Here is a 62,190-nt window from a genome sequence, read left to right as displayed (position 1 = left end):
CTCCCCTTACAATAGAAGTACATCAAACGAATTGATTAAATCTGTAACCAAAATAGTAAAAAGCATTTATGATACAATATACTTATTAAATACTATGGGGAAGGAGTACTGCATTTTGTTTTGGATATGTCTATAAGTTAGGGAGTCTTTACAGGTGATGTAGTTCAAGCTACTCACTTTAATATATCAGCCATGGTGCAGATAAACCTATATAGAATGCTTCTACACAATTTGATAAAAGAAACTAAATACTGGGTTAGCTATTGTTGCCTTGATTTTAAACTTAAATGTACCTAAAGCCCAAGATATGAGTGTGTAATTTACTTGGCCGAGTTAGATACATGAAGTACTTGTCAGATTGTTGGAAAGATTCCATAACGAGTCTACTTCCACAGGCGGCCTATTTTTTCTGTTGAATAAACACTGGATTAACTATTGAGTTATGTAGTCTTTTCAGGTGATGTAATTTTTTCTAGTTAGCTGAATGATACATCTCCAACGTATCATTAATTTTTTTATTGTTCCATGCAATTATATTATCTATCTTGGATGTTTTATATGCATTTATATGCTATTTTATATGATTTCTGGGACTAACCTATTAACCTAGAGCCCAGTGTCAGTTTCTATTTTTTCCCTTGTTTTTGAGTTTCCAGAAAAAGAATACCAAACGGAGTCCAATTGACCTAAAAATTTACGGAGCTTATTTTTGGACCAGAAGATGCCCACGGAGCATCAGAGATGGACTAGAAGAGTCCCGAGGCCACCACGAGGGTGGAGGGCATGCCCTACCCCCCTGGGGGCGCCCCCTACCTTGTGGCTGCCTCGGGGACCCCCTGACTTGTTCCCGACACCAACACCTCTTATATATCCCCAAACTTCCAAAACAGAATGAAGATTGGGAGTTCCGCCGCTGCAAACCTCCAAAGCCACCAAAAACCAATCGGGACACTGTTCCGGCACCCTGCCGGAGGGGGTATCCACCACCAGTGGCCATCTTCATCATCCCGGTGCTCTCCGTGACGAGGAGGGAGTAGTTCACCCTTGGGGCTGAGGGTATGTACCAGTAGCTATGTGTTTGATCTCTCTCGCTCTCTCGTGTTCTTGATGTGGCACGATCTTGATGTATCGCGGGCTTTGCTATTATAGTTGGATCTTATGATGTTTCTCCCCCTCTACCTTCTTGTAATGGATTCAATTTTCCCTTTGAAGTTATCTTATCAGATTGAGTCTTTAAGGATTTGAGAACACTTGATGTATGTCTTGCGTGGGATACCCTTGGTGACAATGGGGTATTCTACTGATTCACTTGATGTATGTTTTGGTGATCAACTTGCGGGTTCCGTGACCTTGGGAATCTATGCATAGGGGTTGGCACACGTTTTTGTCTTGACTCTCTGGTAGAAACTTTGGGGCACTCTATGGAGTTCTTTGTGTTGGTTTGAATGGATAAATCTGAGATTGTGTGATGCATATCGTATAATCAAACTCACGGATACTTGAGGTGACATTGGAGTATCTAGGTGACATTAGGTCTTTCGTTGATGTGTGTCTTAAGGTGTTATTTTATTACGAAGTCTAGGATTGTTTGTGACACTTATAGGAATATCCCAATGGATTGACCGGAAAGAATAACTTTGAGGTGGTTTCATACCCTACAATAATCTCTTTGTTTGTTCTCCACTATTAGTGACTTTGGAGTGACTCTTTGTTGCATGTTGAGGGATTGTTATATGATCTAATTATGTTATCATTGTTGAGAGAACTTGCACTAGTGAAAGTACAAACCCTAGGCCTTGTTTCCTAGCATTGCAATACCGTTTTCGCTCACTTTTGTTACTTGCCACCTTGCTGTTTTTATAATTTCAGATTACAAAAACCTGTATCTACTATCCATATTACACTTGTATCACCATCTCTTCGCTGAACTAGTGCACCTATACAATTTACCATTGTATTGGGTGTGTTGAGGACACAAGAGACTCTTTGTTATTTGGTTGCAGGGTTGTTTGAGAGAGTCCATCTTCATCCTATGCCTCCCATGGATTGATAAACCTTGGGTCATCCACTTGAGGGAAATTTGCTACTGTCCTACAAACCTCTGCACTTGGAGTCCCAACAACATCTACAGGAAGAAGGTTGCGTAGTAGACATCAAGCTCTTTTCTGGCGCAGTTGCCGGGGAGGCTAGTGCTTGAAGGTATATCTTTAGATCTTGCAATCGAATCTTTTAGTTTCTTGTTTTATCACTAGTTTAGTTTATAAAATAAAGCTATAAAAAATGGAATTGAGGTTACCTCATATGCTTCATCTTTTTAATGTCTTCTGTGAAAATAAGGATTCCGATAATTGTGCCAAAGTGTTAGAAGAAGAATGCAATAAATTGTTTGGCATAAAATCCTTGTATGATGAGCATGATTGCAATGTTGTTAGTATGGATTCCTTAAATATCCATGATGCTAATGATATACAAAGCCACAAGCTTGGGGATGCTATGTTTGATGAATATGATATTTTTAGTCCCCCAAGTTTTGATGAGAATATTTATTATGATGAAAGTGTGCCTCCTATTTATGATGATTATATTGAAGAAAGTTGGTTTGGAAGAGTGTAAACTTTAGGAAGTAATGATCCCAATATTTTGGAGGGTGTTGAATCTTATTGTGATAATTATAAAAGTAGATTTGGAGAGGTCACGACTTTATTTAGTGAGGAATCCACTTTTTGGGAAGAGGTTCCTATTGATTATGAGAACAAAGTTCCTATCTATGATGATTATTGTGATGACATGTATTCTATAAAAAATAATGATACTGATGAAACTTGTCATCTTTATTTTAATTTTCATTTGGATTATGCCTCACATGATAGTTATTTTGTTGAGCTTGCTCCCACTACTAGTCATGAGAAGAAATTTGCTTATGTGGAGAGTAATACAATTTCTATGATTGTGCATCATCAAAATAATGCTTTATGTGATGGTTATATTGTTGTTCATGATGCTACTGAAAATTATTATGAGGGAGGAATATATTCTTGTAGGAATTGCAATAATATCAAGTTTCCTCTATATGTGTTGAAAATCGTGAAGTTATGCTTGTTTTTCTTTCCTATGCTAGTTGATTCTTGTTCTCATAAATTGTTTTATCACAAAATCTCTATGCATAGGAAGGGGGTTTAGACTTAAATGTGCTATCATATGCTTCATGTTGCTCTCTTTATGTTTCAATTCTTATCTTTTATACGAGCATCATTGAAATCATCATGCCTAGCTAGAAAGGCATTAAAGAAAAGCGCTTGTCGGGAGATAACCCAATATTTAAGCCTACTTTTTTTGTGTCCACATGATTATGCTATTGTAGTAATCATGTTTTATAGCTTTTGTTTCAATAAAGTGCCAAGTAAATCCTTTGGGATAGTGTGGATGATAGTTGACTTGATTCTGTGCAAAAACAAAAACTTTTGCTCTCAGTCCAGGAGTTTTGAAAATTCACTGGAATATGCTTTTGATATGATTTTTTACACAAGATTGCTATACAAATTGTTGACGTTTTCCTATGTTTTCAGAATTTTTGGAGTTACAGAAGTATTGAAAGTTTCTAGATTACTACAGACTATTCTGTTTTTGACAGATTCTGTTTTCTATGTGTTGTTTACTTATTTTGATGAATCTATGAGTAGTATTGGAGGGTATGTGATGCGTCTCCAACGTATCTATAATTTATGGGGTATTCATGCCATGTTTACAATAATTTATATGGTTTTGGTATGATTTGCATGGAACTAACCCGGACTGACGATGTTTTCAATAGAACTACCGTGGTGTTATTTTTTGTGCAGAAATGAAAGTTCTCCAAACACCGCGAAACTTTTTGTGGAATTTTTATGGACCAGAAGAGAATCAATGGGCCAGAGCAGTACCTGGGGCATATGCCCCAAGGGGGCACAACCCACCAGGGCGTGCCTGGGCCCCCAGGCGCGCCCTGGTGGGTTGTGCCCACCTCGGTGGCCTCCCGTATGCCTTCTTCGCCCTATAAATTCCCAAATATTCCGAAAACCCTCGGGGAGACCCTAGTAGGAAGTTCCACCACCGCAAGCATCTATAGCCACCGAAAACCAATCGGGACCCTGTTCCGGCACCTTGCCGGAGGGGGAGATCATCACCGGTGGCCATCTTCATCATCCCGGCGGTCACCAAGATGAGGAGGGAGTAGTCCACCATCAGGGCTGAGGGTTTGTACCAGTAGCTATGTGTTTAATATCTCTCTCACGCGATCTTGAGATGTCACGATCGATACGTATCATGGGCTTTATTAACATAGATGGATCATATGATGTTTCTCCCCTCTCTACACTTGTTGTGATGAATTGAGTCTTTACCCATTGAAGTTTTGTCTTGTCGGATTGAATGTTTAGATCTGAGAACACATGATATATGTCTTGCATATGAATACCCGTGGTGACAATGGGGTATTATTTTGATTCACTTGATATATGTTATGGCACTCAACTTGCGGATTCCCAGGTGACTTTGGGGTAATCTCTGCATAGGGGTTAATGCACGTTTTTATTATCTTTTCGCCGATAGAAACTTTGGCGTCTCTTTGTAGTTCTTTGTGTGGATTGAGTATTATGAATCTGAAATTGTTTGACACATATCATATAATTAACTCATGGGTACTCGCGGTGACATTGGGGTATCTAGGTGACATTAGAGTTGGTTGATATGTATCATATGGTGTTATTTTATTACAAACTCTTGATTAGATCGATCATAAAGAATAGCTTGCTGCTATTTTAGTACGAACTCTAGGATAGATTGATTAGAAATAATAGCCTTGAGTTGGTTTCGTACCCTACAAACAATTTCTATCTTTTGTTCTCCGCTAATAGGAACTCGTTAGTGATTCTTTATTGCACTTTGAGGGATAATCATATGATCCAACTATGTTAGGATTTTTGAGAGATTGCACTAGTGAAAGTATGCACCCTAGGCCTCATTTTCAAGCATTGCAATACTGTTTGTGCTCCGTTTTACTATCTACTACCTTGCTGTTTTTTATTGTTCGCACTACAAAAACTCATATCTACTATCTATACTACACTTTTATCACCATCTCTTCACCGAACTAGTGCACCTATACAATTTGCCATTGTATTGGGTGTGTTGGGGACACAAGAGATTTCTTGTATTTGATTGCAGGGTTTCTTGAGAGAAACTATCTTCATCCTACGCCTCCCACGGATTGATAAACCTTAGGTCATCCACTTGAGGGAAAATTGCTACTGTCCTACAAAACTCTGTGCTTGGAGGCCCAACACGTGTCTACAAGAATAAAGTTGCGTAGGAGACATCAAGCTCTTTTCTGGCGCCGTTGCCGGGGAGGTGAGTGCTTGAAGGTATATGTTTAGATCTTGCAATTGAATCTTTTAGTTTCTTGTTTTATCACTAGTTTGGTTCATAAAAGAAAACTACAAAAAAATGGAATTGAGGTTGCATCATATTATTCATCTTTATAATGTCTTCCCTGAAAATGATGGAAAGGAAAATTGTGCTCAATTGATAGAAGAAGAATTCTATAAAATATTTGACAAAGCATCTTTGAATGATGAGCATGATTGCAATGTTGCTAGTATAAATTCTTTGAATATCCATGATTCTAGTGATATGCAAAGCCATAAGCTTGGGGATGCTATGTTTGATGAAGATGATATTTTTATTCCCCCAAGTTTTGATGTGCAAATTTGTTATAATGGTAGCATGCCTCCTATTTATGATGATTACAATGATAAATGTGGGTTTGGAAGAGTGTCAACTCTAGGTAATGATCCCACAATATTGATGGAAGTGGATTTGGAGAGGTCGTGACTTTATTTAGTGATGAATCCACTATTTTGGAAGAGGTTTCAATTGACTATGAGAACAAAGTTGCTATCTATGATGATTATGGTGATGACATGTATGCTACAAATAATACTGTTAACCGTGAAACTTGTCATCATAATTTTAATTCTAATTATGATTATGCCAATCAAGTATCACATGATAGTTATTTTGTTGAGTTTTCTCCTACTATTATGAATGATAATAAATTTGCTTATCTAGGGAGTAACACAATTTCTATGCTTGTGGATCATGAAAAGAATGCTTTATGTGAAAGTTATATTGTTGAACTCATTCATGATGACACTGAAAATTATTATGAGGGAGGAACATATGCTTGTAGGAATTGCAATAATATCAAGTTTCCTCTCTATGTGTTGAAAGTTTTGAAGTATTGCTTGTTTTGCCTTCCTATACTAGATGATTCTTGTTCCCATAAATTTTTTGCTGCCAAAATCCCTATGCATAGGAAGTGGGTTAGACTTAAATGTGCTTTCCATGTGATTCATGATGCTCTTGCTATGTTTCAGTTCTTATCTTTTATGTGAGCATCATTGAAATCGTCATGCCTAGGTAAAAGACATTAAAGAAAAAGTGCTTGTTGGGAGACAACCCAACACTTTTACCTACTGTTTTTGTGTGTTCACATGATTATGCTACTGTAGTAATCATGTTTTATTGCTTTTTTCAATAAAGTGCCAAGTAAAGCCTTTGGGATAGTGTGGATGATAGTTGACTTGAATCTGTGCAAAAATAGAAACTTTTGCGCTCAGTCCAGGAATTTTGAAAATTCACTGGAACGTGCTTTTGATATGAAATTTTTACAGGTAGATATACAAATTCTCTATGTTTTCCTAAATTTTCAGAATTTTTGGAGTAGCAGAAGTATGGTTGGAGTACAGATTACTACAGACTGTTCTGTTTTTGACAAATTCTGTTTTCAATGCATAGTTTGCTTGTTTCCTAGTTTCTATGGTTATATTGATCAATATAAATTGTGGAAATGATATGCTACAGTATGCATTGTGTGGAAACAATTATGAGTCTTGTCTTTGACAGTACCAAAGTGAAATGGTTTGCTCTTTATCATACTAACCTATCTCACGAAGTTCCGTTAAGTTTTGTGTGATTGAAGTTTTCAAGTTTTGGGTGAGATGTCGATATGAGGAGAATAAGGAGTGACAAGACCCCAAGCTTGGGGATTCCCAAGGCACCCCAGGGTAATATTCAAGGAAGATCCAAGCAACTAAGCTTGGGGATGCCCCGGAAGGCATCCCCTCTTTCATCTTCAACATTATGGTAACCTCACTTGAAGCTATATTTTCATTCGTCACATGATATGAGTTTTACTTGGAGCGTCATTTTATTTTGCTAGGATTTGCTTGTTGTTATTTAAAATAATGTTTTGCATCTTTTACTTCAATAAAAATGTCAAGGATAGCCTCTACCATGCTCATTTTGCAAGTATATGAGTTGTTGTTTCAAAACAGAAAGTTTATCGTTGTTGCAAAAATTCCCGAGAAAAGTCAGAATGTGATAAAGTGTTGAAACTTTTTTAAAAATAAGCTCTGATAAATTTTCTACAGTGTGGTAAAGTTTCATAATTTTTGGAGTTAGGGAAGTATGATGAATCTTGCATTCTTTACAGACTGTACTGTTTTGGCAGATTGCTGTTATGGGTGCATTGTTTGCAGATGTTTGCTTGTTTAATGATTCTATTTGAGGATAGGAGTATTAAATATGTAGAAGAATTTAGTATGCAATGTCAAATAATATTTTTAGTGATTTGCTATAGTAGAGAATTATAAGGTTTTTGCATTGGTTTATACTAACTTATCTCATGAGTTCTTGTTGAGTTTTGTGTGGATGAAGTTTTTAAGATTTAGGGAAACCGGGATATAAAAGGAATTAAGAAGACACAAAAGCTCAAGCTTGGGGATTCCCAAGGCATCCCAAGATAATATTTTAAGAAATCTCAAGCATCTAAGCTTGGGGATGCCACGTAGGCATCCCACCTTTCTTCTTCAACAATTATCGGTTAGTATCGGTTGAGACTAAGTTTTTGCTTCTTGACATGATGTGTGCTATTCTTGGAATGTCATTTTGTAGAAGGAAGAGAACTTTCACATGCAAATACACTATCCTGGAAATCTTTTGTGATTGTGAGCCTCCATCAAAATATTATATGCCAAAATTGTTGACGTTGGACAAGGAAGACAACGTAATGATTTATGTTTGTTCATATTCACATAGAAGTTATATTGTCATAGATCCTTCAACATCGGGTGCTTTCCCCCCATCTTTGCTAGCCAAAATTTCCGCACCTAGAGATACTACTTGTGGATCCAAAAAACCCTTAAACCCAAATCTTATTTTCAAGAGTCCAGCATACCTACCTAAGGATTGAGTAACACCCTTCAAGTAAGTTTTCATCGGTACAATAAGGCAATAAAAGTGCTTCTAAAAGTGTTAGATCATTTAGTGTAAGAGAAAATTGAGCGTTGTACGAACTTGTGATGGCAAAGAATAAAAGCGACACACTGCATAATAAAGGTTGCTATCATAAGGGGCAATATAACATGACATTATTTTGCACTAAGGGGTTGATCATACAAAAAAATAAGCGCATGGCAAGCTCTGCTTCCCTCCGTGAAGGGCCTATCTTTTACTTTTCAGTATTTACTTTTATGCAAAGAGTCAATGTTTTTCTCTCTATTCCTTTTTATTTTTCCCTTCTGGCAAGCATCATGTGGCGAGGAAAGATCTAGGTCCAGTTGAATATGGGTAGCATGAGTTATTATTGTTGACATCACCCCTTAGGTGAATACGTTGGGAGGCGAAAAGATAAGCCCCTATCTTTCTATGTGTCCGGTTGAAACATTTTGCTCATGTGTATGCAGTGAATGTTAGCAATCATAGAAGGCTATATGATGGTTGAGTATGTGGAGCTCTTACTTAGACTCTGTTGAATAAGTTGAATTGCAATTGCTTGGTGACTGAGAACTTAGGTTGTTGAGTTTCAAGAGAATTCATCGTTTGAACCTTAACATGTGAATTTGTTGCTACTTTAACATGAGGAGTTTTATAAGAAAGAATTGTTGTTATGATGCTAAAAAAAGTGATTGAAATTGTCATTGATCAAATGTGTGCACTTTGCTAGCATTCACACTTCATAAATTGTTTCTTTTATCATTTACCTACTCGAGGACAAGTAGGAATTAAGCTTGGGAATGCTGATGCGTCTCCAATGTACCTATAATTTATGAAGTATTCATGCCATGTTTATAATAATTTTATATGGTTTTGGTATGATTTGCATGGAACTAACCGGGACTGACGCTATTTTCAGCAGAACTACCGTGGTGTTGTTTTTTGTGCAGAAATGAAAGTTCTCCAAACACCGCGAAACTTTTTGTGGATTTTTTATGAACCAGAAGAGAACCAATGGGCCAGAGCAGCACCTGGGGGGTGTCCCGAGGGGGGCACAACCCACCAGGGCGCCCCTGGGCCCCCAGGCTCGCCCCGGTGGGTTGTGCCCACCTCAGTGGCCTCCTGTACCCCTTCTTCGCCCTATAAATTCTCAAATATTCCGGAAACCCTTGGGGAGACCCTAGATCAGAAGTTCCGTCGCCGCAAGACTCTATAGCCACCAAAAACCAATCGGGACCCTGTTCCGGCACCCTGCCGGAGGGGAAGATCATCACCGGTGGCCATCTTCATCATCCCGGCGGCCACCATGATGAGGAGGGAGTAGTCCACCCTCGGGGCTGAGGGTTTGTACCAGTAGGTATGTGATTAATCTTTCTCTCTCGCACGATCTTAAGATGTCACGATCTTGATGTATCATGGGCTTTGTTAACATAGATGGATCATATGATGTTTCTCCCCTCTCTACACTTGTTGTGATGAATTGAGTGTTTACCCTTTGAAGCTTTGTCTTGTCAGATTGAATGTTCAGATCCGAGAACACATGATATATGTCTTGCATATGAATACCCGTGGTGACAATGCGGTATTATTTTGATTCACTTGATATATATTATGGCACTCAACTTGTGGATTCCCGAGGTGACTTTGGAGTAATCTATGCATAGGGGTTGATGCATGTTTTTATTATCTTTTCTCCGATAGAAACTTTGGGGTCTCCTTGTAGTTTTTTGTGTGGATTGAGTATTATGAATCTGAAATTGTTTGATACATATCGTATAATTAACTCATGGGTACTCGCGGTGACATTGGGGTATCTAGGTGACATTAGAGTTGGTTGATATGTATCATATGGTGTTATTTTAGTACAAACTCTTGATTAGATCGATCGGAAAGAATAGCTTTCTGTTATTTTAGTACGAACTCTAGGATAGATTGATCAGAAAGAATAGCTTTGAGGTGGTTTTGTACCCTACAAACAATTTCTATCTTCTGTTCTCCGCTAATAGGATCTCGGGAGTGATTCCTTATTGCACTTTGAGGGATAATCATATGATCCAACTATGTTAGCATTGTTGAGAGATTGCACTAGTGAAAGTATGCACCCTAGGCCTCATTTTCAAGCATTGCAATACCATTTGTGCTCCATTTTACTATTTACTACCTTGCTGTTTTTTATTGTTTGCACTACAAAAACTCATATCTACTATCCATACTACATTTTTATCACCATCTCTTCGCCAAACTAGTGCACCTATACAATTTGCCATTGTATAGGGTGTGTTGGGGACACAAGATATTTCTTGTATTTGATTGCATGGTTGCTTGAGAGAGACTATCTTCATCCTACGCCTCCCACGGATTGATAAACCTTAGGTCATCCACTTGAGGGAAAATTGCTACTGTCCTACAAAACTCTGCGCTTGGAGGCCCAACACGTGTCTACAAGAATAAAGTTGCGTAGTAGACATCGGTATGAACCATGGAAAAGTGGGAATATAGTAGATATAACACCAATATGAATTTAAAATGAGTTCACAATAGTACCTAAGTGGTGATTTTATTTTCTTATACTGAAGTAGCTTATGTGTTTCTGCTGAGTGTTTTGTTGTGACGTTTTCAAGTTTTGGGTAAAGATTCGATGGACTATGGAATAAGGAGTGGCAAGAGCCTAAGCTTGGGGATGACCAAGGCACCCAAGGTAATATTCAAGTACAACCAAGAGCCTAAGCTTGGGGATGCCCCGGATGGCATCCCCTCTTTCGTCTTCGTTCATCGGTAACTTTACTTGGAGCTATAGTTTTATTCACCATATGATATGTGGTTTGCTTGGAGCGTCATTTTATTTTACTTTGCTTTGCTTGCTGTTTGAATAATACCCCAAGATCTGAAACTTTTAAATGTTAGAGAGTCTTCACATAGTAACATAATTATTCGACTACTCATTGACCTTCACTTATATCTTTTGGAGTAGTTTGTCACTTGCTCTAGTGCTTCACTTATATCTTTTTAGAGTATGACGGTGGTTTTATTTTGAAGAAATAGATGAACTCTCATGATTCACTTATATTATTTTGAGAGTCTTTAGAATAGCATGGTAATTTTCTTTGGTTATAAATTTAGTCCTAATATGATAGGCATCCAAGAGGGATATAATAAAAACTTTCATATAAAGTGCATTGAATACTATGAGAACTTTGATTCCTTATGATTGTTTTGAGATATGAAAATGATGATATTAGAGTCATGCTAGTGGAGTACTTGTGAATTTGAGAAATACTTGTGTTTAGGTTTGTGATTCCCGTAGCATGCACATATGGTGAACCGTTGTGTAACAAATTTGGAGCATGAAGTACTTCTTTGATTGTCATCCTTTGTGTGGAGGTAGGGATCATGCGATGGTTAACTCCTACCAACCCTTCCCCTAGGAGCATGCGCGTAGTGCTTGGTTTTGATGACTAATAGATTTTTGCAACAAGTATGTGAGTTCTTTATGACTAATGTTGAGTCCATGGATTAACTGCACTCTCACCCTTCCACCATTGCTAGTCTCTCTTGTACCGCGCAACTTTCGCCGGTACCGTACACCCACCATATACCTTCCTCAAAACAACCACCATACCTACCTATTATGGCATTTCCATAGCCATTCTGAGATATATTGCCATGCAACTTTCCACTGTTCTGTTTGTTATGACACGTATCATCATTGTCATATTGCTTTGCATGATCATGTAGTTGACATCGTATTTGTGGCAAGGCCACCTTTCATAATTCTTTCATACATGTCACTCTTGATTCATTGCACACCCCGGTACACCGCCAGAGGCATTCACATAGAGTCATATTTTGTTCCAAGCATTGAGTTGTAATTTTTTGAGTTGTAAGTAAATAGAAGTGTGATGATCATCATTATTAGAGCATTGTCCCATGTGAGAAAATAAAAAAAGAAAAGAAAAAGAGAGGCCAAAGAAGCCCACATAAAAAAATGAGAGAAAAAGAGAGAAGGGGCAATGTTACTATCCTTTTTCCACACTTGTGCTTAAAAGTAGCACCATGATCTTCATGATAGAGAGTCTCTTATTTTGTCAGTTTCATATACTAGTGGGAATTTTTCATTATAGAACTTGGCTTGTATATTCCAACGATGGGCTTCCTCAAATGCCCTAGGTCTTCATGATCAAGCAAGTTGGATGCACACCCACTTAGTTTCTTTTTTAGCTTTCATACACTTATAGCTCTAGTGCATCCGTTGTATGGCAATCCCTACTCACTCACATTAATATCTATTGATGGGCATCTCCATAGCCCGTTGATACGCCTAGTTGATGTGAGACTATCTCCCTCTTTTTATCTTATCCACGACCACCATTCTATTCCACCTATAGTTCTATGTCCATGGATCACGCTCATGTATTGTGTGAAAGTTGAAAAAGTTTGAGAATACTAAAGTATGAAACAATTGCTTTGCTGAAACAGGGGTTGTGCATGATTTGAATATTTTGTGTGACGAAGATGGAGCATAGCGAGACTATATGATTTTGTAGGGATAAGCTTTCTTTGGCCATGTTATTTTGAGAAGACATGATTGTTTTATTAGTATGCTTGAAGTATTATTGTTTTTATGTCAATATTAAACTTTTGATTTGAATCTTATGGATCAGAATATTCTTGCCACAATAGGGAGGATTACATTGATAAATATGTTAGGTAGCATTCCACATCAAAAATTCTATTTTATCATTTACCTACTCGAGGACGAGTAGGAATTAAGCTTGGGGATGCTTGATACATCTTCAACGTATCTATAATTTTTGATTATTCCATGCTATTATATTATCTATCTTGGATGTTTTATATGCATTTATATGTTATTTTATATGATTTTCGGGACTGAACTATTAATTAACCTAGAGCCCAGTGCCAGTTTCTGTTTTTCCTTGTTTTTGAGTTTTGCAGAAAAAGAATACCAAACGGAGTCCAATTGACCTGAAAATTTACAGAGCTTATTTTGGACCAGAAGAAGCCCACGGATCATCGGAGATGGACTAGAAGAGTCCCGAGGCCGCCACGAGGGTGGAGGGCGTGCCCTACCCCCCTGGGGCGCCCCCTACCTCGTGGCTGCCTCGGGGACCCCTGACTTGTTCCCGACGCCAACACCTCTTATATATCCCCAAACTTCCAGAACAGAATGCAAATCGAGAGTTCCGCCGCCGCAAACCTCCATAGCCACCAAAAACCAATCAGGACCCTGTTCCGGCACCGTGCCGGAGGGGGGATCCATCACCAGTGGCCATCTTCATCATCCCGACGCTCTCCATGACAAGGAGGGAGTAGTTCACCCTCGAGGCTGAGGGTATGTACCAGTAGCTATGTGTTTGATCTCTCTCTCTCTCTCTCTCTCTCTCTCTCTCTCTCTCTCTCGTGTTCTGGATGTGGCACGATCTTGATGTATCACGAGCTTTGCTATTATAGTTGGATCTTATGATGTTTCTCCCCCACCACCTTCTTGTAATGGATTGAGTTTTCCCTTTGAAGTTATATTATCGGATTGAGTCTTTAAGGATGTGAGAACACTTGATGTATGTCTTGCATGGGATACACGTGGTGACAATGGGGTATTCTATTGATTCACTTGATGTATGTTTTGGTGATCAACTTGTGGGTTCCGTGACCTTGGGAATCTATGCATAGGGGTTGGCACACGTTTTCGTCTTGACTCTCTGGTAGAAACTTTGGGGCACTCTATGGAGTTCTTTGTGTTGGTTTGAATAGATGAATATGAGATTGTGTGCTGCATATCATATAATCAAACCCGCGGATACTTGAAGTGACATTGGAGTATCTAGGTGTCATTAGGGTTTTCGTTGATGTGTGTCTTAAGGTGTTATTTTACTACGAACTCTTGGGCTGTTTGTGACACTTATAGGAATATCCCAATGGATTGATCGCAAAGAATAACTTTGAGGTGGTTTCGTACCCTACAATAATCTCTTCGTTTGTTCTCTGCTATTAGTGACTTTGGAGTGACTCTTTGTTCCATGTTGACGGATTGTTATATGATCTAATTATGTTATAATTGTTGAGAGAACTTGCACTAGTGAAAGTATGAACCCTAGGCCTTGTTTCCTAGCATTGCAATACCATTTTCACTCACTTTTGTTACTTGCTACCTTGATGTTTTTATAATTTTATATTAGAAAACTTATATCTACCATCCATATTGCACTTGTATCACCATCTCTTCGCTGAACTAGTGCACTTATACAATTTACCATTGTATTGGGTGTGTTGGGGACGCAAGAGACTCTTTGTTATTTGGTTGCAGGGTTGTTTGAGAGAGTTCATCTTCATCCTACGCCTCCCACAGATTGATAAACGCTAGGTCATCCACTTGAGGGAAATTTGCTACTGTCCTACAAACCTTTGCACTCTTAGAGGCCCAATAACGTCTACAAGAAGAAGGTTGCATAGTAGACATCACTGAACAAAAATGTCTAGTATAGATAATATATAGAGGAAAATAATGTTGATAAAGTATACTTTCATGACAAACTTTATGGTGTAATTTCCTTCATATTATATGAGTCTCCTTATCTAACATATGCAATGCAAAAGATTGTACATTATCATGTATGTTTTGCTACATCATGAACTTGCTGGACGTATTTAGATAAATTAGCAGTCCACTTTACTGGATCAAGTTTCCTAAACACTTCATTGTGTGCCAAAGATTTAATGAAACATGCCATTGCTACATGAAAAACCACAAACAGAACCTTAGCAAAAAAGAGAGTACTATTCACAAATAGCAATATATTTATTATCCTCTGAACTAAATATACTAAAATAGTCTTGGTACCAAGTTTACATCAATAACCACTTCTCTTTGGAACAAAAAGAGGATGCCAAGCAAGACACTTATATTCCTTTACAATATTGCTACATCAGTGCATGCTAACAGTTGCATGAAAAAGCAATTGGCCTAGCTGGTATATGTATGTTCTGACCAAATATGCTCTTATGCTTAATGCTATTTTCACATACGAACCTATTCTATCAACAGTCCAACCATCCAAGATTGGATCCATATATGCATGTACCTTGCATACCATGAACTTAGTAATAAAGCAAACAGCAGGCACTTGTCGCGATCCAATTGATTTGTTTGCGTGTGTAGTGTTTATGGATGGCCACAAAATCGATCAACAGAGGCTATTGTGTACGTGAGTGTCCAAGTTATTAGAGCCAGCTCTGTGCAAGGATCGAAACTCGAATAGGACATCGAGTACGCCAACAGTACTCCGGAAGTAGAATTCAGCTTGCTTCGTCATCATCATCGCCACCACCCCTTGATCACCACCGTCAACCAAACATGAATATTTGTCATTAAACTGATGAAGACGAACCTAACTTCGGATCAAGGGGCTGGAATTTGGTTAGAGCAAGAACACCACCGTCATCCCACAGGGAAGGGCGTGTGCGCCTCCATCGTGCATCGCCTCCTTGAATCCTGTGTGTTAGAAAACCTAAGCACAACATAACAAACACTAGCTTCAAATTTAAAGGGTTTACAACCTCTTGTAGCAATTAACATAAGGTAGAAACATGAATACAAAATAAGCAGTTACCATCACATACTAGTCTCATAGATAGATATATAGTATAGGGGTACAGGACAGAGGTCTATTGCAAAACACTTCAGTATCTTGGCCATTTAAGCTAAGACATAACCATAGACCGAAATCGCTATTGCTTGATTCTAGAGGCACCAGACACAAGCACTTGTTGATGTCCAGAATACTTATCCCTGAAACAAGATAAAGCATAATGATCAATCAAATAGAAATTGAAGTGCATAACAATGAGTTTATTTCCAGCATTACATATGCCTACCCTTTGTCTATATATACAGGAACCCAGCAACCTCAATTCTCTCAGTAGAAACCAGCAGACAAGGGCATGTCATCAAAGGTCCAAAGGCCCATGTTTCCGACCACGTTCTGGGACATCGCAACTTAGAATTCTGTCAATTGACTCATCTGAACCATCATCCATTAGGAACTACATGTATGGTTCCAAGTTGGCAAGATAAACATTAGCATCACCCATCACAGGAGGTACTGTTGAATTAACGCTGTTGTTCTGGAGAAATGCAAATTCATTGACCTCTGTTGAGGTGGGAATGGATGCAAGCACATATGTTATGTCAGGGGTCTTGATATCATTCTCCCAGCAGAAGTATGAGCAACTAAAGGAGTTGCTCCCCTGGTCATAGGAAAAAATCATGAAAGGGGCCTCAACTGCATTCACTGTACACACAAACGACATGTTCTGAGGCTGCACAAATTGCTGAGTCAAGGTGTAGTCAACAGCAGGGCAGGAATACACATCTGCGTTACCCAAGGTGTTGAGCACCGGCTACTGTTCGGTGTTGAACTCATACACCTTTATAGAGGTAGGCTCAACACAACATTGCTGAGAAGCCATAGGAGCTTCATCTGGGAAATTGATTGCCTTCTTGCCACAAATTCTGCTAGCTTCCACATCATAAGCTCTAGCAGCTTCCTCAGTAGAGTTGTAAGTGCCAAGCCAGAAACGGACACCCTTGCGAGGATCTCTTATTTCAGCAGCCCATTTACCCGAAGGGTGGCCGCAGATGCCCCTGAACTGGTTCTTTCTCTTCCTTTTAGCAGACCCTGAGGCACAGTCGTCATCACCAGCAGCAGTTGCCTTTAATTCATCTGAATGTAGCAGTCAGATAAAGATGAGACAGAAAGATGAGACGGTTGATCTTAAACAAATACGGATGAGACATTCACTACTCCAAATAAAAAGCATCAATTGTTCTTACTCTTCCTTTGAAAAAATTAGTGAGGAATTACTATAAGCATTAATGATGCAAAATAGAGCATAGATTAATTTAACACAAAACTGAAACTAATGCACACATGCCATTGCTATCCGATTTCGACATGACCATGGAATCGAGCGGCCATTTTCCCTTTAACTCGCATGCATGTGTGGCTAGATTCTCATTGTCATGCCGGAATCGTTTGACTCTTGTCATGCATATAGCATGATTCACACAAAATTGTCTGCCATCATTCATGGGAGAAGATTTTCCCCCTCAAAAAATTGCAGAGAACCTAAGTGCAAAGAAAACCCTGGGGCAGGGGAGATAAAATTCTCCAGAACAAGCCACAGCTACAACACCATTTTTTTAGGGGGATACAACACCAAATTTTCATTATAAAAATATGAAGCTTCTCTAATCACTATGGCATCAAAGATCTTTTTCTCCGCATCTCAAGTCACATGACAAAATAAAAGTTCAGACATGAAATCGGGGTAAGTTGCAGCGAGTGATACGTCTCCAACGTATCTATAATTTTTGATTGTTCCATGATATTATATTATCCATCTTGGATGTTTTATATGCATTTGTATGCTATTTTATATGATTTTTGGGCCTAACCTATGAACTTAGAGCCCAGTGCTAGTTTCTGTTTTTTCCTTCTTTTTGAGTTTCGCAGAAAAAGAATACCAAACGGAGTCCAATTGACCTAAAAATTTACGGAGCTTATTTTTGGACCAGAAGAAGCCCATGGAGCATCGAAGATGGACCAGAAGGGTCCCGAGTCACCCACGAGGGTGGAGGGCGCGCCCTACCCCCAGGGCACGCCTGTCAATGTCAAAACCAGCGGATCTCGGGTAGGGGGTCCTGAACTGTGCGTCTAAGGTTGATGGTAAAAGGAGGCGGGGGACACGATGTTTACCCAGATTTGGGCCCTCTCGATGGAGGTAATACCCTACTTCCTTCTTGATTGATCTTGATGAATATGAATATTACAAGAGTTGATCTACCACGAGATCGTAATGGCTAAAACCCTAAGAGTCTAGCCTGTATGATTATGATTGCCTCTACGGACTAAGCCCTTTGGTTTATATAGACACCGGAGGGAACTAGGGTTGTACAAAGTCGCTTACAGAGAAAGGAATTTTCATATCCAGGCGCCAAGCTTGCCTTCCACGCCAAGGAGAGTCCCATCCAGACACGGGAGAGAGTCTCCGGTCTTGTATCTTCATAGCCCAATAGTCCGACCCACGCTACATAGTCCGGCCGACCGAGGACCCCTTAATCCAGGACTCCCTCAGTAGCCCCTGAACCAGGCTTCAATGACGAGGTGTCCGGTGCGCAGATTGCCTTCGGCATTGCAAGGTGGGTTCCTTCTCCGAATACTCCAAAATAGTCTTCGAACACAAGAATTGTTTCCAGCTCTGCAAAACAAATTCCACACACAACCGTAGAGAGTATAATATTTCACGAGTCCAATCCGCTAACAACTTTTTGTAGCGTGACATCACGTCGTTGCCCGGTCATTATTTCAAACAGTTTTTTAGCCTGCCGCTCCATATTTTGAGCTGCGGTTTAATTGGCATGTCTTGTCAAAGCAGAGATCGTGTCCCCTTATTGCGGGATTCTCATCAATACGGGCATGGGTAATCCCACCATATCATCTACATGACCCTTGGGGATAGGTGAGTTTTTAGGGCGAGTGGGGAGGCGCTTGATATTCACTGCCTTTATAAAGAGATAAGGATTCACCCCTTTCACCCACGCCTTCTTTCTCTCTGCCTCCCCCATTCTCGAGCTCCAACGCCCAAGTTCTCATCTTTTCCACCCTAGGAAAGCACTCCAACCATGTCCGGATCCGGAGCGCAGGGCAAGTGGATGGTCTCCTCCGTCAAGGAGAAGGACATTATGAAGCTCCCGGAGGCCAGGTATTTGGCAAAGGAAATCACCCACCGGCTTCTGGCCAAGGGACAAATCGTCCCCACTTCGGAGCCCCATGAGAGGGTAGTGTTCATCCCCCACTTCGTCCGCAGGTTGGGATTTCCTCTCCACCCTTTCGTCCATGGACTCATTTTCTACTACGGGCTAGATTTCCATGATCTAGCCCCAAATTCTTTCCTCAACATCTCGGCATTCATTGTCGTGTGCGAGGCTTTCCTCCGCATCCCAACCCACTTCTGATTGTGGTTAAAGATCTTCAATGTGAAGCCGAAGGTGGTGGGTGGCCAACACGCAGAGTGCGGAGGCGCCATGGTGAGCAAGATGCTCAACGTCACATGGCCAATAGGTACCTTTGTGGAAACCATCAAAGGGTGGCAACAACAGTGGTTCTACATCACAGAGCTGCACGACACCACCTGGGCGGCGGCTCCCGGATTCCGGTCCAGAGCCCCAATGCGGCTCACCTCCTGGCCAGAGAAGGTCCTGGACTAGTCTTCATCAGACGAGCTGACAACGCTTCAGACACGCATCAAGAGCATGATAGACAAGAATATCAAGCTTGTCAATGTGATCCAGGTGATACTTGTTCGCCGGATCCATCCGTGCCAACGCCGGACTTGCCATTTGTGGGAGTACGATCCGGCCAAGCACCAGACCTTGCTGTAGTTCTTCGGCACTACGCACGAAGACATCTGGAAGGTGCTTTTTAAGTCCAATAAGACGTGTCCGGATACAACCGAGGACCATGGGCACGACTTGGTCCATCCCGCTACTCCGGTGAGTTTTCCATGTTTTAAAGGTATACCCTTTACTTGCATACTCGAGGAAGAAGCCTAAGCCTCCTTACTGATTTTCTAAGGGCTGGACAAATAAGGCGGAGCAGATTCACTGTCCGGCTCCGCTGCCCGAAGACCCAACAATTCCACTTCTAACGAAGATGCTGGTTCCGACGCCCTATCAAGCGTCGGAGAAGAAAGCCAAGAAGAAGGCCAAGGGGACTAGAGGTGACCCCCGTCATAAGGGCACTTCGGATGTGACGTCCGGAGACGCCGAGACTCATTCCTCCGCCGCAAAGGACGATGAGGAAGAGGAGGAATAAGAAATCCATTCCCCCCTGAGGGAGGGAGAAAGAAAAGAACGGCTGTCGGTGTCAAAACCGGTGGATCTCGGGTAGGGGGTCCCAAGCAGTGCGTCTTAGGATCAATGGTAACAGGAGGCAAGGGACACAATGTTTACCCAGGTTCGGGCCCTCTTGATGGAGGTAAAAACCCTACGTCCTGCTTGATTAATATTGATGATGTGGGTAGTACAAGAGTAGATCTACCACGAGATCAAGGAGGCTAAACCCTAGAAGCTAGCCTATGGTATGATTGTTGTTGTATATGTCTATCGACTAGCCTGGCCCCGGTTTATATAATGCACCAGAGGCCTAGGATAACAAGAGTCCTAGCCGAATACGCCGGTGGGGGAGGAGTCCTTGTCTTGATCGCCAAGTCTTGTTGATTCTTCCTTGTATGCGGCAGCTGTCCGGACTGGCCCATGAGTATACGGCCATGGGGGTCCTCGGCCCAATCCAACTGATCGGGAGACGACGCGTTGAGTACCCCCTAGTCCAGGACACCGTCAGTAGCCCCCTGAACCGGTCTTCAAGTTAGGGACGCTCCTCGATTCTTCCGAACTGTTCTTCATCTTCGGTTGCCGGTCTTGAAAACTGGTTCAACAAATTCTCATCTTCTATCTTGAGGATCGCCGAAATGCATTCGACGAGTTTACGCGTTGGGTATCCGAGGAGCCCCTTTAAGTTTACGGCCTTTATCAATGCCTTGTTATTTTTATGCCATGCCTCGGGTTTGAAGTTGTTCCCGGGTGGCAACGTCCTCTTGCGTCCGAGCTCCAACGCCGGACTGCATTCGAGGTATCTTTTGCAGCCGAGCACCAATGCCGGACTGCTTCCCAGCTCTAACGCCGGACTATGTATCCGAGCTCCAACGCCGGACTGTATCCGAGCTCCAACGCCGGACTATGTATCCGAGCTCCAACGCCGGACTTTATCCGAGGTGTCATAAATCACCTTGGTTCAAAGAAGTTTGAAGGAGTTTAACCGAGCTTAATGCCGGAAATGCCCTCTAAGGAGCCAGCCACTTGCATCCGAGCTATATGTCGAACTGCTTCCGAGGTGGTTAAGCACCTCGGTCATGGGCTGATTTTTGGTCAATGTTTTTTATTGATGTAATTTATTCTCTGACGAGATATATAGCCAGTAGCCCTCAAGGTATGTATCGGTCTAAAACCCGAGATGCACCTGAAGGATGACATAAGACCGCTGATCCCCGTAGCCGCTGAGACTCAGGTTGATTTGCAAAATCGGTCTGAGGATCAAGTCCTAGCTCGGCAGAATACTTCGGGACACAAAAAGCGGCGTGCTCAGTCCTCGAGACTCAGGTTGGGTGCGGCCGACCAACCTGAGGATCAAAATCTCCTCGGAAACTGTATTGCACTTAAGATTTTCTGCATAGAACAAGCAATGCAGTAGCCCCCGAGACACTGGTCGGGTGGCAACACCAGATCAGGGGATCAATGTGCCCCTTTAATATTTGTAAATAATAAGCCCGAAGCCCAGTAGCCCCCGAGCCTTAATGCGGGCACGGGTGGCCGAATTAAGGATCAATATCCATAGTAAAATCACAAATTATGTGTAATGACTCAATGTATCCAAGTACTTTATGTCATTAATGCTCGGATCCGCATTGTACAAAACTTTGTTGACCGACCATGGGCTTCAACCTCCTCGGCCGGTAGCCGAGGAGTGTTTGTCCTACTTTATAAAGCCTTTATGAGGGCAAAGATTTACGACAAACAAGGCAATCTGGTCATACGGCTTTCTAAACAAAGGTACGCAGAGAGATATGTTATATTGCTGTTTAACAGAAGAAATGTCTTCCAAAGAAAATAGTCCCGCTATCGGTTCCTTTCTTTGGGTTGTCATGCTAAGCATGATCATGAAACCTCAGCTCCAATGTAAGAGCAAAAGATCGAGGATTTAGTTTGGGAGGCCAGTTAATAGCCCCCGGTAGTGTTCGGCGACAGTCGAGGTCAAGCCGGAAACACTTCGGCCAATGTTATGAATGGCCCGTCATTTAATATAGTCATCGGATCGCTGACCAGTTTACACCTATTGTGACAGTCAGTTTTCGGCTTTCTCCACTGAGGTGCTTGACCATGCGAGCTGGAAGCACAATCGCAGTGGTTCTCCCTTTGCACACCTAGCCGAACAAAGCGGAACGTAGGAGGCAAGCGCGGGAGCCGGGCAACCCAACTATTGACCGAAGACACAATTCGAAGCTGATGCATATATAGCAATATCCGAGAATGTTTTTGCCGAATCTCTAAAGGTGTCCGGCGTTGCACTGCGAGACTTGTGCTGAAAACACACAAATAGTTAAAAGTGCCAAAAGCTTGGAAAACCAAAAAACGTCAGTAAAAACATGACGTCCGAACAAGATCAAGTGTTCGGTGCCAATCCGAAAATTGGACTTTAGAAAAAAAGTGCTTCTGCCGTGCTTTAACTTTGCAACGACTAAGAAGAAAAACACTTAGTATGAAACGGCTCAAATAAACATAAGAGCCCCCAAGCGACTTGGGTAAAAGTTGACTATAAAATGTAAGGTGACATGTAGAATGCCTTCTAGCCGGATTGTAGATCGTTTGTCGTAGCGGACCTTTTCGCTTCAACCTCTGGACCCAATAGTCCGGAGTGTGTCCGAATACCCTCGCGGTTATAAAAACCGGGGCATGCGTGGAGACCAGGCGTAGGGGTCATTAGTGCTTTATCAGACAAGTGCCCAACTAGTTATGTTATATTACATGGTTAGTAAGAAACATCTTCCAGGGAGAATAGTTCCGTTAGGGGTTCCTTTCCCTGGGAGGCATGCCCTAAAGTGCATGTCCGGACTGCGAAAAGAGCAGAAAAACATCTGGGGGCAGGTAAATAAATAGGTAAGAAATCATCTTTTAGTTCACCGACCGAGTATTCCCTTAAGAACGCTAGCTTTCGGCTTCACCCAGTCTGAGGTACACATCCGGCTGACCCGGCAGTAACAATCGCAGAGGTGCTCCCTTTACCACCTAGCCGAACAATCGGGAACGTAGGGGTAAGCACAGGAGCCAGGCAACCCAGCTTGGCCAAAACTTAAGTCATATCGATGCATATAATGGTGAATAAAAGGTACATGCGGAAGTGTGACACATGTGTTGGGCATAAAGCCCGTATTAATAAGCTTCTGTTAAAGAAGCCCCCAGGTATAATGAGCGCGGGTAGCGCGTCAAGTGTGTGCGAACAAAGTTTCGACAAGGAAAATTTTTACAAGCAACTTTTTTACAAAAAAGTATAATTCTTGGTCGAACCGAACACAAGTTAGAAATTTAAAACTTTGAGCATGAAGGCAACTTAGCTGGTTAATGTGTTCGGTATTGACGACGCGGTCCGAGCTTGATGCGGGACAAGGTTCCATCCCCCAAGCCGGTCCCGAGGTGGCGGAGCAAGGAGCTCGGCACTCCGAAGTGGTGACATAGCACGGTCAATGCAGGACGGCAGAGTGATGCCGAAGTCCCCGGCATGGGGTAATGAAGTGTTGACGAAGCCCCCGTCCAGCCGAGGTGACGTCAAAGGATATAGTCCGGCTGGATCATTTTCCTGTGCACAAAAAATAGTGCAGACCGGGGATAATAGTAATAATAGGAATTAAAAAAATGTTGCATAATAAATAATTTATGCAAAGTGAGTAGTAAAAGAAATATGGCCTGGCGCCGAAGTCGATGTCGATGCAGGTCGTCGGCGTAATGCAATAAAGGCGTGGCAAAGCCTGGATTCACAGGTCGGTCCGAGTTCCGGATGCGGCGTTCGCCGAACTGTGTACGGAAACTGACCGAACCATCATGCGACCGTCGATAATGCGGCCACCATTTGATAGACCTGTGTACATATGCTGGACTAACCAGAGTAATAATTCCTTGGGAAAAATTTAACCCAAACAAGCAAAAAGAAATACTAGGATTAATAGCACCTGGTTTATTTGTTGTAGCAATCCGAAGGAAGGTGATTCCCAAAATTGGGACTCGATCCGCGCACCCATGCCTGGTCGGCTAGTGACGCCGAAGTGTCCGGAGTAGGTTGATGAAGAGATGGCGAAGCCCCCGGTCCAGCCGAGATGTCGAAGTAGGTCGGCGTGATGGACACCAGCTTGAAGAAGCAATAGTGCGGCCCTGCCGATGCAGGTCGTGACGTGGTCGATGCCGGCTTGATGAAGCGACCGTGCGGCGATGCCGGTATGCCCGCTCCGTGTAATCCGTGGGGCGGCGATGTTGGTGATGATTTATCCTTCGTGATGCCGGACTCTTGTTCGGCTTGCCAAGATGATGATCCGAAGAAGTTGAGCTTGGCTCAACAAAGTGACGACGTGTCTAGCGCAGGTCGGCAGCCGTGGAGCAATATTGCCAGACTGGTTTGACACCAGCATGATGTTGAAGATCATGTTCAAAAGATCTTAAAGTTAGTGGGATGTGTTCGGGAACAAAACACAATACCCCATACAAAACTTCCTTCAAAAAGGATGTCCGAAATCCCGTTTATAAAAAGACGAACTCGGGTCGGATTCGTTTTCGCGCAGAGAATAGATCCAAAAAGTGATGCACTAATCGGAAGTTTCCTGGAGTTTGGACGGTCGGATCAAGCTGAATTTTTGGCAGGTGGTAGATAAGGGAATTCCGCAGCAAATCAATGGTTGGATCCTCCAAAGGACATCTGAGCTAGACACTGGATACCACGCCCTAAACTCGTCCAGATTCTCGTCCAGATTCAACAGGGCTCCGGTATATCGGAGATTGCCAGAGATTCCTCCATCGGAACTCGACGAAATTTTTGCAGGGTTGTTGTAGACTTAATTCCGCATAATTCCACTGAAGTAATCGTTTAGGCGACACTCGAGGAGGCGGTGGCGGCGGATACAAGTTTGTTGTCCAGAAAAACAACACGGTCGCCTGAGGGCAATGTTGACGTTGAGCCCCCGAGCTCCATGGATGACTCCTCCATGATCTTGATAGAGATCGGAGTTGGTGTTGATGAAGGCCTTCATCCGAACATGACGATCGGAGGTAGGGCGCAGTCCTCGGTCAAGCCAAGGTGACCAGTCGAGCTGGTGACGAAGAAGCCAACGTCGCAGTTGACCTACAGTCGAGCCATTGATCCTTTCGCCGATCACACAGCGGAACTCTCAATGAAAGCACCAATGTCGGTGTCGAAACTGGCGGATCTCGGGTAGGGGGTCCCAAGCAGTGCGTCTTAGGATCAATGGTAACAGGAGGCAAGGGACACAATGTTTACCCAGGTTCGGGCCCTCTTGATGGAGGTAAAAACCCTACGTCCTGCTTGATTAATATTGATGATATGGGTAGTACAAGAGTTGATCTACCACGAGATCAGAGAGGCTAAACCCTAGAAGCTAGCCTATGGTATGATTGTTGTTGTATATGTCTATCGACTAGCCTGGCCCCGGTTTATATAATGCACCAGAGGCCTAGGATAACAAGAGTCCTAGCCGAATACGCCGGTGGGGGAGGAGTCCTTGTCTTGATCGCCAAGTCTTGTTGATTCTTCCTTATATGCGGCAGCTGTCCGGATTGGCCCATGAGTATACGGCCATGGGGGTCCTCGGCCCAATCCAACTGATTGGGAGACGACGCGTTGAGTACCCACTAGTCCAGGACACCGTCAACGGCCTCCACGCGTCTGGAGGCCGAAGCGTCCAAGAAGGGGAAGGCTTCCCTCTCGAACAAATCCACAGCGGACACCGATAGCAGCTCGGAATGGTGCCCGAGGGATAAGCCCCTGGCCGCACCGTAAGTACTCGAAGATGCACTCATATGTCCGGCCTTTTTCCTTTATGATTTTAACATGTCAAATCATGTGCTGCAGCCCGGCCTGTTCTATCCTCCAGTGATCCTCATCAACGGGGAATTCGCTAGACCCGAAGGTGATGGACACCGGGTCCCCTCTGATGGCATCTTCTCCCAAGGCCACAGATGACACGGAGTTGTTGTCCCGAAGGACCCTAGGCCAGGGAGAGACTCAGGAGGCCGTCAGGGCGATGCCGGATGGTGAAACCTTAGCCGCCGGACATATGGGGGAGCAAATCCCCATGGAGACTGGTGATGGGGGCCACATTCAGTTCGGCCCCCAGCCGAATACGGTCCCAGAGACCTATGCGGCTCCGGAACCTGGCCAGCAGCCTCCTTCAAAAGGAGGAGGCGCGCAAATTCCGCCGGTGACCTCTGTCCAGCCAGAGGCGCCGGACACTCTAATGGAAGCGCTGCGAAGTGCTTCCATTGTTGAGGAACACCGTACCCTTATGGGTATGGTGGTTGAGAAGATTCAGTCTGCAAAGGGCAGACTGACTGAAGCCTGCACAAGCTTTCTAACAGGCTTTGAGGTAAACAACGCAATTATGTAAAAAGAATGTCACAATATAGACAGTAGCCCATGAGACTCTGTCTGGTGTTCGAAAAGAAAAGCCAAACAGAGGATCAAATAATTTTCGCAGGAGACCAACCTGACATGTCTATATGAATAAGCAGGCGTCGTTGCTAGCTGCGATCTCTCATGCTGCTGAGGTCTCCGGACTGAAGCAGAGTCTGGAGTGGACCGAGGAAGAGCTCGCCGTGTGAAGAAACAGCTGGAAGACAATCAAGGTATGCAATAACCTTGTCTATATTCAGGAAGGATGAATGATTTGTGCTGACTAAAGTGCCATGATATTCATTAGGAGCGGCGACCGAGGTGGAGACCCTCAAGAAGGCGCTAGCCAAGGCCGAGGAGAGAGCGGCCAAGGAAAAAGCCGCCCGTGAAAGCATGAGGCTAGGGTCGTTGAGGTCCATCAGGAGCTCCAGGACACCATGAAGAAATGTGAGTCCTTGGAGCGCTACATTGCGGATCAAGAGATCAAACTTGCCAAGGCTCGCCAAAGTGCACATGATGCCTGGGTTGAAGCCCAGGGCACCCTCCAGGAAGTCCAGGAGGCCAGAAAAATCGCGGAGGGTAAGGCCTTTATTATGCAGAGCAAATATGTGAAGAAAAGGTTCCTCTTACTAACCCGGATTTGGAGTTCTCTAGGGGCGTTTGCGGATCTGCCGCGCAGCATTTCAGACGCTACGGAGTTCTTCCAAGCCAAAGTGGGGAGCTCCACGGAGAAGCTGTTTTGGTCGCAGTATCTTGCGCCAAAACATCTAGTGCCCTTTAGCGCTCAGCTAAAACAGCTGGTCGAACTACATAGGGTGGCCGAACTAGCCATGAAGGATTTAATAATCCGGATGTGGCCTACCGAAGCCATACCCAGCAGCTACTTCGGGCTCGTGAAGCGGCTGGTCAAAGCCTGCCCTCAAGCGGTCGGTCTGCATCAAAGGCGTGCGAATGGCCTTCACCCGAGTCAAGATACAGTGGGCAAAGATGGGCGTCGTGAAGCTTGCGACCGAGGGACCGCCCGCGGGCAAGGAGCACCACACACCTGAACGGTATTTTGAAGATGTCCTGAAGGGATCCTGCATTGTGGAGGGGCAGTGTTCAAAGGATATTATCTTTGAATGAAGTCATTCATATTGTCCCTTCCTGTATTATGGAACAGAACCGTTATGTAATATAATTCTTGTTATTTAAAATTTTACCTCCTGTGCGGCCATTGTGTTAAATCCGAGAGTTGGCCAGTCATCGGCTTCAGCCCCCGCGTAGGAAGTACAGGGGTGTTCGGGATGAATCTAAACACTCTTTACTCCAGAGTTTGGTCCTTAAAGGAGGTGTTTAGCGCAACGAACCAGGCAATCGGACTATGTGGATTTATCACCCTCACTTAGCCATAGGAGTTTGACAATAAAAAGTTAGGCGCTGCCCCTAGTATTCGTAAGTCCGGACTTGGGGTACTATAAACACCTGATCGGATAAAAACCGATCCATCGCATAATGCGGAAAAAATCTCAAAAGATTTGTGACCTATCGAACAGCTGACCGGCTCACACTGCATCATGACAGTCAGTTTTTGGCTTTCTCTACTGAGGTGCTCATCCGGATGAACCAGGACACAATCGCAGTAGTTCTCCCTTTACTACCCTAGCTGATATAGCGGAACGTAAGGTAGTAAGCACAGGAGCCGGGCAACCCAACTATTGACCAAAGACATGATTCGGAGCCGATGCATATAATGCTACAATTCGGGGTGCTGAACTATACTATAAAAAAGTGTTTGGACTTTGTTGTCGTATTATGGGGCGTAATGAAGCCCCTGGCAAATTTAAAGCGTGCCAAAGTGTACGGGTGCAATCGATAAGAATAATAGAATAAAATGAAAAAGCAAGTTAATGCCACATAAATTGGGCCGCAAACTGTTTTTATTGTAATTTGATTAATACGTCAAAGCGTATTTGTACAAATAGTGTGATAAACAATATAGCTGATTAACCTGCCAAGACCAGGGGGAGCTGCGTGCGAGTCCCGAAGGTAGGTAGAATGATCATTGACAAGAACATCTAGAGATTCCCTCAAACGTCCATACTGCTTCCTGCCTTGGTATGTGTATATCCTTTGAAAGGACCGATGACCACGCCACCAGGAAAGGCCTGGAAAAAGAAACATGTAAAGAAAAAACAAAAAGTGAAAGTATGTGGGTCCAGGGGAGGTTGAGCCGTATTATGGACCATGATCTGGTTGTGCCTCTATCTATGCCCATGGTATTTTGAGTGCATAATTATGTACGCACGGTACGAATGCCGATGTTTGGTCGTGACTGGGACGGAGGCCGAATTGCTAGTCAGGCTCTTGACGAGCTAGACTGTCCTGCTGCAGAGTAGTTCAGACTTGTTTGACAATGCCCGGAAGCTTGGCCGCTGGATTAAGGTTCTGCCTGTAAGGGCTGCTCTGTGCTTCTGCTGCAAGGGCAACGGTGTGCTCCTCGGCACGGAGGGAGCGTTTCGTGTTTCCATTGACTGTTATGACACCGTGCGGTCCAGGCATCTTGAGCCTGAGATAAGCGTAGTGTGGTACCACATTGAATCGAGCGAATGCGGTTTGTCCGAGCAGTGCGTGATAGCCACTGCGGAAGGGGACGATATCAAAGATCAACTCTTTGCTTTGTAAGTTATCTGGGGATTCGAAGACCACTTCCAGTGTGATTGAGCCCGTACAGCGGGCCTTTACACCTGGTATGACTCCTTTAAAGGTGGTTTTTATGGGCTTGATTCTTGAGGGATCAATACCCATTTTGCGCACTATATCCTGATAGAGCATGTTCAGGCTGCTGCCACCGTCCATGAGGACTCGTGTGAGATGGAATCCATCAATGATTGGGTCGAGGACCAGTGCGGCTGAACCGCCATGACAGATACTGGTCGGATGGTCCCTGCGATTGAAAGTGATCGGGCAGGACGACCATGGGTTGAACTTTGCAGCAACTGGCTCCATCGCGTAGACATTCCCGAGTGCGTGCTTGCGCTCCCTCTTGGGGATATGGGTGCGTATATCATGTTCACTGTTTTAACTTGGGGGGGACTTCTTTTGTCCCCCTTTGTTCGGTGGCCGGGGCTCCTCGTCATCGTCCTTGCTTTGTGACCCCTTCTCCTTATTCTCGGCATTTAACTTGCCGGCCTATTTAAAAACCCAACACTCTCTGTTGGTATGATTGCCTGGTTTATCAGGAGTGCCATGGATTTTACATGGGCGATCGAGTATGTTGTCCAAGCTGGACGAGCCTGGATTGTTTCTTTTATATGGCTTCTTCCGCTGACCGGACTTAGAGCCACTGAATCCGGCATTTACCATCGTGTCCTCGATGTTGTCACCATTGCTTCGACACTTGTACCTGTTGCGTCGGGGTTTGCCGTTGCTATTTCTGGCTTCAGAAGTACCAAGTTTGCTTGTATTGTTATTGCTACGGGCTAGCCAACTATCTTCGCCCACGCAGAAGCGAGTCATTTCGTCGTGAGGGCTGCCATAGACTTCGGTTTTTCTTGGCCGAGGTGTTGGGCGAGACATTCGTCATGGATGATATGTTTAAAGGCCGCTAGGGCTTCGGCATCCAGACAATCAACGATCTGGTTCTTTTTAGTTAAGAACCTAGTCCATAATTTCCTGGCTGACTCTCCGGGCTGTTGAACTATGTGACTTAAGTCGTCGGCATCTCGAGGTCAGACATATGTACCTTGGAAGTTGTCGAGGAAGGCGTCTTCCAGGTCCTCCCAGCTGCCAATTGAGTTTTCTGGAAAACTGTTCAACCAGTGCCGAGCAGGTCCCTTGAGTTTTAGCGGGAGGTATTTGATGGCGTGAAGGTCATCACCGTGGGCCATGTGAATATGGAGGAGAAAATCCTCAATCCATACCGCGGGGTCTGTTGTCCCATCATATGATTCGATGTTCATAGTTTTGAAGCCTTCTGGGAATTCATGTCCCATTAGTTCATTAGTGAAGCAGAGGGGGTGTGCGGCGCCTCTATACCGGGCCAAGTCGCGGCCTAGCTCGGATGGAGTTCGTCTGCGGTTTTCGTCTCGGGCGTGGTTATGTTTGCCACGTCCGGCCGGATGATCATCGTCGTGCATCGGGGCACGCCCCCGCGATCCATAGATCGATCTGGTCTGACCTGCTCTATTTTCCAGGTCATGCCGCAGGTCATATGTATATCCCCGAGCTGTTGTGTCTCTGTTTTTACTGTGAGGTAGTGCAGGCTGGTGTTCGACTTGAGTTGCCACTTTGTCCCGGCCACGTGGTGGTCGGTCAGCCGCATTATGAGCTGGTAGGACGGGCTCCAGCGCCTCGTCATCGAATTGGGTAACAAATTGCATTTTGGGTAACTTTTGGTTGGGCGCTCGAGGTTGTATTCCTCAGCTGCCAGGACATTAGTCCATCTGTCATTGAGTAGATCTTGATCAGCTTGAAGCTGCTGCTGCTTCTTTTTCAGGCTCCTTGGAGTGGCTATTAGCCGGCTCTTAAAGCGCTCCTGATCGACGGGCTCCTCAAGCATGATATATCTTCATCGCCGAGGCTCGCCTCATCCTCGGAGGGTGGAAGATAATTACTGTCCTCCGAGTCTTCATTAACGGCCTATTCATTAGGGCTGACTCGCCCATCCTCCCGTTCATCATGTTCGGAAGTTGGCTCAACGGGGTCTTCGTTGTCTTCGGCATCGTCCAGAGTATTATTTTCTCCTGTGCCGATATTGATGTTTTTTCCATGGCGTGGTCTAGAGCGGCGCCGCTGATGTCGGCGCTTTGGTTGTTTCTCAGGAGGCTTATCCCCGACTGGATCGTTTTTATTGTCGCCGTTGTTCTCTTTGGGTGTGTCCACCATGTATATGTCATACGAGGAGGTGGATGTCCAGCGCCTGTAGGCGGTGGTTTTTGTGCCTGCTCCTCTCCGGCATCGTCGTCCATACCATCGATGTCTTCGGAGTCGAAATCGAGCATGTCGGTTAAGTCCTCGACACTGGCTACGAAGTGGGTGGTGGGTGGGTAGCAGATATCTCTGCCATCAGCATCCAATCCAAAACGGATATAGTTCGGCTGAGAGTCCCCTGATAAGGAGAGGGCTTTTAATGAGTTTAGCACATCTCCTAAAGGTGAGTGTCGAAAGATGTCCGTGGAGCTGAACTCAACGATCGACGCCTGATCAGGTTCGATGGGCGTGGATACACGCGGTTCGGAACCTATGGCCAGAGACGAATCTGAGGTTCTGGTGACACATGCCCCGCTCGAGGTCGGATCTGTGTGCGGCTCTAACGCCGCTAAGTCTGCGGCTTCCACGGCAGGGTTGAGCTTCCCGTCCTTGGACGACGCAATCTGCTCCAGATCTAGGGCCAGAGTAGTTACAGGTGCTATCTCCTGGGCACGGTCCGATGACAGATTCAGGTCATGTTCATCGTGGTGGCAGGGAGCGGCTGTCATAGGCTTGAATCTGTCGAAGATCAAGTCTCCGCGAATATCGGCAACGTAATTCAAGCTTCCAAACCTGACCTGATGGCCAGCGGCGTAGCTGTCGATCTGGTCTACATGGCCAAACGAGTTGGCCCGTAGTGCGAAGCCGCCGAATACGAAGATCTGTCCAAGGAGGAAAACCTCCCCCTGGACTGCATTGTTGTAGATGATTGATGGAGCCATCAAACCTTTTGGTGACGACCCAACGGAACTCTCAATGAAAGCACCAATGTCGGTGTCAAAACCGGCAGATCTCGGGTAGGGGGTCCCAACTGTGCGTCTAAGGTTGATGGTAACAGGAGGCGGGGGACACGATGTTTACCCAGGTTCGGGCCCTCTCTATGGAGGTAATACCCTACTTCCTGCTTGATTGATCTTGATGAATATGAATATTACAAGAGTTGATCTACCACGAGATCATAATGGCTAAAATCATAAGAGTCTAGCCTGTATGATTATGATTGCCATGACGAGGAGGGAGTAGTTCACCCTTGGGGCTGAGGGTATGTACCAGTAGCTATGTGTTTGATCTCTCTCTCTCTATCTATCTCTCTCTCTCTCTCTCTCTCGTGTTCTTGATTTGGCACGATCTTGATGTATCACGAGCTTTGCTATTATAGTTGGATCGTATGATGTTTCTCCCCCTCTACCTTCTTGTAAAGGATTGAGTTATCCCTTTGAAGTTATCTTATCGGATTGAGTCTTCAAGGATTTGAGAACACTTGATGTATGTCTTGCATGTGCTTATCTGTGGTGACAATGGGATATTCACGTGATCTACTTGATGTATGTTTTGGTGATCAACTTGCGGGTTCTGTGACCTTGTGAACTTATGCATAGGGGTTGGCACACGTTTTCGTCTTGACTCTCTGATAGAATCTTTGGGGCACTCTTTGAAGTTCTTTGTGTTGGTTTGAATAGATGAATCTGAGATTGTGTGATACATATCGTATAATCAAACCCATGGATACTTGAGGTGACATTGGAGTATCTAGGTGACATTAGGATTTTCGTTGATGTGTGTCTTAAGGTGTTATTTTACTACGAACTCTAGGGCTGTTTGTGACACTTGTAGGAATAGCCCAATGGATTGATCGGAAAGAATAACTTTGAGGTGGTTTTGTACCCTACAACAATCTCTTCGTTTGTTCGCCGCTATTAGAGACTTTGGAGTGACTCTTTGTTACACGTTGAGGGATTGTTATATGATCCGATTATGTTATTATTGTTGAGAGAACTTGCACTAGTGAAAGTATGAATCCTAGTCCTTGTTTCCAAGCATTGCAATACCATTTTCACTCACTTTTGTTACCTGCTACCTTGCTGTTTTTATATTTTCAGATTACAAAAACCTATATCTACCATCCATATTGCACTTGTATCACCATCTCTTCGCCGAACTAGTGCACCTATATAGTTTACCATTGTATTGGGTGTGTTGGGGACACAAGTGACTCTTTGTTATTTGGTTGCAAGGTTGTTTGAGAGAGACCATCTTCATCCTACACCTCCCATTTATTGATAAACCTTAGGTCATCCACTTGAGGGAAATTTGCTACTGTCCTACAAACCTCTGCACTTGGAGGCCCAACAACGTCTATAAGAAGAAGGTTGTGTAGTAGACATCAAGCTCTTTTCTGGCGCCGTTGCCGGGGAGGTTAGTGCTTGAAGGTATATCTTTAGATCTTGAAATTGAATCTTTTAGTTTGTTGTTTTATCACTGGTTTAGTTTATAAAAGAAATCCACAAAAAATGGAATTGAGGTTGCCTTAAGTGTTAGAAGATTGTGCCGAAGAAAATTGTGCCGAAGTGTTAGAAGAAGAATGCATTAAAATGTTTGGCATAAAATCTTTGTATGATGAGCTTGATTGAAATGTTTTTAGTATGAATTAGCTGAATATTCATGATGCTAACGATATGCAAAGCCACAAGCATGGGGATGTTATGTTTTATGAAGATGATATTTTTAGTCCCCCAAGTCTTGATGAGAATATTTATTATGATGAAAGCATGCCTCCTATTTATGATTATTATATTGATGAAAGTGGGTTTGAAGGAGTGTCAACTTTATGAAGTAATGATCCCACTATTTTGGAGGGTGTTGAATCTTATTATGATAATTATGAAAGTGGATTTGGAGAGGTCATGACTTTATTTAGTGACAAATCCACTATTTCGGAAGAGGTTCCAATTGATTATGAGAACAAAGTTGCTATCTATGATGATTATTGTGATGACAACTATGCTATAAAGAATAATGATAACCATGAAACGTGTCATCTTGATTTTAATTTTCAATTGAATTATGCCTCACATGATAGTTATTTTGTTGACTTTGCTCCCACTACTATTCATAAGAAGAAATTTGCTTATGTGGAGAGTAATAAAAATTGTATGATTGTGCATCATGAAAATAATGCTTTATGTGATAGTTATATTGTTGAATTCATTCATGATGCTACTGAAAATTACTATGAGGGAGGAATATATGCTTGTAGGAATTGCAATACTATCAAGTTTCTGCTCTATGTGTTGAAAATCTTGAAGTTATGCTTGTTTTGCCTTCCTATGCTAGTTGATTCTTGTTCCTATAAGTTGTTTGATCACAAAATACCGATGCATAGGAAGTGGGTTAGACTTAAAAGTGTTAGTCAAATTCTTCATAATGCTCTCTTTGTGATTCAATTCCTATCTTTTATGTGAGCATCATTGAAATCATCATGCCTAGCTAAAAAGGCATTAAATAAAAGCGTTTGCTGGGAGACAACCCAACATTTACCCCTACTGTTTTTGTGTGTTCACATGATTATGCTACTGTATTAATCATGTTTTATAGATTTTGTTTCAATAAAGTGCCAAGTAAAGCCTTTAGAATAGCTTGTGGTGATAGTTGTGTTGATCCTGCTGAAAATCAGAAACTTTTGCGGTTAGTAAATAATTTCCAGAATCTTATTGAAATGTGATTTTGAACTGATTCATTTTTCTATGGATTGGTGCACAAATTTCTCAGGTATATCTAATTTTTTCAGAATTTGTAGAGTTACAGAAGTATTCGAGAGTTACAGATTACTACAGACTGTTCTGTTTTTGACAGATTCTGTTTTCTATGTGTTGTTTGCTTATTTTGATGAATCTATGAGTAGTATCGGAGGGTATGAACCATAGAGAAGTTGGAATACAGTAAATATTACATAAATATGAATTTAGAATGGGTTCACAACAGTACCTAAGTGGTGATTTTATTTTCTTATACTAACAGAGCTTACGAGTTTTCTGTTGAGTTTTGTGTTGTGAAGTTTTTAAGTTTTGGGCAAAGATTCAATGGACTATGGAATAAGGAGTGTCAATAGCCTAAGCTTGGGGATGCCCAAGGCACCCCAAGAATTCAAGGATAGCCAAGCAACTAGGCTTGGGGATGCCCCGGATGGCATCCCCTTTTTCTTCTTCGTTCATCGGTAACTTTACTTGGAGCTATATTTTTATTCACCACATGATATGTGTTTTGCTTGGAGCGTCATTTTATTTTACTTTGCTTTGCTTGATGTTTGAATGAAATATCCCAAGACCTAAATTTCTTAAATATTAGAGAATCTTCACATAGTTACATAATTATTCAACTACTCATTGATCTTCACTTATATCTTTTGGAGTAGTTTGTCATTTGCTCTAGTGCTTCACTTATATCTTTTTAGAGCACGGCGGTGATTTTATTTTAAAGAAATTGATGAACTCTCATGCTTCACTTATTTTATTTTGAGAGTCTTAAACAGCATGGTAATTTGCTTTGGTTATGAATTTAGTCCTAATATGATAGGCATCCAAGGGGGATATAATAAACTTTCATATAAACTGCATTGAATACTATGAGAAGTTTGATTCTTTATGATTTTTTTGAGATATGAAGATGGTGATATTAGAGTCATGCTAGTAGAGTAACTATGATTTTGAGAAATACTTGTGTTGAGGTTTGTGATTCTCGTAGCATGCACCTATGGTGAACCGCTATGTAACGAAGTTGGAGCATGAGGTATTTTTTGATTCTCATCCTTTGTGTGGAGGTCGGGATCGCGCGATGGTTAACTCCTACCAACCCTTCCCCTAGGAGCATGCGTGAAGTGCTTGGTTTAGATGACTAATAGATTTTTGCAATAAGTATGTGAGTTCTTTATGACTAATGTTGAGTCCATAGATTATACACACCCTCACCCTTCCACCGTTGCTAGCATCTCTCGTGTCGCGCAAGTTTCGCCGGTACCATACACCCACCATACCTACCTATTATGGCATTTCCATAGTCATTCCGAGATATATTGCCATGCAACTTTTCATAGTTTCATTTATTATGACATGCTTCATCATTGTCATATTGCTTTGCATGATCATGTAGTTGAAATCGTATTTGTGGCAAAGCCACTTTTCATAATTCTTTCATACATGTCACTCTGATTCATTGCACATCCCGGTACACTGCCGGAGGCATTCACATCGAGTCATATTTTTGTTCTAATTCTTGAGTTGTAAGTAAATAAAAGTGTGAGTATCTTCATTATTAGAGCATTGTCCCAGTGAGGAAAGGATGATGGAGACTATGATTCCCCCACAAGTCGGGATGAGACTCTGGATGAAAAATTAAAAAAAGAGGCAAAAAAGAGAAGCCCCAAAAAAACAAAAAAAAACAAAAAAATGAGAGAAAAAGAGAGAAGGGGCAATGCTACTATCCTTTTACCGCACTTGTGCTTCAAAGTAGCACCATGACCTTCATGATAGAGAGTCTCCTATGATATCACTTTCATATACTAGTGGGAATTTTCATTATAGAACTTGGCTTGTATATTCCAATCATGGGCTTCCTCAAATCGCCCTAGGTCTTCATGAGCAAGCAAGTTGGATGCACACCCACTTAGTTTCTTTTTGAGCTTTCATAAACTTATAGCTCTAGTGCATCCGTTGCATGGAAATCCCTACTCAGTCGTATTGATATCTATTGATGGGCATCTCCATAGCCCGTTGATACACCTAGTTGATGTGAGACTATCTCCTTCTTTTGTCTTCTCCACAACCACCATATTCTATTCCACTTATAGTGCTATGTCCATGGCTCACGCTCATGTATTGCGTGAAAGTTGAAAAAGTTTGAGAATACTAAAGTATGAAACAATTGCTTGGCTGAAACCGGGGTTGTGCATGATTTGTATATTTTATGTGATGAAGATGGAGCATAGCCAGACTATATGATATAGTAGGGATAAGCTTTCTTTGGCCATGTTATTTTGAGAAGACATAATTGCCTTGTTAGTATGCTTGAAGAATTATCGTTTTTATGTCAATTTTAGACTTTTGTTTTGAATGTTTCAGATCTGAATATTCTTGCCACAATAAAGAAGATTACATGGATAAATATGTTAGGTAGCATTCCACATCAAAAATTCTGTTTTTGTCATTTACCTACTCGAGGACGAGCAGAAATTAAGCTTGGGGATGCTTGATACGTCTCCAACGTATATATAATTTTTGATTGTTCCATGCTATTATATTATCCATCTTGGATGTTTTATATGCATTTGTACACTATTTTATACGATTTTTGGGACTAACTTATTAACTTAGAGCCCAGTGCAAGTTTCTGTTTTTTTCCTTGTTTTTGAGTTCCGCAGAAAAAGAATACCAAACGGAGTCCAATTGACCTGAAAATTTACGGAGCTATTTTTGGACCAGAAGAAGCCCATGGAGCATTGGAGATGGACCAGAAGAGTCCCGAGTCACCCACAAGGGTGGAGGGCGCGCCCCCTACCTCGCGACTGACTCAGGGACCCCCTGACTTTTTCCCAACGCCAACACCTCTTATATATCCCCAAACTTCCAGAACAGAACCAAGATCAGGAGTTCCGCCACCGCGAGCCTCCAAAACCATGAAAAACCAATCGAGACCCTATTCTGGCACCCTGCCGGAGGGGGGATCCATCATCGGTGGCCATCTTCATCATCCCGACGCTCTCCATGATGAGGAGTAAGTAGTTCACCCTCGGAGCTGAGGGTTTGTACCAGTAGCTATGTGTTTGATCTCTCTCTCTCTCTCTCTATCTATCTATCTCTCTCTCTCTCGTGTTCTTGATTTGGCACGATCTTGATGTATCGCGAGCTTTGCTATTATAGTTGGACCATATGATGTTTCTCCCCCTCTACCTTCTTGTAATGAATTGAGTTTTCCCTTTGAAGTTATCTTATCGGACTGAGTCTTTAAGGATTTGAGAACACTTGATGCATGTCTTGCATGTGCTTATCTATGGTGACAATGGGATATCACGTGATCTACTTGATGTATGTTTTGGTGATCAACTTGCGGGTTCTGTGATGTTGTGAACTTATGCATAGGGGTTGGCACATGTTTTTGTATTGACTCTCCGGTAGAATCTTTAGGGCAATCTTTGAAGTTCTTTGTGTTGGTTTGAATAGATGAATCTGGGATTGTGTGATGCATATCATATAATCAAACCCACGGATACTTGAGGTGACATTAGGGTTTTTGTTGATGTGTGTCTTAAGGTGTTATTTTACTACGAACTCTTGGGCTGTTTGTGACACTTATAGGAATAGCCCAATGGATTGATCGAAAAGAATAACTTTGAGGTGGCTTCGTACCATACACTAATCTCTTCGTTTGTTCGCCGCTATTAGTGACTTTGGAGTGACTCTTTGTTGCACGTTGAGGGATTTCTATATGATCCGATTATGTTATTATTGTTGAGAGAACTTGCACTAGTGAAAGTATGAACCCTAGGCCTTGTTTCCAAGCATTGCAATACCATTTTCGCTCACTTTTGTTACTTGCTACCTTGCTGTTTTTATATTTTCAGATTACAAAAACCTATATTTACCATCCATATTGCACTTGTAACACCATCTCTTCGCCGAACTAGTGCACCTATACAATTTACCATTGTATTGGGTGTGTTGGGGACACAAGAGACTCTTTGTTATTTGGTTGCAGGGTTGTTGAAGAGAGACCATCTTCATCCTATGCCTCCCACGGATTGATAAACCTTAGGTCATCCACTTGAGGGAAATTTGCTACTGTCCTACAAACCTATGCACTTGGAGGCCCAACAACTTCTACAAGAAGAAGGTTGTGTAGTAGACATCATCGAGCATTTGCAGAAATTTAGCACAAATCAAGAATACAGCTAGCTAATCCTGCGATTCCAACCATCAACCGACTTAAGAACCCAAATCAATCCCCCAAATCCTGACTAGAGCAGGCAATTCAACGGATCTCCCAACCGGCGACCCAAACGCCGGATCTATCTATCTTAGGACGGGCCGAAGAAACCGGGTATTCATCTCAGAGCAGAGCAACAAAACCACCTAAATCGACTCGCGGCCGACACGGATCCGTTCTTTACCTCCGAAGAAGTCGCTCGTGCGGATGGGGAAGGGCTTGGCCTCGCTGTCGGACTCCCCGGGCTCCTCCACCTCCAGGAACCCCCCGAAGTCGGCCTCGAAATCCATGTCACCCTCCACCTCCTAGAACTCCTCCTCGGGCACGCGGCGGGGCCTCCCCGCGGCGGCATCGGCCTACGGCCCGTGCTGGTCCTTCCGAGGAAGACGGTGATGGCACGTGGAACACCACCGCTGCTCGAGCTCCTCCAACCGAGTCTAGAGCTCCTCCTTGGGTCACCGTTGCAAGCATGGGGATGGAGGCAAAGGGAACACCAGGCTGTGAGGAAGGGGAGCAGAGGAGGCAGAGTCTGATTCAAAGGGAGGGAGATGGTGAAGCTGCAAGCGTGAGCAAGTAGATAGCTGCACTACTGACCTTTGAGCCGGAATGGTGGTGGAGGCGGTGGCAGCCAGGACGACAGAAACCCTAGCCGCTGGGTAGAAAGAAGGAGAGAGGATATGCGGATGGGATTAAAAAATGAGGCACGACCGCACGAGATAAGCCAACGACTGGCCAACCAATCGATCTATTTGCGCTCCTGCCCACCCCGTTCGCTAGCTTGATCCGATTTTTTTGTCGTACCTGTGATGAAGTGGACATCGTCAGGAGGCGACATAGTCGCGTACGTTAATGTGTTTGATGCTTTCTATTGTGCAAAAAAGATTACTATATGGGATCCTCCAATTAGTGTATCATGGCATAAAAAGGGGCATATGATAATTTTCTCTTCTAAAAAAGTCATACACTTTATTCACGAAATCAAATGGGTCGCATTAATTAACTCTACATACTTGAAGATGAATGTATGAATTCCAGGGAGTACAAGGGTCTGCCATATTTAAAATAAAAGGTGTTAGCACTGTAGAAACACAAATTCAACATGTATGCATGACTCGAACAAATTTGAGTCCCTTGAAAAATATAAACGAAACAAATCAAAAGTATTTTTTGAGGGAGAAACAAATCAAAAGCTAACAAACTATTGAAAACAAATGTGATAGTCTTTCTTTTTTTGTGAAAAACTTCCAATTTATTCATCTTCAATGATGGCAGTACAAAAAACAATAGAGGTAATAAAAATTAAACCATGTCTGTGGACCACCTAGCGATGACTACAAGCACTAGAGCGACCCAAAGGCGCGCCTCCATCATCGCCCCTCTCTCACTGGTGCCGAGCAAACCTTGTTGTAGTAGACAGTCAGAAAGTCGTCGTGCTAAGGCCCCATAGGACCAGCGCAACAAAGTAACAACCATCACCAATAAAGAAACTCGTAGATCAGAAGGATCAAACCTGTAAACACCCAAACAAAGACGAACGAAGACCGGATCCAAACAGATTCACCAAAGACCAGCACCGACCGTATCCCGCGAGATCCATTGAAGACACACCTCCACATGCCCGCTGATGATACTAGACGCACATCGGGACGGGGATAGAATGCGGGAGACATCATTTCTACTAAGGGACATCAAGGGGATTCCACCCCAACCTTTGATCCTTGATTTCTAGCCCCCTCAAGTTGCTTTACACTCCAATCCTTTTTCTACTACCATGCCAAATCTATGAGAGAGTGATTGAGTGTTGATAAGGCTATCTTTTGAAGCACAAGTGCAATGAGTTCATCATCAACGACAACACCTATTACCTTTTGGAGAGTGGTGTCGCCTAGATTGGTCAGGTGTCACTTGGGAGCCTCCAAAGCTGGTGGAGTTGAACCAAGGAGTTTGTAAGGGCAAGAAGATCGCATACTTCATGAAGATCTACCCCGAGTGAAGCTAGTCCTTCGTGGCGGAAAGCCATGATGGCATAAACAAGGTTGCTTCTTCATGGGCCCTTCTGGGTGGAGCCCTTTGTGGAATCGCGCAACAGTTACCCTCTATGGGTTGAAGTGTTCATCAACGTGGACGTACCATATGATAACCCGCAAGTATAGGGGATCGCAACAATTTTCAAGGGTAGAGTATTGAACCCAAATTTATTGATTCGACACAAGGGGGGCCAAAGAATATTCTCGAGTATTAGCAGTTGAGTTGTCAATTCAACCACACCTGGATAACTTAGTATCTGCAGGAAAGTATTTAGTAGCAAAGTAGTATGGAAGTTATGGTAATGATAGCAAAAGTAACAGTAGCAATTTTGTAGTAATTGTAACAGTGGTAACGGCAAAGTAACTAAGCAAAGAACAATAGGTGAAAAGCTCGTAGGCATTGGATCAGTGATGGATAATTATGTCGGATGCGATTCCTCATGTAATAGTTATAACATAGGCTGACGCAGAACTAGCTCCAGTTCATCAATGTAATGTATGCATGTATTCCGAATATAGTCATACGTTCTTATGGAAAAGAACTTGCATGACATCTTTTGTCCTACCCTCCCGTGGCAGCGGGGTCCTAATGGAAACTAAGGGATATTAAGGCCTCCTTTTAATATAGTACCGGACCAAAGCATTAACACTTAGTGAATACATGAACTCCTCAAACTACGGTCATCACCGGTAAGTATCCCGATTATTCTCACTTCGGGGTTAACGGATCATAACACATAATAGGTGACTATAGACTTGCAAGATAGGATCAAGAACTCACATATATTCATGGAAACATAATAGGTTCAGATCTGAAATCATGGCACTCGGGCCCTAGTGACAAGCATTAAGCATAGCAAAGGCATAGAAACATCAATCTCAGAACATAGTGGATACTAGGGATCAAACCCTAACAAAACTAACTTAATTACATGGCAAATCTCATCCAACCCATCACCGTCCAGCAAGCCTACAATGGAATTACTCACGCACGGCGGTGAGCATCATGAAATTGGTGATGGAGGATGGTTGATGATGACGGCGACGGATTCCCCTCTCCGGAGCCCCAAACGGACTCCAGATCAGCCCTCCCGAGAGGTTTTAGGGCCTGGCGGCGGTTCTGTATCATAAAATGCGATGAGCCCTTCTTCTCTTATTTTTTTCTCCGCGAAAGCAAATATATGGAGTTGGAGTTGAGGTCGATGGACGTCCAGGGGGCCAGGAGGCAGGGGCGCGCCCTAGGGGAGGGGGCGCACCCCCACCCTCGTGACCAGGGTGTGCCCCCCTGACATTAATTCTTTCGCCAGTATTTTTTATTAATTCTGAAAAGTGCATCCGTGGATTTGCAGGTCATTCCGAGAACTTTTATTTCTGCACAAAAATAACACCATGGCAGTTCTGCTGAAAACAGCGTCAGTCTGGGTTAGTTCCATTCAAATCATGCAAGTTAGAGTCCAAAACAAGGGCAAAAGTGTTTGGAAAAGTAGATACGACGGAGATGTATCAACTCCCCCAAGCTTAAACCTTTGCTTGTCCTCAAGCAATTCAGTTGATAAACTGAAAGTGATAAAGAAAAACTTTTACAAACTCTATTTGCTCTTGTTGTTGTAAATATGTAAGGCTAGCACTCAAGTTTTCAGCAAAGATTATGACTAACCACATTCACAATAACACTTAGGTCTCATGTTTACTCATATCAATGGCATAATCAACTAGCGAGCAATAATAATAAAACTCGGATGACAACACTTTCTCAAAACAATCATAATATGATATAACAAGATGGTATCTCACTAGCCCTTTCTAAGACCGCAAAACATAAATGCAGAGCACCTTTAAAGATCAAGGACTGACTAAACTTGTAATTCATGGTAAAAGAGATATAGTCATAGTCATACCCAATATAAACTAATATTAATGCATTTAAATGACAGCGGTGCTCTCCAGCGGGTGCTTTTTAATAAGAGGGTGATGACTCAACATAAAAGTAAATAGATAGGCCCTTCGCAGAGGGAAGCAGGGATTTGTAGAGGTGCCAGAGCTTGATTTTTTAAACAGAGATAATAGCATTTTGAGCGGTATACTTTCATTGTCAACATAACAACTGAGAGATCTCGATATCTTCCATGTTACACACATTATAGGAGGTTCCCAAACAGAATGGTAAAGTTTTATACTCCCCCTCCACCAACAATCATGAATCCATGGCTTGCCCGAAACAACGGGTGCCTCCAACTAACAACAATCCTGGGGGAGTTTTGTTTAATTATTTTGATTGGATTTGAGCATGGGACTGGGCATCCCGATGACCAGCCATTTTCTCGTGAATGAGGAGCGGAGTCCACTCCTCTTGAGAATAACCCTCCTAGCATGGAAGATACAGACATCCCTAGTTGATACATGAGCTGTTCGAGCATACAAAACAGAATTTTATTTGAAGGTTTGGAGTTCGGCACATACAAATTTACTTGGAACGGCAGGTAAATACCGCATATAGGAAGGTATGGTGGACTCATATGGAATAACTTTGGGGGTTTATGGAATTTGGATGCACAAGCAGTATTCCCGCTTAGTACAAGTTAAGGCTAGAAAGAGACTGGGGAGTGACCAACTGAGAGAGCGACAACAGTCATGAACATGCATTAAAATTAATAGACACTAAGTGCAAGCATGGGTAGGATATAATCCACCATGAACATAAATATCATGGAGGCTATGTTGATTCTTTTTCAACTACATGCGTGAACATGTGCCAAGTTGAGTCACTCAATTCATTCAAAGGAGGATACCATCCTATCATACCACATCACAGCCATTTTAATAGCATGTTGGCACGCAAGGTAAACCATTATAAACTCATAGATAATTAAGCATGGCATAAGCAACCATAATCTCTAATTGTCATTGCAAACATGTTTATTCATAACAGGTTGAATCAGGAACGATTAGCTAATCATATTTACAAAAACAAGAGAGGTCGAGTTTATACCAGCTCCTCTTATCTCAGTCATTTCATCATATATCATTATCATTGCCTTTCACTTGCACGATCGAACAATGTGGATAATAATAATAGTGCACGTGCATTGGACTAAGCTGGAATCTGTAAGAGCATTCATTTCAAGGGAGAAGACAAAGTAATATGGGCTCTTGGTCAAAGTAAATCAATTATGCATATGAGAGCCACTTAGACATTTTCATAATGGTCTTCTCCTCTCGACGCTCAAAGGAGAAGAAAAGAAATAAAACTATTTACATGGGAAAGCTCCCAACAAGCAAAAAGAAGAACGAGAAATCTTTTTTGGTTTTTCTTTTATTTATTACTACTACAGGCATGGAAATTAAACTAACTATATTTTTTGGTTTTTCTTAAGGTTTATCTAACACACAAGAAGACAACAGGAAAATAAGATTAAACTAGCATGGATAGTACAATGAAAGAGTATGAGCACCGACACTAGAATGAGTGTGTGAACATGAATGTAAAGTCGGTGAGGAATACGTACTCCCCCAAGCTTAGGCTTTTGGCCTAATTTGGTCTATGGCCATGGGTAGCCTGGCTGATATTCATAGTTGTGACTGGGGTCGTACTGAGATGCAGCAGCCATTGCCTCCTGAGCTGCAGCCTGGCGGCGGGCTGCCTCCGCTCTTCTCCCGTACTCATTTGCCTATTCCCTGGTTATAACATATCTTCTTTTTGCCTGATAATCAAAAAGGGTAGGAGCAGGGAGAGTAATATGAACAACATGACGTCTATCAAAGATTAGTCGATACTGGAGGAATTGTTCATTCTCTCAAGAAAATGATGACTAACCATGGCATTATAATCTAAATAAGCGGGAACCAACTCCGTGTCATTTTCATGTATAGGTATATCAAGATAATTAGCCACACAGGTCGCATAAATTCCTCCAAACAAGTCTCCAGCTAAACCATTATGATGCAACCTACGTGCAACAATTGCCCCCAGATTGTATTGTTTATCACCTAATACAGCACTGTTGAGAACACAAAGATCAGGAACACACATGTGACATGCTTCATCTTTACCATTAATGCATCTACTAATGAAGAGAGCAAAATAATGTATAGCAGGAAAATGAATGCTCTCTATGGTAGCTTGTGCTATTTATCTAGATTCTCCCACAGTAATACTAGCAAGAAAGTATTTATATTCAGATTTACGAGGTTCATTAACACTTCCCCACTGTGGGAGTTTGCAAGCAGTAGTAAAATCTTCTAGGTCCATGGTATATGATTTATCATAAATACCAAACAGGACACTTTGAGAATTGCGCGAGGATGTAAATTTAAACCTTCTCACAAATGAATCAGTTAAGTATTGGTATTGAGGGCACTTATCTTGCATGAATTCCTCAAGGTCGGCATTATGCACACATACATCAAATTCATCCTTGATGCCTACTTTGATCATAAAATCCTCAGACGGCCACTCACAAGGCCGCACGTCAGCTTCCCTTGGTGGTTTGTCATCTTGCTCACGCATTGCGAGCTTGGGTCCTTTCTTCCTTGAAGAACCACCTTGGTACATTTTCCTGAACATATTTCTTCCTTTGAAAAATTTCTGAAATTTTTAGTGCTCAAAATAAAAGTAAACCAAACTCAATATAATTGATAGAAACTACTCCCACAAGTGCCTAGAGCCTCTATCATGCATTAGAATTACTTGGAACCTCATAAATTTAACATGCAAGATCAAGAACAGGGTCACCTAAGCAGCAAGAAGTTGTAACGAATAAAGCACTAGAACAAAAACTAATTGGATCATTGGAGGAGTCACATACCAAAGAACAATCCCCAAAGCAGTTTTGTGAATGGAGTTTGAGCAAGGAGATCGAAAATGGCAGCAAACGAGCTAGAACTCGTGCTTGATCTAGGTAGTGATTTTTTTGGGAGGAAGATGGAGTGTGTGGGTGCAGGAATAAGTGGAGGGGAGCCACCATGGGCCCACGAGGCAGCGGGGCGCGCCCTGGACCCTCGTGGCCAGGTGCTTGCTCCCCCTGCTGTATTCTCAGTGCCAAATATTCTCAAATATTCCAGAAAAAATCATATTAAATTGGCATGGCATTTGGAAAACTTTTATTTTCGTGATATTTTTTATTGCATAGATAATTAAGAAAACAAACATAATATACTATTTTTACTTTATTTATTCTAAGTAACAGAAAGTAAAGAGAGGGTATAGAAGGTTGTGCCTTCTAACTTCATCCATCTCACGCTCATCAAAAGGAATCCACTAACAAGGTTGATCAAGTCTTGTTAACAAACTCATTCCGAATCACATGAAACCGGAGAAATTTCAAAGTGACACTAGGTTACCTCAACGGGGATATGTACATCCCCAATAATAAGAATATCATACTTTTTCTTTGCAGTAGGAAGAGGAAATTCAAAACCTCCAAATATAATTGATGGAATTTTCCCAATAGAATTTATGTTGTGAACTTGAGGTTGTTTCCTCAGAAAGTGTACCATATGCTCATTACCATTAACATGAAAGGTGACATTGCCTTTGTTGCAATCAATAACAGCACATGCAGTATTTAAAAAGGGTCTACCAAAGATAATCGACATATTGTCGTCCTCAAGAATATCAAGAATGACAAAGTCTGTTAAGATAGTAACATTCGCAACAACAACATGCACGTCCTCACAAATGCCGATAGGTATAGCAGTTGATTTATCAGCCATTTGCAAAGATATCTCCGTATGTGCCAACTTACTTAATTCAAGTCTATGGTATAAGGAAAGAGGCATAACACTAACACCGGCTCCTAATCACATATGGCAGTTTTACCATAATTTCTTTTGATGGAGCATGGTATAGTGGGTACTCCGGGATCACCAAGTTTCTTAGGTATTCCACCTTTAAAGGTATAGTTGGCAAGCATGGTGGAGATTTCAGCTTCAGGTATTTTTCTTTTATTTGTAATGATATCTTTCATGCATTTAGCATAAGGGTTCGTTTTAAGCATATTAGTTAAGCGCATGCATAAGAAAATAGGTCTAATCATTTCAGCAAAGCGCTCAAAGTCCTCATCATCCTTTTTCTTGGATGGTTTAGGAAGAAAAGGCATGGGTTTCTGAACCCATGGTTCTCTTTCCCTACCATGCTTCCTAGCAACAAAGTCTCTCTTATCATAACGTTGATTTCTTGATTGTGGGTTATCAAGATCAACAACAGGTTCAGTTTCTATATCGTTGTTATTGCTAGGTTGAGCATCTACATGAACATCATTATTAGCATTATCATTAGGTTCATGTTCATCTCCAGATTGTGTTTCAGCATCAGAGATAGAAGTATCATTAGGATTCTCAGGTGTTTCTACATTAGATTCACTAGAAGCATGCAAAGTCCTATCATCTTTCTTTTTCTTCTTTTTAGAAGGACTAGGAGCATCTAAATTATTTCTCTGAGAATCTTGTTCAATTCTCTTAGGGTGGCCTTCAGGATACAAAGGTTCCTGAGTCATTTTACCAGTTCTAGTAGCCACTCTAACAGCAAAGTCATGTTTATTATTTAATTCATCAAGCAATTCATTCTAAGCCTTAAGTACTTGTTCAGCTTGAGTGGTGACCATAGAAACATGTTTACTAGTGAGTTTAAGTTCACCCTTAACTCTAGACATATAATCACTCAAGCGTCCAATCATACAAACATTATTTTTCAATTGTCTACTAACATAATCATTGAAATTTGCTTGTTTATCCATAAAATCATCAAATTCATCCAAGCATTGGCTAGCAAACTTAGTAGACGAGATTTCAACTTTATCATATCTATAAAGAGAGTTTACCTTCACTACCTGTGTCGGGTTATCAAGACCTTGTATTTCTTTAGGTGGTATATTGAGGCCATGAATTTCTTCAACAGGAGGTAAATTTTTAACATCTTTAGCTTTAATACCTTTCTCTTTCATAGATTTCTTTGCCTCTTGCATATCTTCAGGACTGAGAAATAGAACACCTCTTTTCTTTGGAGTTGGCTTATGAGTTGGTTCAGGAGGTGCCCAATTATTTTCATTGGCCAACATATTATTTAATAGCAATTCAGCTTGGTCGACTGTCCTGTCCCTGAAAACACAACTAGCACAACTATCACTACAAAAAAGATACACTTCCGTGATGATACGTGTTTGTCACAGTAGGCCGCATTTTTGTCATGCATGTACATTCATGACAAATTTATGACAGAATCAAGATAGTCATACATGTGCTGTCGTAGAAGTGTTCCATGACATTAACAAAATTATCATCACGGAAGTGTCCACTTCCATGACGATAAATCGCGCGTCACAGAAGTGCTTTCGTCAAGGGTGACCGACACCTGGCATCCACCATAACGGAACGCCGTTAAGCTATCGGGTCGGGTTTTGGATCCGATAACCCGTTAATAGCTCCGACCAATGAGGATTTTCCACGTGTAAAATCATCATTGGCTGGAGGAAACACGTGTCGGCTCACCGTTGGGACAGATGTCATCCGCGCATTGGACCGAAGGCGCCTATGATACGGCGACACGTGGCACGACCCAACAGAGGCCCATTCCTATGAAAAGGCCGGCCCGTTTGACTTGGTCAAAAGGTGTCGGGCCGGCCCAACGAAAGCCTGTTAACGGCCTGTTCGCATATAGCCCATTTACAGCCCGCTAATCCAGGGCCCGTTACACCCTATCCGAATTAGGCCCAGTAGCGTCATCTGGGCCGTCCAATATGATTCAGCCCGTTTTAACTTCCGGCCCATGTGTGGCCCATGACTTCTTTTGGCCCATATGAGGACCTTTGTAACTCTTGGCCCATTAACGTCCCGTGGTGAAAGTGGCCCGTAATGAAGAGTGTATCACTTTATACCCATTAACGACCCGTTATTCCATTGGGCCATTTCCAGCCCAAGTTATCTTTCGGCCTTCTCAGGGCCCATTGATTCTTGGGCTCATTTGCATCATTCGGTACATACGGCCCGTTACTGTCATTTTCTGCTTGTGGGCCAAATTCAGCCTGTCGTTACAGTCGGCACGTTTGCGGACTGTTAATACGTTGGGCCGTTTTCATGTCAAAAAAACCCGTTGGGCTGTTTTCATAGAGTTATCAAATACGGCCTATTAACGACCCGCTATGGTCCACGAATAGTACGGCCCATGATTGGCGAAATGATGATACGCCCCGTAAAAGGTCCATGGATCCTACGACCCGTATGAGGCCCATGGATAGTACAGCCCGTAGAAGGCCCATGGATCGTACGGCCCGTAGGAGGCCCATGGACCCTACGGCCCGTAGAAGGCCCATGGACCCTAAGGCCCATATGGAAGGCTGATGGATCCTATGGCCTGTATAGAAGGCCAATGGATCCTACGGCCGTACGAAGGCCCATGGATCATACGGCCTGCAGGAGGCCCATGGTTACAACAGTCCGTGTGTTGCCATGATTATTTTTGCCTAGTTGCCAAAAATAGGCTATTGTGGCCACTAAAAAAACAGAAAAAGAACTGCAGTGACTACAAGTAAACAACTAAACAAGACAATAAGAAAATAAATAAGCAAGCAATTAACGCTAGCCTATTACCCCTATTACACATATTACATCCACTGGGCATCAAAGTTCGCCACCAGTGCAAATATAGGGAACAAAGCAGCACATTACATACACTGGCCGTCAAAATTGGCCACCAGTGCAAATAAACGCGGCAGCAAAACAAGAGCATAACTGAAACAACTTCAAAAGAGCTCAAGAAACGTTATCCTGGGTATCCACCATGCTGGCAATAAGCTTAGCAAGCTGATTAGCTTTGTCCTGTTTGGCGCTAAAATCCTCCAACGCTTTCTGTTGCACCAGAAAGTATGCATCTGAATGCTCCAGGGACTTCCGTAGTCCTTCCGCTTCTTGTCGCAGCACAACTGAACGATGTCTTTCATCTTGTAGTTGAGACTCAAGAAACCGAACTGGTTCAGACAATGAGTTTGAATAGCTTGTGCAAGCGGTAGTGGCCAGTAACTCGAACACTAAACCAAGACAAGACTTTGGGGTTGTCTCGCTGTCTTCAAGATAGTCTTCCTTAGCTGTTTTATCAGCTTTGTTGGAGACCAACAAGGATGTGTCACTATCCTGAACCTTATCTGCATTACTTCCTTTACCATTGCTTAATAAGGCACTCTTCCGCAATATTCTATCAACATTCTAAAAGAAGAAACAAGCAGACACATAACAAGTTTAGCATGTACTAGTATATGAAACTCATTTCGGTGAACCAGTTCAGTAGTAAGGTGGACAGGATTAAACTACCAAGTCTTCTATTGCCAAGTACTAGTACATAATAAAAGCATCAAACAAACATATATCTATGTCCTATGGTCACTGCATTGTCTTGCCAAATCAAAATAGAGACACGGTTCAAATCATATTAGTTCAAGACAAAGCAGCAATGAAAGAATACAAAGCGTGGGAAACTACACGGCACAACAAGATTTCAGATGGGCACCACGGGTCTACATGTACAACAACACTATTGGCTCTGTTGTGATGCTAGTAATGTGCATGATATGAAAGTCAACTGTATACACAATTGAAATTGAAATCAATAGAGCTATTGATAAGAGCAAACCTGTTAAAGAAACATGCGTGAACATACCTGCTGTGCCATTGGAGTTTCGATTGGATTCTTCAATTTAAAAATAAGTTTGCATGAGTAAATATAGTAATACAAGAGCAAAGCAATCATAGTTAAAAAAGGCGCGCTTAAGCGCGCCTAGGCTCTAGGCGTTGGCAAAATGCATTGCGCATAACTACGCATAATCTATGCATAACTGCGCATAAGCATGCGCTTTGGTCAGTAAAGCGTAAGGCGGTGGCAAAACGCACAATTAACGCCTAGCACTTTTTTGAACTGTGATAGCAATGGAATCTTAAATTAGAACATTTGTTCTTCAGGTTTAGGCACTTGTTCTACATGAACAGAGTACAGTAAGACACAAGAATATAATACTTAAAAATAGAAAATGAGCTCATAGACCTTATCACATTCTTGGTTCGGGACGAGTACAGAACAAGGCGTTCCCAGTCATTGTCCAGTAAATGTGTCTCAGGAGAACGTAAGGGAATTTGATGAGTTTCTTTGCCGGTGAAGTACGTTTTCTTCAGGTAATTCCGATACTACCACCAAGCATTCTTGAAGATAGCAGAGGTATTAGCACAGGTTACCTCATCCTGAGTTTCCAAATCGGTCCTTCTCTGTAGAGAAAAATGGGAAAATTTGCTGTATTATAACCATCATGGAGGTAGGATGTATGGGACGAAGCAAAGTAATTTCCATGAATAACATTACTTACACATAACTCCTGGAAAAACACCTGCAACTGGCATTTTCCTTCATCTTCAGTATAATATTTCCAAGATGGGAAGATACGCACATACGATTTAACAACATCAAATGCGATAGATGCTAAACTACGACTAGCTGGTTGTGCTTCCTCCACAAGAATAGGCGTACTAACTGGTGGAGTTGGGGTTCGCCGTGATAGTACTGGCCCTTTGGGCATTGGAGCTGCCTTACTAACTGCTCTTGTTTGGGAGCTCTGTGGTGGAGATGGTGTTGTGTCAACAGGAACTGGGTTACTATCGGCTGGGGTTGGGGTTAGATTGGGTAAAGCTGGTTCTCTGTCCATCGCAGTAGGGGTACAATCTGCGAGAGTTTGGGTTATGTGTGGTAGGGCTGGTTCTTGTGCATGTACAACCGGGGTGCTATCTCCACCAAGAGGTAGCACTGTTTTATTTGAAGACCGTGTTTTTAGTCCGCTAGATACTGGCATCACCCGCTCCAATTCAAATGGTTGATAAACAGGAAACATAGTTGAATGTACAGACATTGTATGAGACATATGCAATAGATAGTGTGGAAAAAAGAGGGCATGAAATAATTGACATGTATGTTGTTTAACTAAAAAGGATAGCATGACATAATTTCGCATATATGATGTCTATCTAAACTGGATAGCATAGCATAACATAATTCAAAGATATGATGAATAACTAAACAAGATCGCATGACATAATTCACCTACATGTTATCTAAGTAATCAGGATCGCATCATTTAATTCACATATGTGATTTATATGCTAAACAGAGGGCATTCGATATGATGTCTGAACTAAGAACATGGTGTTGAATATTATGTATATGATGTCTAAACTATGCAATGCAAGACACCATATGCATGATATGAGCAGTATAACCGTGCCAAGTTAGAGCATACACCTCAGTGGGGGAATAGGACTAGTTATCTGTCTCTGAATCCATCTCTGAGGAGCTATCGGGACCCAACAAGAGATCTGCTTTGACAGGTAGCACTGTCTGCTCTGAAGGCCTTGTTTTCACTCCAGATTTTTCCATCTCCCACCCAAATGGATGATTCACAGGAAGAGTAGTTTAATGTACAAACATTGTCGACAAATGGAAATGTAATGAAGAAAAGGATGGGCAAGATATCATTCAAATATATGATGCCTGGTTAAACAGGATGGCATTGCATATTTCACATATATTATGGCTGGCTAAAAAACATGAGACTGCATAATTCCCATATATGATATAGAAACTAAACAAATGACATTACAGAACATGTCTAAACTAAGCAGATGACATATATGATGTCAAAAGTAAGCACTGCAAGGCAATATATGCATGATATGACTAACATAATCATGCCAAGGTAGAAGCAAACACCTTGGGGGGTAAATAGGAGTGGCCAGCGGCGTCTGAAACTGCCTCAGAACAGATATCTTCCTCTGGATTACAATCTGGAGAGGGGTGGGGAGGGTTTGCCATTGAACCCACCATGGAGCAATGTCTGCATGGCATTGTATTGCCGCGCAAAACTCTTCTCTTTTTCTCTACATGTTTAGCATGACTGTGTATAATATCTGGCATGCATACGAAAAAATATGGTGATTTTATGTAAGGAGAGCATGTAGAAATTTAGAGTGATGGCAACAACCAGTGGATCGACGTTTTTCCGTTGAACCAAAATAGCCCTAATAGATCGACGTGAATGTATAGTAATAAGTGATGTAACAAGTGTACAACCTCTTTGCCGTAGCCGTGTCGACCTCAGCATCATTGGGTTGGTCGCTGAAGCAGTTCAGGCAGAGGTGGCTGTCGGAGGTGTGGAGGAAGATCCGAGGAATCTGTAGACGGCGTCCAGGGCACTGCTCTGTTGTGATGGATCGTTCTGTCGTTGGAGCAGCTCCAGTGAGCCGTAAGATGTCAAGGCTGAAGCAACACAAGACAGACATCGTCAATCTCAAGTGGTATTCTAATAGCATCTCCAGAAGATGATGTAAAATGGATGTAAAATTAACATCACCAAAAACCACCTGACTACAACAGATGAGGTAAAAACTGTTGACTCTGAACTTAACTGTCGAAACTGAAATTTACTGTTGAATCTGAATGCTACTGTCGAAACTGAACGCATGGTAGCAGAGAGGCACTTGACATTTACTTTAGGGAGGGCCTGCAGTTCATCTTCAACCTGCACCCCCCTGAGCCGCCAGCCACCACCGGAGCAGGAGGCAACACGCTGTGGTTTTTCCGACGCCGACGATGCATGGTGGAGGGGCATCCGACAGCGGCTCGTATGTAAGGGCTGGTGGGGAAGCAGGGGGTCACGGCGGCGGCTAGACTGCGACGGCGCTCGGAGATCCACAGCCCGACAACGATGCGCGGAGTCCGGGGTTAGGATGCGCGGGGTGGAGGTGGGGCGTGGTTGGTGGTAGGGCCGACCGCAGCGCGGTTAGTGGTAGGGCCGGCGGCGGCGCGGTTAGTGGCAGGGGCCGGCGGCGGCGCGGGCCAGGGAGGGAGGCGGCGGCGTGATGCGGTGAGGAGGAGAGGGCAGATGGGATTGGGAGAGGATAGGGCCGGTGGGTCTTTTTTCTTTGTACCAGTCGGTTAGGTTCCTCGGGAGTTTGGAAACGTCCGCATCGCGCCTTATATACAGCGTCGTGATCAGAATAGTTTCCTCTCTCTCTCTACACACACACACACACACACACACACACACACACACACACACACACACACACACACACACACATATATATATATATATGAAACGAGACAATAACTTGTTTTTCAAAATTATTTAGAGGATATTCACCAGAATGTCAAAGTGCCAGACATATTGTTGTCAGCACTTAATAGTTGTAAACAACAATATGGGATGGAATCATGTATACGGTTTACCTATAAGAGAGCCGAAACCTTGTGGCATCTTGACACAAATGATGCTTTCTACATTATGAAAATCCTGCATTTGTATGTTTGTTATTTGGATAAAGGACCCTAAATTAAGAGAGCGATTTCTGTAAAAAGAAATGCATTAGAGAAACAACCAATTTGATGCTAAGTTGCTAACTGTTGCATTTGAAATGTAAATAAGCAAATCATTGTTAATAATAGAGCAAAAACAAATCAATGGACATTTCAAACAAAGTTTGTTTAGAAAAAATCAGAACAATCCTATGTAAGGGCATATATGTTTTCTTTGAGCATGCTATAGTCAGTTAGCCACTATTGGTATTTTGGCATGGAATTTTTTTGACACTTTGGTTTGGTATATGTTTGGCTATTCTCTCCTGACGTTGCTGTTTACTGATGCAGAGCCCAAGTCGCATCGGCCGGAAGCAGCCAAACCTAGCCGTCACGGATCCGAGTGCGTCCAGCGCCGCCGCTGCGGCTGCCGGGATGGAGCCGGAGCTCGACAGCACCAAAGCCGCCGCCGGCAACCGCAAGCACCTGGCCATGCTCGAGCGCCTCTCCAAGCGCACCGCCGCCTCCTCCGCGGGCTCCCCCGAGGCGTCCCCCGTCGCCGCCTTCCTCTCTCGGTTCGCCGCAGCCAAGGCCGCCGCGGAGACCGCCCTCTCCGCCTGCCGCTCCTCCCCCGACGGCGCTGCCGCCTCCCTCGCCGCGGCCTCATCCGCCGTCGACGACCTCGAGCGCCTCGTCGCGGAGGCCTCCCACTCCCTCCCGCCGTACGAGCTCCGGTCCGCGCTCGCCGCCGTCTCCGACCTCCGCGCCGCCCACAAGCTCGCCGCCTCCGAGATCCGGCCCAAGAAGTCATTCTCCTTCAGGAACAAGAGCAAAGCCACCAAGAACCCCCCGCAGGATCCTCCCGCCCTGCCCCAGCCGCCCCAGGAGCAGCCAAAGCCTAACCCCGATGCGATCCTGCCAGGGTTTGGGTTCAGGAGCAGGAATGGCGCTACCTTGGTGAGGGATCTGAGAGCTGCCAACGAGAAGGATGGGGATTTCACGCTTGCTGATCTTGTTTCCTGTGAGGTTTACCTCAAGGGCAAATGCCGGGCGCTGTACATTCACAAGTTGAGAGATTGCCGCGTCTTCATTGGCCCTGTTTTCGGCTCAGTCCTCATAGAGGATGTTGAGCGCTGTACATTTGTGATGGCGGCGCATCAGATCAGGATTCACGAAGCGAGGGCAACAGATTTCTACCTGCGGGTGAGGAGCAGGCCGATCATCGAGGACTGCAGCGGTGTGAGATTTGCACCACATGCTTTGAAGTATGAAGGGATTGAAGATGATCTGAGGGATTCTGGGCTTGCTGAGGACACTGGTAACTGGGTCAATGTGGATGACTTCAAATGGCTCAGGGCAGTGCAGTCACCAAACTGGTGCTTGGTTCCCGAGGAAGAGCGTCTGCCGATTGTCGACATTTCAGAAGTTCAGGAAAAGGAGGATTGTAAGTGAGCTGCTCGGGAGGTTTCGCTTTTGGCCCCAGTTTTGGATTAATGTTCTGGACTGTTGAATCTTGATGCTTTTGGGGATTACATCTTCCGTTTATTCATGTTTATGATCTCATTGTATCTAGAGCTCGCCAAACTAGGGGTAAATTGGAAGCGCGGGATGCTTTAGTGCGTATTCAGAAGGGTGTTGATTATTTCATAGTTATGCATTCTTAGTAAGATCATGCAGTTTTCTGAGCAAGAATCATGCTTGGTGTATGAGTTTTGGTTGATGGGCATCTGAAAGCAGACATGTTTATTCAGGTGTACAAATATATTGGTTTATCAAATTCTGTGACCTTCAGTGCTCCAGGAGTTGAGGAATTTATAATTTTGCAGGAATGCATGATTTTGTGGTACTGGTACATAGTCCCCTTCCTGCATGTAAAATCTGTGTTAGCCAACTTCTCCAGCACTATGTATTTCCTGCTGGAGGTACATAAGCAACCTTGCCCATACAGTACACACCAAGTATTAACCTACACCTCTGCAGCACTATGTATTCCCTGCTGGAGGTGATGGCTTTATATATACCTGATAGTGGATGAGAATGGCAAGTTCAGAGAGGACAGTCTTCAGAAATGGCTAAAGGCCCTTGCTCCTGCTAGTGGCAGTGACTGTTTCTTCTAACCTTTTGCAACATCGCTGTCTGGGTGCAGACGGATCCGGAGAAGGTTACAAGCTGTTCCAGGACCTGCTGACATAGTTGCATGAAGGCGAAATTTAAGCAGCATATTGCTGTTGCTACTACAGCACAGACTCAACATCCTTAAGGGCATGTACAATGCATAGCCCCAGGGTGATGCCTCGCATGCCAATGTAGGATCAGATATTAGGTAAAGTAGGTTCGGAGGTAAAGTAGGTTCGGATAGGTAAGCGGGGTCCTCTACAGGAGGTGGGTGATTGGAGAGAAAACGTGTGATCCGGTGTCAAAAGTTGAAAAGGTTGGAGTGAAAAATAGAGATGCATGTGTACTAGAGTCTTTATTTTCTATTTCTTAATAAGGCCCACTAGTGGTAGCTTGCATTGGGGAAAAAATAAATAAATGGAGGTGCCTCAAACTACTCCCTCTGTCCCAAAATTCTTGTCATTCGTATCTAGACAAATCTAAGACAAGAATTTTGAGACGGAGGGAGTACTTTTTTTATGGGGCATCTGTATCCATATGCCAGCATTGTACATGCCCTAAGGAGCTAGCACTCTAGTGTGTTGGTAGATTCACAATGTCGAGGGGACCGGGAGAGCATCGGCAGCACCATTGTCGTCGTCATCAGACATCGAGCTTGGAATTCTGGCAAAAAGATAAATTAGGATTTCAGTTGGCCATTTTTGTTTTTGTTGCTGTACTGTACATACACGCTGCATATTGCAGAATTTGAAGTAATAATAAAATCTAGTTTAGTTTTTTTTTTCTGTCCATCTGCATCTGCCGAGTCCAGTACAACAAGTTGCAAAGGTCCATTGCCAAGCTGTATTTGTTTACAAAACAAATGATCGAACGTGAAGGGTCTCGATTGAGGTTTTACATTTGACCAATTCGAAGACAAAATTGTTTACACGGGTAAGCAACAGCAACAACAATGGTGGGCAAAAGGAAATTTCGGAACAAATCTCACCAAAACTTGAACAACGGGTAGCTAAACTTCTGGTAGCCACAAAACAGGCTAAACTCATCATCACGTGCAGCGAGGAGTTGAATCAAAACGGCGGAATTCTATCTTCGGGCCATTTTCTCTCCACTCTGCCGATCTTCGACGGCGGCCAGATGATGTGGGTGACCCTCCCATTTATTAGGCCTAAAGGGATCTGAAAAAACACCACACGTTAATGAAACAAGTCATATGATGCAACACAGAATAGAGTTAGTCGAAGTAAGAATTCCCTGCGCGATATTTAATTAAAAGAAAACTATGTTTCCATGTCTATCACAACACTTTGTTTGCTCTAATGTATCCTATGCTAATTCTAGGACGGAAAAAATTGTATGAGACCAGGTCTCACAAGCCAGAGTGTGAGACCCGCCTTGATGGATGACACGTCACGATGTCAATCTCAAAGCAGGTAATCCCAGCAACATGAAGAAAACACCACTGCAGCCTGGCAAGCTTAAAACTCTTCCACCTTAGGCCCTAGCACACAAATGTGCCTGCCTTCTAGTGTATTGTGCTGTTGTGTTACTTACAGTATGGCTTTCCCTGACTATCAGATTTCTTTTTTCTTTACTCTGCCTTTCTTTAGTGTTTTCTTCTGTTAGGTGTTCCTATGGGTAGGCACCAGAGGTTTTTTTATTTATGAATCACCACATGCTGAAGACTATAGTGTATCATTTTTTTTTTGCTTCAGACTGCAAATACACAAAGATAGTATAGCATGTTGCAAGAACCAGAAGGCTTTTTTTTTTTGAAACGGAGAACCAGGAGGCTCTTTTTTTTTTTGAAACGGAGAACCAGGAGGCTGGGAGCTCAAGTACTATGTTCTGCTAGTCATCCAGCATGTTCTAGCATATAACATGACATAGCATTGTTTTAAAAACCATTATGAAGGAACCGTACATGAAATTGACATACTCTAGGAAGCTTGCCAATTCTTATAACTGTTCACTGCAAATCTCCACATATTTCTGGTACAAAGCTTAAGCATCATACACAGCCAGTGAGATTAATATCCCCACCGCAATAAGACTTCACCAATATATGCATATTTCAGGGACCCAGTTTTTCTATGGAAGGAGCTCACATGATAGTACAATAGTGCAGGTACTCAGGAGCAAAACGAGGTTACTCCAACATTGAACAAACAAGCTTCTAACACTGGAGGAACTAATATGTTCCACTCAAACAACTGGACTTCAACGTTTACCCAGAACAGCCAAATCAAAGTAAAATCGTTTTGTAAAGCTGAACAGATACTGGAGATGAAAGTAACTTACTGGACCAAATGACCTCGAATCCCAGCTTCTAGCAGCATTATCCCCTTCAACCCAACAATGCCCCTGTGGGACCTTAATTATCTCAGAAGACGCAGGGAGCTGTATCCACTCACCAGGTAAGCCAATCAGTCTCTTGACGAACACTTCCTTGTGATTACTAGGGCATCTGCAAACAGAGAAAAAGTTGCATGGATTTTCGTGATCATTTTTTTTACGCTATTTTCCGGCAATATCACGACACATACTTGAACAAAATCACATCGCCGCGAGAGAATTTGTACTGGTCGAGGCAGGCCTTCTCCGCCAACACGATGTCACCTGGTTCGAGCCGAGCAACCTGGTCAGCACACCACAGAATCACTGAGTATGGATTGCAGGATAACCCAACTCTCCATGCCTGCACTGATCTGTGGAAACCAAAGCCACGAATACCTCGCAAGGCGCTGTCGGTGGCCGTCATGGTGGGATGCATCGAATGGCCCTTTATGGCGACCACGGTGACGTAGCGGTCGGAAATGGTGATGCCGATTACACCCCCGGTCACCGACATCTTGGCGATCGACCAAAGTTGGCTGCGGGCTCCCATTATCAAAACTATCCGGTCACTGCATACAGGTAGGGTCTGATCTGAACCTCTGAAGTGCAGAGACACTGCAGAAATGCAGTGAGCTGAGCTCTGAAGCGGAGACACTGCAGAGATGTACGGTACTACTAGTACATTAGTACGGCAAAGAATTATGCAGCTAATATAGTGGATGACGCAGACGAACAATTAGATGTAGATGGAGCAGATTAGGAGAAAACTAATCCAATCAGCCGAGGCTCTTACCGAGAAATCTTTTCCGGTTCCGTGGAGGCGGAGGCTGGCGGCCAAGGCTTTGGAGCGGCTCCGTGGAGGTCGGCGAGGAAGAACGGCGGGAGTGGCGGCGGCGACGACGACGACGGTGTGTGGTGGCGGCGGATGGTTTGAGTTGTCAGGGCGTCGGAAGCCACAGGGTAATTAGCGAAGCGCTTACGGCCCGCCGTCCGATCGCGTAATCAACGGCCCATATCAAACAGCGGGGCCTCTCTTCTGTACTAGTTCTGTTCGGTTTAGGCCACCACTCCGACCCTCACCCAAACCCTCGCTGCACTTCCCACCGTCGGCGGCGGCGGCGGCGACCACCCCACCGACCGCGCCGCGTTCGAACGTCGCCGGTCGCCGGAGGCGGCCGCCCTCCCCTCCCGCTCCGGTAAGCTCCCCGCCCCCTCTTCCTTCCTCTCCGAAGCTGCTCGCGTGCTATAACCCCCTCCCCGGGCTCCAATCCCGCCCTGTGCGGCTATGAAATCTCTCATGTAGCCCGCTGCCGCTGCGCCCTAGAGCGGCCGCCGTGCCACAGCTTAGCGTCGACGCGGGCGTCCCTGCTGCCTCCACCCCGTCCGAGGTCTTCGGCGATTGATTTAGTGATGCGCGAGCTTTTAGTCGTCCAGTGATTACTTCACGAATTTAGGGAGTGTGCCGGTGCCCGGTGGCTGGTCTCCTGTCTTCACGAATTTGGGGCGTTTAGGTCCGCCCCCTGTCTGCTCCCCGCCCTGTATTTTTGTTCGAGCAAATTTGTTGGATTTAGTCATTGAACAGCTCAAGATAATCACATGATGTGGTGGTGGGTAGGTGACTTTTATAAGTAGATTGATCCATTTCCCAGGCTTGAACTTGTTATTTTGGTGGTATGCCGTGCAATCGATTGTTTTCACCTGTTCTGGTGCCAGTGAATAATCAGGTGTGCTACTCAACGTTTGCTATGCAATGTGCTGGTTTTTCCCAAACTCCAGTTTTAGATTTTGCTCCAGTGCTACACTTCGGTTTCCATCTATTTAATAATATATACTTAATGCTGAATCTGGCTCAACTTGTTATAATCTTTCTCAAACTTCAGATTTTGATTTTTTTTTTTGTGTGTGTGTGTGCGTGTGCAAGACCTTGTTTCCTTGATTTTCTTATTCTAAAGTTCACTTTTCTGATAAAATGTTTCTCTATGCAGTGGAATCTGAAGGTTCCCGCCAAAGCTTCTCAACTCGGTTGTAATCTTAGAAAGAGAGGTAGCAGCAATTGCAGTTGGCTGATGGACGGGTCTAAATCTAATGCTGAAGAAGATGACTATCATGTGATAGGAGATCTAAGATCACCAAAGATTCCAAGGAGAAGTCCTGATGGTTCCAAGGATAGGGATTTTGATAGGAGGGAGAGAGAGGACAGGAAAGGTTGGGACTCTTCAAGAAGTGAAACTTCTGCAGACATGGCTGATACAAGAGATGGTGGTTATTCTTCTGACCATAATAAGCACGGCAGGGAAACAGAGATGATCCACGACCACGCAGATGAGTCGGGAGGAATTAGAAAAGGTGTAGACTCTAGTAGTTCAAGGGGCGGGAGATCCGATGAGGATATCAATGAGAGGAGGGGATCTGCTATGGCTGAGAACATCAATGAAGATAGCAGATCAGTGGATCAAAGTCATCAAAAGGAAGAGATTCTTGGGCATACAGTGGAGTACGGACATGAAAGCAAGGGTGGTGTGGAAAAAGTGGAGACATCACCCAGAGTGGGTAACGATGGATGGGAGTCATCAGGGGATAGAAGGAATAGAGACGCTCCACCTTCACAAATACCAGATACACCAGACAGAGGGAGAGACAGCAGTTGGAATGTGAAAACACAAGAGGTTGAAGGATCTGAGCAGTACAGTAGGAGCCGTCAATTGCGAGATCCTAAAGAGGCAAATGTTTCTGAATGGAGGAGCACACAGGAAAGGTTAGATGGCACGAGTTTTCATGGTCGGGCTGGGTACCGGCAGGATTCCAGGGGTAGATCTGAAAGTTTCAGAGGTTCTTCAACCTATGGAAATCGGTATGACAGGTCTGATTCAATAGAGATCAGGCCAAATAGCAATTTTGATTTTGGGCGAGAAGGCTCTGTTTCTGGAAGAAGATCTGATGTGGGAGCTCCTGGAACGACTGATGATAGTAGTACCAATCATCCTGAAGCAGATCAAAGTGGTGGCACCAGCATGGTTTCTCCATTTACTCAGCAAGGGCCTAAAGGTGATAGATCCTCTAGAGGAAG

The 62,190-nt window shown here is 43.4% G+C and overlaps 3 protein-coding genes and 1 pseudogene across 3 annotated transcripts in view; 2 read left to right on the top strand and 2 right to left on the bottom strand.

Annotated features, from left to right (window-relative positions):
- Positions 1-16,247: 16,247 nt before the first annotated feature.
- LOC123090270 (ethylene-responsive transcription factor 1-like) lies at positions 16,248-40,142 on the bottom strand (annotated as a pseudogene).
- A 14,850-nt stretch (positions 40,143-54,992) lies between these two features.
- LOC123093516 (tubulin-folding cofactor C) lies at positions 54,993-56,462 on the top strand. Its single transcript, XM_044515498.1, has one exon. The coding sequence runs from the start codon at positions 55,017-55,019 to the stop codon at positions 56,121-56,123; it is 1,107 nt and encodes a 368-aa protein (XP_044371433.1). The 5' UTR covers positions 54,993-55,016; the 3' UTR covers positions 56,124-56,462.
- Positions 56,463-57,532: 1,070 nt separating this feature from the next.
- LOC123093517 (mitochondrial inner membrane protease subunit 2) lies at positions 57,533-60,116 on the bottom strand. The gene is made up of 5 exons (XM_044515500.1): positions 59,917-60,116; positions 59,520-59,777; positions 59,333-59,405; positions 59,088-59,253; positions 57,533-57,964 (listed from the first exon to the last, which is right to left on the bottom strand). The coding sequence occupies exons 2-5, from the start codon at positions 59,671-59,673 to the stop codon at positions 57,857-57,859; spliced, it is 501 nt and encodes a 166-aa protein (XP_044371435.1). The 5' UTR covers positions 59,674-59,777; positions 59,917-60,116; the 3' UTR covers positions 57,533-57,856.
- A 17-nt stretch (positions 60,117-60,133) lies between these two features.
- The window catches only part of LOC123093515 (N6-adenosine-methyltransferase non-catalytic subunit MTB), a 5,663-nt gene continuing 3,606 nt past the window's right edge, over positions 60,134-62,190 (top strand). Inside the window, exons 1-2 of the mRNA XM_044515497.1 lie at positions 60,134-60,319; positions 61,109-62,190. The exon at positions 61,109-62,190 is cut by the window's right edge and continues 811 nt beyond it. Of these exons, the coding sequence (XP_044371432.1) occupies positions 61,190-62,190 (1,001 nt within the window). The 5' untranslated portion in view covers positions 60,134-60,319; positions 61,109-61,189. The remainder of the gene's footprint in view (positions 60,320-61,108) is intronic.

The sequence above is a fragment of the Triticum aestivum genome, chromosome 4B (genome assembly GCF_018294505.1).
Source record: "Triticum aestivum cultivar Chinese Spring chromosome 4B, IWGSC CS RefSeq v2.1, whole genome shotgun sequence".
Classification (NCBI taxonomy): Eukaryota; Viridiplantae; Streptophyta; class Magnoliopsida; order Poales; family Poaceae; genus Triticum; species Triticum aestivum.
The sequence above is the reverse complement of the archived record's forward strand: the minus strand, read 5'-3'. Positions and strand labels throughout refer to the sequence as shown.

Bases quoted from the DNA above. Each gene is read 5' to 3' on its own strand.
- LOC123093516 (XM_044515498.1), top strand. From the start codon at position 55,017: ATGCAGAGCCCAAGTCGCATCGGCCGGAAGCAGCCAAACCTAGCCGTC.
- LOC123093517 (XM_044515500.1), bottom strand. From the start codon at position 59,673: ATGGGAGCCCGCAGCCAACTTTGGTCGATCGCCAAGATGTCGGTGACC. The intron at 59,406-59,519 runs GTATTCGTGGCT...GGCTCGAACCAG, and splicing joins CACCGACAGCGCCTTGCGAG to GTGACATCGTGTTGGCGGAG. The intron at 57,965-59,087 runs GTAAGTTACTTT...GTGTTTTTTCAG, and splicing joins ATTCGAGGTCATTTGGTCCA to ATCCCTTTAGGCCTAATAAA.